The following is a 59,341-nucleotide window of genomic DNA, read 5'->3' as shown; positions in this document are numbered from 1 at the left end:
TAACCGTCAATTAACTTATCGCACAAAGGTAGATTTCACAGGAAGCCCCAGTTATTACAGTTACGCAAAAGCCAGCCATACTTGAAAATTTGAAATAACATAACAAAATCATATTTTTCTTCTTTTACTATTCTGGGCCAAAAACATATTTGGTTTTTATTTATTTGAGATGTAATTATAAATGAAAAACTCTAAAAACTTTAATAACTTAATATTTTTTCCTAAAATATTCTGCATTTTACGAGTACAATAAAAAATAAAACACAAGCACAGGCCAATTGAATCTAGTGCTAATAAAATGACTAATTATCAATAAACTACAACATTAATTGAAACTTGAATCAAAAGGTTAAACAAAATAAAACACGAAGGGACGCAACGGAAGGACGTACGTAAGAAGATTTTGTAGGAAGGAGCTTTCTCTCTCTACAATTATTCCCTCCCCCTAGATGGCCTCACCCCCACCCCGCACAGGACCAACTATCACCACTGGCACTAAAACCACCCGACCCACCGGACACCAATTCAACTCCGATGGAAGTTGAATCAACTCCAAAAGAAAAGGTTAACACCTTTAAGGAGATACTAGCGGACAAGAACTTGGCAAAGTCAAGCACATACATTATCAGTACCACAAACTGGAGGTAGCTCTAAAATCCACCCCAGACGATACAACCGGTCCCATCATTCTCAGCCAAGAATAAAAGAATAAACTCTACCACTCATGGCATTTCTCATTAATCATCAAGATCTTTGGGAAAAATATTCCCCAACAACAATCGATCTAGGTTGGGATTTCTTTGTGGTGAAATTTGAAAAGGAAGAAAATATGATGATTGCATTGCACGGAGGCCCATGGTTCGTCATGGGACACTTTCTCTCCATCAGAAATTGGGAACCGAACTTTGTTCCGGCGGAATCAAAAATACACGCCACCGCTATCTAGATTTGACTGCCCCAATTACCCACGGAGTTCTATGATAGAGATATCCTGGAAACGGTGGGGAGAAGGGTTGATAGGCTGCTAAAAATCGATACGTGCACCTCTGCTACCTTAAGAGGCAGGTATGTACGGATCTACATCAAGGTACCCATCGAGGTACCACTTCAAACAATGGTACTTATTGGGGAACATAAACAACCAATTGAGTATGAGGGGTAGGGCATCTTATGCAAGGGGTGTGGGCGACTGGGTCACCTACTCAAGAAATGCCCAATTCAACGGCAGATAGGGGTGAACACAACAGAAACATCGTTGGCAGGACACAGAACCAACAAAGATGATGACTGGAAAGTGATGGAATTCCCATGGAAAGCAAAACGACAAGGGAGAACGAAAGGTTTCAAAGCTCAGGTATGACCAGAGGTAACCGAGAACAAATCGGGGAGCGGAAAACGGCCACCAGATTCAGTTAAGTTCTCCTTCCTTAGTAGCATTGATGATTTTGAGGGAGGAAATAGGGTTGTGGAACATGGAGGCACTAGGACTGCGGGAAATATGGGCCAAACGAAGCAGGCCCAAATCAAGCCACACGGGTCTCGTATAGATAGCCCCCAACGAGACAGGCATCTTAGGCCACATGTGCCCATGATACAACTGTTTGGGCCTATAGCGTCAATCCAAATTGACTGCACAACTCATAGCATGTGCCGAGGTTAGAGTACACGTTGGGCACGTGCCTCCCCACTCACACACCTAACGCCTCTCACGCAACCCAATGGGGGAACACGCACCCATATCGGGTATGAAAAATACCCAAAATGCAATTCCAAATCTGATACCCCCTGCTCTGACACAAATCAACTTCCGGGGCCCAACTATGGGGCTAATCCTGATCTCTCTAACAATATTACTAACACTGTGCAAGGGGAGAATATATAATTAAGCCTTCTCACTCTCCCTCTTACACTATAACCAACCTTGTGTCCCATCACCATTCCCCCTCTACTGATTTGACTGATGCCGTCACCTCTCAAAGATTTCTAACGATGAGAAATCTTCCTGCATGGAAACCCAATGGAGAAGACACTTGATTAAAGGGAAAGGAAGGCACATCTGATGAGGTAAACTCCACTATCATTCTAGACACTAACAATGGTGGGGGAATAAAACAACCCAATAAATAGCAGCAACATGAAGAACCAAAGGGAGAATCCAAATCCGATACTCCCCATGGATCATACTCCAATCTCATGGTTGGAGATGGCACTGCAGGGTATTGCCTTTCCCTTGAACTTCTCGATAGGGATAATACCCATCTCACTGGTAATTCAAAATCCCTTCTACTTGGCCAAACTGGTCACAGCCAGCCTGAACCATGCCCTGCTGAACTATAGTCACTAACTATGGTTGACAACTCCCATGCAAGCTCAATATGCACTGAGCCAGCAAATGATGACACCAGACTAGTTGTGCTCTCATGCAGCAGATAATCCACACTCTATCCTTCTTCCCACTAGTCTCTTCAGGGGAGGGGATATGCCCACTTCTCTCTACGGACACTAGTGAGGACAATGACCCCATCTCCAAGTATAGGGTCAGAAAATGTCCAAGAGCACCCAGAGGCTACAAACATAGAATTAGAGGAAATGATAGCAAGGTTGTCAGTGCCAAAGTTCAAGGCTATGCTTCCACAGTAGGAGGAAATAATAGAGTTCAGAGGGCCTGGGGTAGAAATGCCTATCCTACTATGCCCAAGAAGCATGGTAATGTATGGAGTAAGCCTAAGATTAGCCTTAGAGCCAAACTCACGAGACTCAATTGTGAACCTAAAACCAGTAATGGCCCAGTTAACTCCCCAGAATCCTCATGGGATGGAGAACCCAGAGAGACAAACAATGAATGGGAGATCCAAATGCCTGAAAAGGAAGCCATAAACCAACCCATGGTTACTGATGAATTTCATCATCTGGAATGTTAGGGGAGCTAACAGTGGGGAATTTAGGAGACATTGCGTAGAGATGGTTAAGATGCACAAGCCTGCCATGCTGGTCCTCTTGGAAACAAGGATGACTGAGCACAAACACCTCATTCAGGAGCTGGGATTTATAGGGCAAATCTAGAACCCTGCTGTAGGCCTCTCAGGAGGCATTGTCATCATGTGGAAAGATGACATGCTGAAGATTGATGAAGTCTCCACCACTCCCCAGGGCATCAATGTCATGGTTAAGATAATTCCCTCTTCCACCCCTTGTTTTTTCACTTCTATTTATGCCAGCAACACATATGCTAATAGAAGGGCCCTATGGGACCAGCTCAAAACTATCTCTGATGGTTACAAGGGGAGCTGGATTCTAGGGGTGACTTCAATGAAGTTTTAAGGGCCAGAGATAAGCAGGGGGAAATTGCATCTCTGTCCCAAGAGCTCACATGTTCTGGCGCTGCCTGAATCACTGTAAGCTCATTGACTTAGTTTTAAGGGGAGTAAATATACTTGGACTAACATGAGATATAGGAATAGAAGTCAATTAATACTAGAGATACTAGATAGGTGCTTTGCCAATGATGAATGGATCCAGGATTACCCCTCTAGTAATGTGAACCACCTCCCTAGAACACACTCTGATCATTGCCCTATGCTGATCAGCTTGTGGCCCAATGCTTTCAATACCACTTCCAAACCTTTTAGGTTTGAGCCCATGTAGTGTAGCCACCCATCCTTCACTAACATTGTCCAACAAGCTTATGAAGGGTATGGTAGCATTGAAAGAGGCAATGCCCAGATCTAGTCACAGGTGATGACCTGGAATAGGACTGTGTTTGGTAATATATTCCATAAGAATAAGCACATTATTTTCAGACTTGGGGGTATCCAGAAATCTAATGCCTTCCCCTTCAGCTAGGGGTGGGCATATTTCGGTCAGAACCGAATAAACCGACCGAACCGAAATTTTTTTTATTTCGGTTTCAGTTATTTGGTTTTTTTGGTCGGCTTCGGTTTAAAATTTTAAAATTTTAGTTTTTCAGTTCGGTTTTCGGTTATTAATTTATTTAGTTCGGTTAACCGAAAAATCAAATTATTAGCATATAAATTCTTTAAGTTATATATAGGCTAAGCCCATAGAGAATAAATTAATACTATTAGGCCCAACCCAATTAAGTAAGTCCATCAGCTTCCCAATCTTAAAGACTTTCACTCTATTAAAACTTCCACAACATATATGATAGCATACCAGGAGGATTTCACACAGCGTTGTAATTTACACTATGTTTGAATTTTATGATCCATAATAGTGTGTAAAATTTAGTCAATTTTTTATTTTATAAAAACAGTATTTTCAAGAAGTTCGAAGTTTTGGAAAATAAATAACAAATTCGCCAGTCCTATTATTACATAGAAGGATCCCAATATGATAATGTTGAAACCAAAAACCGATCTGAAAAAAATCGAACCGAAATTATTTCAGTTCTGTTTCGGTTACTACCCTTACAAAATAGAAAACCAAATAACCGAACTGAATTTCTTCAAACCGAACCGAACCAACCGAACGCCCACCCCTACCTTCAGCACCTTTCTTCAGAATCTAGAGGGCCAACTTTTGGAGGAATACTCCTCTATTCTTAAATGTGAAGATGTATTTTGGAAAACTAAGTCTAGAATAAATTAGCTGATAGAGGGTGATGCTAAAACTAGATTCTTACATACTTCTACCCTCAATAGGAGGAGAAGGAACAGAATCATGGCCCTACAGGATAAAGTAGGGAACTTGATTGAGGAGTAACAGGAAATCCAGAACACCATTTACCTACTACTCCAAGAATTCACCACTAAACACCTAGGCTCCCCCACTCCCTGGAAAAGCATAGTTTATGATGCCCCCACTATGTCCAATAGGGAGAAAGAAACTCTAAGTTATCCCATAAGGAGTAGTGAAATAAAGGTGGTCATGTTCTCTTTCAAACCTACTAAGGCCCCTGGACCTGATGGTCTACACCCCCTCATTTACCAAAGATACTGGAACATCCTGGAGAGCAAACTGACTCAGTTCTATAACCAAACTTTTCATACCCTAGAAATGAACCCTGAAGTTAATATAACCTACCTATGCCTGATTCCTACGTGTGCCAATTCCACAATCCTTAAGAATTTCAGACCTATTGGGCTATGCAACACAATGTACAACCTGATTACCAAACTAATTGTCAATAGAATCAAGCCTGTCATTCCTTCCATCATTGGCCCAAGTCAGGCTAGTTACTGACTGGGTGATTGTAATGGCCATATTAGCTTAAGTATGATTAAGTATTAGGTGGTATGGTTTACAGGCTAGGGCTAAAGGTAAAGAATGGTCGTTTGGGATTTCTTGTAGCTAAGTTTAAGCCCTAAACGAATTATGTTTGAGTTTATTGAATGTTAATGAATACAAATTTATGTGAATTGGTTATATTTTGCTAGATTGAAATTATTTGGGTCGTTCGACTCGTTCCTTAATATTTGGAGCTAACGATTAGTAAAGTAAAGCGACTTCGAGGTATGCCAAACTTTTAGTTATCTTGTGTGTTTTCAAACACTTCATAACTTTGAATAAATAAATAAAGTGAGATTCCATATACGTTAGAGACAAGCTTGTGTCACGACCTAAAATTTCACTAGATCGTAATGATATCTAACCCGACCCGCTAGGTAAGCCCAACTGCATAAATAATAAGAAACAAATAGAGATGATGAATAAAATAGCCAAAAGAGTCTAATACAACTATCTCAAGGACTGATAGTATAAGTCACGAGCGACTATGAATAAGAGTACACTTCAGTTTGAAGAAAAATACATCATCTATTTGAAACATACATAAACATAGTTATAACTTCTAATCTACCACGAACAAATGGTAGCTTGTATCGAGAGTGCTTGTACTTCTTCAATGCTAGACTCTCGAACTTCATAGACGCTCTTCTCCAAATATTTGCATGCAAGGTGCATAAGTGTAGTATGGGTAGAACCGACTCCATGTACTCAGTAGGTATCTTGACTAACCTCAGTGAAGTAGTGACGAGGTTTTAAGTTAAAAGATACTCAATAGTATAGCCTATTCAGTTAAATTTACAATAGAAACAACACTAGAAATAACAAAGTAAATTGCTAGAACAAATATGAGAAGTAGCAAATGATTAACTAAAGGAAATAACGATCAGTTTTCCTCAATATATATCACAACCACCCCCTTCCTAACAGCTCAAGTCATGAGGGTAAAGCACAAATCACTAAAACAACATAGTAACCCACGAATCTTCATAATATGAGGAATGTGTTTAAGTTATCGAATCAAATGGCACGACAACACTTTTCGTTCATTTATCTCATCCTCGCCAAATGTATGCATGTATGTCAAATCAATTGGCATGGCAACACCCTTCGTGCATCTATCTCATTCTCACCAAGCATATATATATAACAGTACCAACAAGGCAGAAAGAATACGAGCAGCAGTAACAACGAAGTAGAAGGTACACAGATAATAGTGACAATTAAGGCAGAAGCATATGAATAATGGTAACAGACAAGGTAGAAGGCACAAAAGTAACGAGGCAAATAAAGAAGGAGAACATAGATTCTAATAGCTAGCGAGGTAGAAGGGTTAGATGAAACCACAACAAACGAGAAAAAGGCAACGATGTAAATATAACAAACAAGAACGTAGGCATGAACGTAACAATAATTAACAAATAGAAGGCATCGATAGAATAATAACAAATAAGGTAAAAGGCAAAGACGTGACAACCACAAGAAATATAGAAAACATAGGTGCAACAGTAACAACTTAGAGTAAAGGCATAAACGTATACGCAAGGAAAGAAAACACAATATAATGCATATCTCTCGTCCTCTCCTGCACGGAAACACTCTCCGTACCATGAACAATAACACTTGCACGGTATCATCCTTCGTGCTTTTACTCTCTTCCTCACATGATAATATAAAACAATGGCTTGACAACACCATTCATGCGTTTACTCTCTTCCTCATATGATAATATAAAATAATGGTCTGACATCACTCTTCGTGCTTTCACTCTCTTCCTCAATTGATAATATAAAATAATGGCACGACATCACCTTTCGTGCTTTTATTTTCTTCCTCATATGATAAAATAAAATAATGGCACGGCATCACCCTTCGTACTTTATACTCTTCCTCACATGATAATATAAATATAATGCACGACATTACCTTTCGTGCTTTACACTCTTCCTCACCAAGCATATATACTTCAACAACAAGCAAGGTAGGAAGCATGATAATATCAAAAAAAGTGGTTAAGCAAAATACACCACGTGAACGAGAATCACAACTCTGACACAAAAAATAATTCAATAAACTTCAAGAACCCCATTGTTCAAGTATCTCGACAAAGCTCAAACATGATCTTCAACATAAGCATGGAACTCAAGTATCTCAAGATTAATGAATATAGCAATGTATTTATGATTTTAGTATAGTTATGATCAAATTTTGTACAACGATTTCACAAAGAGTCCATCAAATTTAGTCAAATTGTAATAGGTTGAAGGATGGTCTCTGTCATTGGAATTGGTACTCATATTGTTACAGAAATCAAGTAAAACCTAAGGCATGAAAGTCACAAAGTTCATCAAGTTACAAAGAAGCATATAATTTCCCCTTCCGAGCATGGAAACCCTGGCACATGCATATACGCTCGTCGCTTCGCATATACAACACCCCCACATGTAGCAAACAATATTATTTTACTATAAAAAATTCCCTCAACAAAGCTAGGCAAGACACTTACCTCAAACTATCTGAAAGGCTCGAATCTAGCCAAAATAACTTAATATCATAAATAAAAATCATAAAAAATGATTTCGAATTTAACTTAAATAAAAACGTCAACCCAAAAAGTCAACATCGGGCCTACACTCCGGAACTCGGTTAAACTCACAAATTTTGATCGCCCATTCTAATATGAGTTCAAATATATGTGTTTTATCCAAATCCGACCTCAAATCGACCCTTAAATCATCAATTTATGTTTTACAAAAGTTTTTACTAAAATCTCCAATTTCTTCGATTTGATTCATAAAACAATCGCTAAATTCAAGGTTGGAATCATGAAATATAAATAAATTCGAGTAAAAAATAGTTATCCCAATCCATATTGTGAAACGTTTCCCAAAATCGCTCAAATTCGAGCTCCAAAACCTTGTGAAAAAATGTGACTAAATTCCGGAACAAGTAAAAAAGATAAAGTAGTTGTTCTAGCTCGAATCAAATCTTAGATTACCCAAAAACTCACATTTGATAAGCCCAACATAATCCTTGCGAGATTACACCCAAGATAGCCTTTTGAATTACCCAATTCGGCCTTAAAATAAGAAAGATATGATATTTTAAAGTTCTAAAAGAATTCTGAAAATTTCAGGGACAAAATCGGTATTTTCTGAATTGTTTACACCAGAAAAATCAGCAACGGCAAAAACATTGTTCTAGCACTAAAAACTCATTCAAAAACTCCAAGACACAAACCATACATGCATTTCAATCATAAAATACGCTACGAACCTGCTTGCGCACTCAAAACACAGAAAAGAGGCCGTCTTGACTTGATATTGACCGTGGTCAAACTCCAAATCCTTAACTTAACTAGTCTCTCAACCAATGATCCAAAATATACCCGAGCCCCTTGGGACCCCATCTAATCATACCAACAAGCATAAATGCATTATTCAAACTTATCCAAAGGCTCGAAACACCCACGGGAATATCACAACAAATAATCGAGGGTCAAACCAGATAGAATTGGTCTTAAGTTGTTAAATCTCCATTCCTTCAAGCGATATCATAGTCTTTTAGCATCTATAACCACCTCTACTGCCTCAAATTCAGATCCTTTTTCTTGAGCAAGTGCTGAAGACTCTTGTGATCTGTAAAAACCTCGCAAGATACGCCGTAAAGATAATGCCTCCAAATCTTCAGCGCGTGAATAATGGCTGCCAACTCTAAATCATGTAATGGGTATTTCTTCTCGTGGGGCTTCAGCTAAAGCTAAGCATAAGAAATAACTCTACCCTCCTACATCAATACACATCCAACACCAATCCACGAAGCATCACAATAAACTGTATAAGAACCCGATGTTGAAGGCAAAACCAAAATAGAGTTGTGGTCAAGGCAATCTTGAGCTTCTGAAAGCTCTCCTCAAACTCGCCAGGCCACCTAAATGGGGCACTCTTCTAAGTCAATCTAGTCAAAAGAGCTCGATGGATGAAACTCTCTCCACAAAACGATGATAATACCCGGCCAAGTCTAGAAAACTCTGGATCTCGATAGCAGAAGACGGTCTGGGAAAAATCTGAAATGCTTCCACCTTCTTCGGATCACCTTAATCTCCTTACTAGACACCACATGACCCAACAATGCCACCGAATCAAGCCAAAACACACACTTGGAGAATTAAGCATATAACCTCTTTCTCCCTCAAAGTTTGGAGAACGATCCTCAAGTGTTGCTTATGATCCTCCCGACTATGAGAATACACCAATATGTCATCAATGAACACGATGACAAAGGAATCATGATATGGCCAGAATACGCTGTTCATCAAGTGCATAAAAGCTGCTGGGGCATTGGTTAGCCCAAAAGTCATCACCACGAACTCATAGAGATCATAGCGGGGCCTGGAAGTCGCCTTCAGAATATCTGAATCTCGGATCTTCAACTGATGGTATCCCGATCACAAATCAATTTTTGAGAATACTCGAACACTATGAAGGTGATCAAATAAATCATCAATACGCGGTAGTGGGTAATTGTTCTTGACTGTAACTTTGTTCAACTACCTGTAATCAATATCATCCTTCTTCTTAAAAAATAGAACTGGTGCACCCCAAGGCGACACACAGAGCTTGATGAAACACTTATCAAGCAACTCGTGAAGTTGTTCCTTCAACTCCTTCAACTCTATAGGTGCCATGTGGTACGGTGAAATAGAGATGGGCGGAGTGCCCAACACCAGATCGATACCAAAATAAATATCCCTATCGGGTGGTATGCCTGGTAGGTATGCTGGAAACACATATGGGAAATCTCTCACTACTGGAACTAACTCAACGGTAGGAGTATCAACACTAACATCCCTCATAAAGTCCAAATATGCCAGACATCCATTCTCAACCATCCGTTGAGCCTTTAAACATTAAATCACTCTACTAGGAATATGATCTAGGGAGCCTCTCCACTCCAACATCGGCAACCCCGGTATAGCTAACGTCACGATCTTAGCATGACAATCCAGAATAACGTTATATGGTGACCGCAAATCCATGCCCAAAATCAACCATGCTAAGCAGTGAAAGATCAACTTTGGTCTCATAACCTGCAATGGTCACCACACACGACCTATACACAAAGTCCACCACAGTAAAATCACCCATCGATATAGATACATGAACATACATAGCTAAAGAATCATGAGGCATATCAAAATAATTAGCAAAGCATGATGAAACCTATGAATAAGTGGAAATAGGGTCAAATAATACTGAAGCATCCTTGTGGCACACTGAAACAATACTTGTAATCATGATGTCAGAATCAACTGCCTCTGGCCTGGCTGGAAATGCATAGCAATGGGCCTGACCACGACCTGATCGACCTCCCCCTCTAGGGCGACCTCGAACTGCCTAAGTCCCACCCCTAGCTCGCTGTGCGGGTGCTGAAATTATAGGATGTGAGCTCTGCTGTGGAACCCTACTAAGAAGTATGGGGCAATCCCTCTTGAGATGACTCCAGTCCCCACACTCATGACAACCCCACCTCGGAGAACCCTGATAACCTAAGTAATTACCCGTAGAACCCTGACCATATGGATCACGGTAAGAACTCTGTGCTGACAATGCAGTGAATGACGACTGTATTAGACGAGCACTGTGAGAATTGTGGCTGACTGAGGAACCACATGGAATCTGAAGAGATGCCTGAGCGAGCCTATAAGGACGACCTCTACTATAATGTGACTGGCCTCTAGATGAGGCACTACTGAAACCACCTGAACCACAAGGCCTCTTGGCCTCCCGCTCCTCACGCTTAAGATTGTGAACCTGCCAAAGCGTCTAGCAATCGTGACCACCTGATCTAACCTGACATTTGTCTCAGCCTCTCAAGACAAACTGTAATGCATCTCATAGTTGAGTCCATCATTGGACCTCCTTATCCTCTCTCTATCGGTAGGAACCAACCATACTGCATGTCAGGCCAAATTTGAAAATCTCATCTTATACTGAGTCACAGTCCTATCCCGCCTAGCTTAGCTGCTCAAACTCCCTATAGAACACATCTCTACGAGTCTGTGGAACAAAGTTCTGTAAGAAGAGAACTGAGAGCTCATGCCACATAAGTGGTGCTGCGCCAACTCGACTGCTTGACTCATAAGCCTGCCACCATCTGTAGGCTGCCCCTATCAGCTGAAAAGTAGTGAAAGCAACTCTACTGATATCCACACTACTCATTGTGCGAAGAATCCGATGACATCGGTCCAGAAAATCCTGAGCATTCTCTGACTCTCCTCCACCAAACTCGGGCGGATCAAGATTCCTAAATCGTTCCAACCTCCTCTCCTCCTCATTAGTCATAGTTGGACCAACTTTGGCCCGAGCAACAACAACTGGCTGAAATAGCAACACCCTCGGTGTCTGATGACCCTAAGTTAGCTGCTCTGGAGTACGGGCGGCGGGAGTTTGGGCTCCTTCCCTAGCCTGTGAGGTAGCTGGTGAAACTAGTATCGTAACCTCCGATCCAGGCTCATACACACACTCAAGATTAGAGCCAAAGCCTCTTGAATACCAAGTATACAATAGGCACTATAGGTGTGTGAGCTGGTCCCACCGGCTCAACAGTATCAGGAACCAGCTCCTTACTGGAGCGACTGGTGGCTCTACTGGTGCTGCCCTCGCTTTAGTGCGAGCCCCACCTTGGACCTGGCCTCTTACATCCCTAATTGGTGGTTTTGGTTCCCGTACGCCTTATCCAGTTGCACGTGTCCTCACCATATGTGGGAGAATAGAAAATTAAGGTTTCAAACTTGAAATTAATAAATCCGCATGACAATAATGCAAGAAAGTGAAGTTCTTCCTAATAATTCGGTGGCCTCTCGAAGATAAGTACAGACTCTGTACCGATCCGCAAGACTGTACTAAACTTGCTCATGACCTATATAACCTATGAACCTAGGGCTATGATACTAACTTGTCACGATCCAAAATCCCAACCAGTCATGATGCCACCTAACATACTTGCTAAGAAAGCCGGACATAACAATAATGAACCATAATAGCATAAATAACATATTTAACATAAGTCTAAAACCTTAATATAGCATAATAATGCCAATACATGATAAATTCCACAGAATTGGTAAATATACAGTCATGAGCTCTAAAATAGAAAATACAAGTCCGAAAGTTAAATAACAATGCTGTTTGAAATAAAGCAACAGTACAATATAGAAAGAGACGCCAAGACTGCGGTCGAGAATGCAGCTCTACCTCGTCTCTCAGTGATCAACTCAATTATACGCCTCGGTTACCGATGACTGGGTATGATACCTGGATCTACCCAATTAAGTGCAGAATATAGTATGAGTACAAATGACCCTATGTACTCAACAAGTATCATAAGTAACCTCGGCGAGGTAAAAACAACAAGAATTGTAAATGATACTCGCTATAACATTTATAGTTCATAAATTCAACAAGTACAAAACAATAACATGATCAAGTCATAAGGCACAAAAAGATCAATCCTGGTGTAAACAATTTCTCAAGTATTATGCTCAGTCAACAATCATGTATATAAAGATGATATGCAAGTAAAACAGGTAAATAGCCAAGGAAATTGCACGTAAGGATGAAATGCAATAACCAAAATATACACTGGCTAGCTTTTCCTCAATATTTCCATAACCATACCAAACCACCGATTCCTTAAATCTGCGTATACACCATCAAGAAGGCACATGAGAGGGTAACCCTAGGGGGATGGATCCATATCCACTTGCTTCACGGCTTAATCACATGCAATAATCATACTCCGCCCGGTGTGGTCACACGCTTAATATCATAATCTGCCCAACATGGTCACAAGCTCAATATCACAGATCTGCCCGTCGTGGTCACATGCCTAATATCACAATCTGTCTGGCATGGTCACAGGCATATTAACACAATCCGCCCGGCGTGGTCACATACATAAAATCACAATCTGTCCGGCGTGGTCACAAGAATAACAACACAATCCGCCAGGCGTAGCAACACAAACACAATCTGCTCGGCATGGTCACAATCATTACAACAAAAACCGCCTGGCATGGTCATAGGTATAACAACACAACCCGGGCGACGTGGTCATATGCTACCAGTCAAAATCATATCACACATAAAGCAAATATACAAGAATACATGTAAATGATAAATGAATATCAGATTTCGTACTCCTGGACTGGTATAAATGACATGCTAAGGTGAATGCATGTGCAAAGTGTGCTATCATATCTCAAATCAGCAATTTCATCACGAAAATAGAAATTATCAAAGTTCATTCATGGGATTAGCGTTTATGTAACCTCAAACATGGATCAAATAGTTCACAACGAGTTACAAATGTAAGAAACATCACAGCATAAAGCTTAACAATCAATTCAAGGTATGTCATAGCCTAAGCACTAACTCGATAATGGATAAATACCCTAATGCTCGCACATGGGCTCAAACCCCACACATATGCACACCTAGAGCACGTAGCTATCACAAATAACTCAGGCAACTAGTGCCTCAACCAAGTTTAGGTAAGATACTTACCTCAAGCAAGCCAGATCATTCCTCTAACAAGCCCTTCCCACATAAATCAACCTCCAGACAACTCAAATCTAACAAAAATAACTTAATATAATCAACAAAATCCATAGGAACCGATTTCAATTGATAAAGCAAAAATCTTTAACCAAAATAAAAAGGTCAACCTTAAGAGTCAACCCTGAGCCCGTACCTCGGAACCGACCAAACTCACAAATTTCGAACACCCAATTGAATATGAGTTCAACCATACTAATTTTATCCAATTACGACCTCAAATTGACTTTAAATCCTCAATTTTTACTTTAGGAACGTTTTTACTAAAATCCCTAATTTCTTCACTTAGACTCATCAATTAAATGCTAAAAAAAGTTGGAATCATGAATAATGAACAAATCCGAGTAAAAAATACTTACCCCAATCCAAATCGTTAAAATCTCCTCCAAAATCGCCCAAATCTGAGCTCTACAACTCAAAATATGTTAAAATGACTAAAACCCTCGAACAAATAGAGTACTTATGGTCTGCCTAGGCATACCCTTCGCGATTGTGGGACCAACTTCGCGATCGCGAAGCACAATCAACACTGCCCTAGAAAATGGCCTAAGCAAATGCGACACAAAGCTCGCGAACACGATGCACTCCATCTATAAGCCTTCGTGAATGCTGTCGCAACCTCACGATCGCGTATGCTAAAAGCTTGACGCCCCAGCTGGACTCCCCTTTCTATGCGAATGCAACAACACACACGCGATCGCAATGACTTCTTCCTCCCAAAGTTTTGAGAAGGAGAGCTCCATTTCGCGAACGCGATTAACAACTACCCTACCAACAAAATACCTTCTGCAATCGCGATCGCGAAGAAGGAAATCAGAAACTCAGAATTAGCAGTCCCAAACATGATGGAAATGGTTCGAATCCGAAACACACCAGAGGCCCCAAGGACCCCATCTAATCACACTAACCAATTCCAAAATATAATACAAACCTACTCAAAGCCTCAAATCACTTAAAACATCATTAAAATCATGAATCGCACCACGATTAAAGCCTAAGAAACAAATGAACATACAACTTTTAAAACTCATGCCAAATCACACCAAACCAACCTGAAATGACCTCAAATTTTGCATGCAAGTCCCAAATGATATAACGGACCCATTCCAACTCTCGAAACCAAAATTTGAATCCAAAAAGCCATCTGAATCCAAATGCGGACATATGCCTTAGTCCAAAATCACCATCCGAATTGGAACCATCAAAACTCTATTCCGGAGTCGCCTACACAAAAGTCAAACTCCGGTCAACTCTTTCAACTTAAGCTTCCAACCTTGGGACTAAGTGTCCCAATTCATTCTGAAACTTCCCTGAAACCAAACCAACCACCCCGGCAAGTCACGAAAACTCAAATACACATAAATAAAGCATCAAAAAGGGGAAACATGACTAAAGTACTCAAAACGACTGGCCAGGTCCTTGCACTCTCAAACTAAATCAAATATTCACGGAGCCTCAAGATATTAAGAATTACAAATAAAGTGAACATAAGTAAAGAAAATAAGACATAGGCATCATTAAAAATGCTATCCAATTAAACAAGGCATCATGAACATTTCAACACTTAGAAAACATTTATACATGTCAAAGCCTAAATATGCTTCTATCAAACAAGTCAAAGGCGCCTAGGAATCTCGTCTTTCTCCTCCATTTATTTTCTTAAGTCCTAATTTACTCTAAAAATAAAAATAAATTACCACCCGATTTAAGCTACATTGCATGAAAAAGAACCGACGCACAAAGAAAAACCGCAGGGAATTATTACTAGCTAATGAAAAATTAAAGACATATTTTTGTTCTATTTTTTAATTTTTTTTTGGTTAGACTTTAATCCCTCAAGAAAGCTTCCTAGGAGATCCATCGTCGGGAAAAGTCCATGTTTTTCTAATTTCTTTTTTTGATTTTTCTATTTTTTTAAATTAAGCTATTAAAACTACTTCTAAAATACTATACTACTACGAAAACAATAATATGAAGCCAAAAAAAAAAAATAAGAAGTTAACATACTAATATAATACTACTAATTATCTAAAAATATTCTCCCACCCCACACTTAAAAGAGTGCAGTATCTCCAATACACAAATAAAATAAAAAATAATGAGGGTAGACAAGAAACTCCCTGAAAGGCCAATGGCCGAGGCAATAGCGGCTCACGAGGTACTCAGACTTTTCTCAGGAATGATCTTTTTTGCGAGTACCCCACACTTAGTTCCAACTATCTGGTTCACTTTTGCACATCTTATGGCCTTCCTTCCTATGTTCATAATCCTACAAAATAAAACAACACTACAAAAATAATAGAAAACAATAAATAAAAATAAATAAATAAAAGAAAGCAGTAATGATGGGTTGCCTCCCAACAAGTGCCTAATTTAATGCCGCAGCATGATGTGAACCACTTTTTGTTTCCACTTCGAACTTATGAATTGAGCCCCTAATTTGGCTTCAAGCTTTCGGTTATTCTCTCGGGGTGGTGGAAAAAATCTAGTAGGGCCAAATAACTAATGGAGTATTTTGCACTTCTTAGACTTCAACTGAGGTATGTAATTCTGTCTCTCTGGCACGTCACATTCAATAATGTAAGCGCCTTGTTTCTCGTCTATTGACTCATCCAAAGGCTCAGATGACTTAATTTTCATGTCATCATTCAAACACAATATTGAAAAATATATGTAACGAGGACCAGTGCGTTCTAACCCTAGAATTGTATCACTATGTACATCCTCATATTTACATGCACTACAGTCTTCAAATATAATATTATCTACTTACTCACATGATTCTAGTGTACTTTTCTCAAAATTGGCATCATCGATAAAAATATGGTCGAATGATTGACTCTCCATTTTTAGCTTCTCAATTTGGCGTATAAACTCCTTTTCAGTGTCACACAACTCATAACTATTTTGGTGAGTGTTGGACGCATCAATCTTTGCACTCAATTGAGCTTCCAATTCGTGACTAACAATGCCAAATTGTTCGATCTCTTATCCTAGTTCAGATCTTCCTTCTATAAAGAACCTCATCCCATTTGTAATTTCATCACGTGAGCCTCATATATCTCTAATTTTTTTAGCTTGTTCCATTAGGCAAGTTTGGCTCAAAATCTCCACTTTTTCAAAATTTTCTTGTTAATTAAACTCGCTCTCTTCTTCAATTTGAGACTCTTCCTGAATATTAACTAAGTCTGCAGCTTGTTGATCACTGAATGTTTCAACCCATTCTTCAACTTGGGGCTTCATTCTCTTCATTGTTTCCTTGAAATTTTCCATCTCCTTTTGGCATTCATGTGTTTGCTCCACTATCTGCCTCACCATATCCATTATATGAGCATCATGTTCCACGGCCTTCATATTGTTGCTCTTATCAAACTCACAAATATTATTAAAATCGTAATAAGGGCTCGAAGAAGGATAAAAATAGTTAGGACAACCATCTCAATGGCCACCTTGACCACCATACATGTTACAAATATTCCACTCATAGGATTGAGATTGTACGCACAACTCGCTCATGGGAACATTCTGATAATTTTGCCACCAATGGGGTTCTCCACCATATGAATAAGGATCATCATAATAAGAATATCCATCATGCAACTAATTTTTATTACAACATGCCATGTGAAGATAACTAATAAAATACTACAATAAACAAAAAAAATTAAAAATAACTTGAACAGATAAAAAGTAAAAATCTAATCTTAAACATAACTAATTCTATGTCCCCGACAACGGCACCAAATACTTATTGTAGTTAAACGCACACACAAGTATATGCGATCGTTAAGTAATAAAGTGACTTAAAAGTAGGATGTCGAACCCACGAGGACTTGTGATTAACTATTAACTAAACTAGACTATCCCAATTATCTAAACAAGAATTAAACCAAGAAGTATTTGATTCTAAACTAATTAAAATAAAGAAAAAACAGATAGTGAACCAGACAAAAGAATAGCAGATTTTTATGTTATCAATGGAATGAAAACAATATAGGGTTATGGACTATCTAACAATCCTATTTTATTCTTCAATTGAATTAAATAATTAATACCATCCCAAATCGGGTGCCAACGAGTAAATGAGCTCTATAGGATAAATAAGTACAACTGTCTAAATAACAATACAATACTGTCTGACGCACATAAATAGTAATAACAAAAGTAAGGAAAATGAGTGCAAGGCCTATAGACGGAAACAACATAACTGCCTTGAAATCACCAAATGGGAACTGGTGCAACTCTCTTAAAATAAGCTCTATCAGCAGCACCTAGATTTGCACATAAAGTGTAGAGTATAGTATAAGTACAACTGACCCTATGTACTCAGTAAGTATCAAGCCTAATCTCGGATTGAAGATAGTAACGAGATTGCACTCTCAAAAATCAACAATAACAATAATAGCAATATAGTGAAAAAATAGGGAAAACAGTTCAAAAATAATAAGTTCACCTTATTCACATTAACAGGAGATAGGCATATTTTACAATCAACTCAGTTAAGTCATCAATTTTAAGATATAGAATTTCAATTAGCATGAGAGAGATACCCCCTATGCCTGCATGACAAGTAACAATGTCACACGAATTCACAATGAAATCATCAAATAAGCACACTCTCAGTACTGCATGGGTTCGTGGGATGAAACCCCTCACTCAGTACATACCAAGTCCCTACACTCACAGAGCCTAAAGACTGTGGGTTATCACCTTACTCCGGAGGTCAACAATCATCGTAAACCAACCCAAATGGTTTGGTACACGCGTTACCTCAATATCAATACTACTTAGTTAATAGGGAGTCTAACGTACACGTCACCTCAATATCATTATCATCACGACTCTATGACCCCATATTAGTCATTAATCCACTCAGCTGAATATATGCCAGAATCTCACAGTATCCAAAATCAATATACCGCACAATTAATACCAACGTGCTACAAATCCACTTAAATCCGTGGTACTCGAGTAAGGAAACCAACATGTGTGATAACTAATAAGAAGTATATAAAAATGGTGAAATAACAAGCGTATACAATATCATGACTAAAATATATGACTACAATCAAGGCAAGCAACTTAACATAGTTAAAAGGCACTATCGTGTATCAAACGGATAAGCACATAGCCTAGATACGATTCCTAGCATGAATAATAGTCCAAGTAGTCATACAAGTAAAGAAAACATGCTAAACGACGGGATGTTAACAAAACATCGCATGTAATAGCTTAAAGTCTACCCGAGTCATGAATAAGCATAGTGTACGCAAAATACGCTCGTCACCACGTACGTGCATTAGCCCCAACACATAACAAGCATCAAAATCTACAGGAAAAATATCCTCAAGTCAAGTTTAGGCAAGATACTTATCTTAAAGCGTGAGAATTAAATACTCCAAAAAGTTCTTGCCTCTCGAATTCGCCTGCGAACAAGTCAAATCTTTCCAAAAATAACTCAATAAAATCAAACAATGCTTTAGGAATCGATTCCAAGTAATAAAAGTCCAATATTTATCAAATAGCAAAAATTCAACCTGGGCCCGACTCTAGGAACCTAACCAAAATTACAAATTCTGATCACCCATTCCAACACGAGTCCAAATATACTAGTTTCATCCAAATCCGACTTCAAGTCGGGGTTCAAATTCCAAATAACCACTTTCCAAAAGATCTTACAAAATCCCCAATTTCTCTCTTAGATTTCAGCAACCAAAACATAAAATCAAGGATAAAATCATAAATAATAATTAAATCCAAGTCAAGAATACTTACCCAATCCTAGTGGGTAAAAATCGTCTCAAACATCGCCTCAATCAGAGCTCTAAAGCCAAACCCTTGCTCTTAAAATATGCCTAGTGCTTTTGCTTTTGCAACCAAATCTGCCGCTTCTACGGCGTCACTTTTGCAACCAAAATGCCCGCTTCTGCGAGTTGTGAGTTACATTTAAACCCCCGACCTCTCGCATTTAGGGTACTTCCTCCGCTTCTGCGATTCCGCTCCTGCGGACAAAGACCACATCTGCACACTTGAGCACAAGGCCCTACATTTTCGCACTTCCCTGTCTAGCCAAAACCTTGCTTCTGCATCCTCATGCCCACTTCTGCGGACTTGCACCTGCAGGAAAAAAATTCATATATGTGGAAACACCAGACTGAACTGCCAACTAGCTCTAAAATGATCCGGAATCCATCTGAAACTCATGCGAGGCCCTTAAAACCCTGCCAATCTGACCAACCAGTCCCGAAACATAACACAGACCTACTCGAGGTCTCAAATCACACAAAATATTATCAAAACCACAAATCGCACTTCATATCAAGATTAATGAACTAAACAAACTTCTAACTTTCCAAACACATACTAAACTACATCTAACCAACTCAGAATAATCCCAAATTTTACACACATGTACCAAATGACATTAACAAAACTTTTCCAACATCCGGAACAACAATATGACCCCGATAGCCTTAAAATCAAATCCCGGTCAAATCTATGAACCTTTCAAACTTTTAAATTTTCAACTTTCGCCAAATAGAGCCAACTCAACTTAGGAACCTCCAAATCTTAATCTAGAGATATGCCCAAGTCCAAAATTGCCATACAAACCTATTGGAATCATCAAATCACCTTTCTGAGGTAATTTATTTAAAACTCAAACCTTACTCAACTCTTATAACTTAAGCTTCCAACCATGAAACTAAGTATTCCAATTCACTTCAAACTTATTGAAACTAAACCAACCATCCCCGCAAGTCACAAACACAACAAAGAAGCACACGGGAAACATTAAATAGCGAAATAGGGCTCAATTATCCAAATGTCTGGCCGGGTCATTACATTCTCCCCCTCTTAAAGATATGAGTTCATCCTCGAACAAGATTAAAATCATACCTAGGATATCAAAAAGATGAGGATATCTTCTCCGCATATCATGCTCGGTATCCCATGTCGCCTCCTCGACCGGTTGACCTCTTCACTGATGTAATATTTTTTGACCTCAGCTTTCAAACCTGCCAATCAAAAATGGCTACCTGTTGCTCCTCATAAGCCAGATTCTCATCCAACTGCACTGAAATGAAATCCAACACAATCCACCCTGCGTGGTCACATGCATAACAACATAATCCTTCTGGCGTGGTCACATGCATAACAATAAAATCCGCCCTGTGTGGTCACATGCATCTAGTCCAAATCATATTACACAGAAGCAAATATACAAGAATACATGTATATGATGATTGAATATTAGATTTCATGCTCCTGGACTGGTATAAATCACATGCTAAAGTGTAGGCATGTGTAAATTGTGCTACCATGGCTCAAATTTGTAATTTCATCACAGAAATAACAATTATCAAGTTCATTCAGGGATTTAGCCTCTATGTAAGCTCAAACATGGATCAAATAGTTCACAACAAGGTTACAAATATGAGAAACAAATATGAGAAACATCACTGCTGAAAGCTTAACAGTCAATACAAGGCTTAACATGGCGTAAGCACTACCCCAATAATGGATAAATACCCCGGTGCTCGCACATGGGTTCAATCCCCACACATGTCCGCACCCATAGCACGCAACTATCACAAATAACTCAGGCAACTAGTTCCTTAACCAAGTTTAGGTAAGATACTTACCTCAAGCCAACCAAATCAATACTCTAAGAAGTCCTTCCCTCCGGAATCAACCTCCGAACGATCCGAATTTAGTCAAAATAACTTTTTTACCATCAATAAAAGCCATAGGAAGCGATTCCAAAAGATAAAGCTAAGATCTTTAACTCAACTCGAAAGTCAACCAAAAAGTCACCTCGGGCCCGTACCCTCGAAACCCGACAAATTTAAAAATTCCGTACCCCCATTCAATTACGAGTCCAATCATACTAATTTTATCCAATTTCAATAACAAATCGACCCTCAAATCATCAAATCTCACTCTCCAATAACATAGTCCAAAAATCCCCAAATCACATCTTAGATTCATGAAAATTAGGTGTAATAATCAATGGGCAGTTAGTATCTAATACCAAAATCAAATAAACTTCACTTACCTCTTCAATTAGGATACCTCTTCAATTAGGATGAAAAGCACTCCAAGCCTCACCTTTTAGACCGAGTTCCACAAGTCCAAAAATGAGAAAAACACTCAAACTCTCGAAAGAATTTATGATTCTGCCAGTCGAATCGCATCTGCGATGAAGATCTTCGCACATTCGATACCGCATTTGCGGTAACTTTATCGCATATTTGAGATTCACTAAAGTACCGACCAACAACTTATGCAATCTTAATTCCACACCTGCGCATCTGCGCTTGTGGAGACTTTCCGCTTCTGCTCTCCCAACTCCATCAGCAACATTTCGCTCCTGCGGACCTTACCTCACAAAAGCGCATACGCTTCTGTGGAATCCTACGTGCATCTGCGAAACTCCCCTGGCCAAGACATTCCTGCACCTGCGCTACATGAGACACATCTATTACTCCGCATCTACGACATTCCGGTCGCAGATGCGAAAACACTAGAAGCCCTAAAGCTTCAGCAATAACACCAAGTCCAAAATGAATTCGAATTCAATCTGAAGCACACCCGAGGCCCCCGGGGCCCTATACAAACTTACTAACAAGTCCTGTAACATAATACAAACTCACTTGAAGCCTCAAATAATATCAAACAACACCAAAACCATGAATCGCACTTCAAATCAAGCCTAATATAACTAATGAACTTCCAACTTCTAAAACTCATGCCGAACCATATTAAATCAACTCTGAATGACCTCAAATTTTGCATGCAAGTCCCAAATGACACAACGAACCTATTCAAACTTCCAAAGCCAAAATCGGAACCTGATATTAAGAAAGTGAACTCTCGGTCAAACTTTCCAACATTGTATACCTTAAACTTCCAACTTTCGCGAAAGAACATCAAACCAACCTATGGACCTCCAAATCCAAATTCGGGAACACACCTAAGTCTAAAATCAGCATACAAAGTTATCAGAACCATGGAAACTTTATTCCGGGGTGGTTTATATAAATGTTAAACTCCAGTCAACTCTTTTCAACTTAAGCTTCAACTTTGGGACTATGTATCCCAATTCGCTCTGAAACCATAGCGAAACCAAATCCAACCACCCCGATAAATCACATAACCACAAGTGAACATAGAAGAAGCAATAAATTGGAGAACATAACGACAAATCACATAACCACGGACCGGCCGGATCGTTACAATCGGCCTTCGAATGGGTTAAATCTAGCCATAAGCCATTCAATAACATCAAGCATTGATATAGGAATCGATTCCAAGTAATAAAGCTCCAATCTTTATCAAATGGCAAGATGTCAACCAAAACGTCTTCTCGAGCCCGCCTCTTGAAACCTGACCAAAGTCATAAATCCTGATCATCCATTCCAACACGAGTGCATATTACTAGTTTCATCCAAATCTGAATTCAAATCGGGGTCCAAATCTCAAATAATCACTCTCCAAAATTTCTTACAAAAATCCCAATTTCTCTCTTAGATTTCATCACCAGAAAACAAAAAACAAAGAAATCACAAATAATATTCAAATCCAAGTCAAGAACCCTTACCTTATCCTAGTGGGTGAAAATTGCCTAAAAATAGCCCTAATCCGAGCTCCCAATCTCAAAATATGATAAAATGAAGCCAAACCCCGATCTTAAAATCTGCCCGGTACTTTTGCTTCTGCGACCAAATCTACTACCGCTTTTGCGACCAAAATACTTCTGGGAGTTTCACTTAAACCCCTAACCTCTCGCAACTGCGGACCTTCCTCTGCTTATGTGATTTCGCTCATGCGGACAAACACCATGCACAAGCGCACATGCGCACAAGATCTCTCATATGCAGACCTCCCCTTCTAGCTAGAACCTCATTTCTGTGTCCTCATGTGCGCTTTTACGGACTCGCACCTGCAGACCAAAACTTCGCAAGTGCGAAAACACCAGACATGAACTGCCAACTAGCTCTAAAATAATCCGAAATCCATCTGAAACTCACCCGAGCCCTTCATGACCCCGTCCAATGTCACAGATCGGTCCCAAAATATAACACGGACCTACTCGAGGTTCAAATGACACAAAATAATATCAAAACCACAAATCACATGTTAATTCAATCTTAATGAACTAATCAAACTTCCAACTTTCAAAACTCATGCCGAACCACGTCTAATCACCTATAAATAATACCAAACTTTTGCACACAAATCCAAAATAATATTAAAAACCTATTCCAACTTTCAAAATAATAATTCGACCCCAATAGCTTCAAAGTCAACTCCCGGTCAAACCTATGAACCTTCCAAACCCTCAAAATTCCAATTTTAGCCAAATAGAGAAAATCAACCTAGGAACCTCCAAATGCAAAATCCGGGCATGCATCCAAGTCCAAAATTACCAAACAAAGCTATTGGAACCATCAAATCACTATTACGAGGTCGTTTACATAAAATTCAAGTCTTGGTCAACTCTTATAACTTAAGCTTCCATTCTTGGACTAAAGTGTTCCGATTTACTCTAAAATATTTCCGAAACCAAATCAACTATTTTCCATGTCTCAAAACAACAAAGACGCATACGGGAAGTATCAAATAAGGGAATGAGGCTCAAATACATAAAATGAATGATCGGATCGTTATACATACTCATGTATCGTGTCATGATGTTAGGTTTGACATTTGGTTAGTAGGATTCATGTCACGACCAAAAATCCATAAGTCATGATGGCTCATAACCCAACCCAACCCGCTAGGTAAGCCAACAGTCATATTATATCAATGAAAATTAAATAACATGGTCTAATAACTCAATAGTGGAAGAATACCATAAAAATATTTGAGAATAATGTCAAAATGCTACTACAACCAACTCCAAAATCTGGTGTCAACGAGTGCACAAGCACTACTGAATAACAAGGTACAAACAAAATCCTCTAATACAACTGTCTGAATATAAGAACAATAATGATAAAGATAACAGGAAGAGAACTTCAAGGACTGCGGATGATATGGTAGCTACCTCGTAGTCTCCCAAAACGATGGCACAACTCAAGCATAAAAGTCACCTCGACCGAATTTACCTGGATCTACACACAAAGTGCATAGTGTAGTATGAGTACAACTAATCCAATGTACTCAATAAGTAACAACACTAACCTTGGGTTGCAAGTAGTGACGAGCTCAGAAAATTAGTCAAATACCAATACCAATAACCGATACAATTTAGAACATAGAGGATAAACCGCAGGAACAACAGTTCAATGATATCAAGTACAACTCGTTCTCATTTCAGAAATTTAATCATGCTTTCAAGTATAACAGTTTAAAGCCCAAGACAGATAAAGTAGGTCAATTATTAGTTAGCATGAGGAAAGTACATATCTATACCTACATGTCAAGTATACGTGTCAGTCAACAGTATCACAATAGATCCATCAAGAATATTTACACTTAGGAATGTACGGGTGCCTGGCATAACTACCCAACATCAAGTACGTGCATGAAACATTGTTCCTGCGCCCACTGCTAGCATGTCAGACTGCGAAGGGGTGGATCCTGCCCAAGCGCTAATAATAATAATTTAGTCCAGTGATGAGGCATGGTGCACGTGTCGCCCCAAAGCAATAACACTTAGCCCAATATGGGTCTGGTGTACGCGTCACCTCAAAATCAGTACCAAACCGGCTCTAAGGCCCAAACTCAGTCATTTACCGTTCAAGTCTTAGATGAACACATCCCAATTGCTCAATTAATCAGTTTTACCCTTAAGCAGTATCAACAACATATGAGGAATCAAATAAAAAGTACTGAGACAGAGATATCATACACGAATATAGTATCATGATTTAGAACATGTGTGCAAATAAGGAATATAACTCAGAAATAACAAGAATAGCCATATCAAGTCTCAAACAGTTAGCACATAGTCTAGACATGTTGTCTAACATGATTCACAGTTCCAAATAATCAAACATGGAGAGGGAACGTGGGGATAACATGAGATGATGTCAAATCAAGCCCGGTAATAGCCTAAAGGCCTTCCCCAAAGCATGAACACGCCACTGCACGCACACATGCTCATCTCTTAGCACATACGTCACCCCAATATCTTTTACATCACGTACTTCTCAAGGTTAAACACCCTCAAATCCAAGTTTAGAAGTGTTACTTACCTCAAAACGTGCAAATCACAACTCCAACAAGCCTTCACATGCGTATCGGCCTTCAAAGGACTCAAATCTAGTCACAAATAACTCAATATCAACAAATAACACCGTAGGAAACAACGTCAAATAATAAAATTTAGGTCTTTGTCAAAATCAATAAAGTCAACCAAAAAGGTCAACCACGGGCTCACAACTCGGAACCCGACAAAATTTATAAATTCCGAACACACATTCAATTATGAGTCCAACCATACCAAAATCATCCAATTCGGACTCAAATTGACTTTCAAAGCTCCATTTTTCATAATCTGCTGCCCAGATGTTCCTCTTCGCGATATCAAAGAACAAAAATACTGCCCTAAAAAATACTCTATGCAAACTCAAACCAACAGCCGTGAACGCGGTGACTAAACACCTTAAATCTACGCGACTGCGATACAATCCTCACGACCGCGATGAATAAACAACTGCCACCCCTGAGCTTACATCCCTTCTAAGCGAACGCGATACTCTTTATGCGTTTGCGATGAACAACCCGCCTCAAACTACGCAAATGCATACCCAGTCTCGTGAACAAGATGAAACACTACCCCCATTCACAAAAATACACTTTGCGATCGCGGCCCTTCCCCCGCGATCAAGTATAAGGAAACCAGATACAAGAAAATCAGTAGTCCAACAAGTCCAAAATGATGGCAAATTTGATCCGAATCACACCTGAGGCCCCCGGGACCCCATCCAACCATACCAAAAGGTCCTAAAATATGAAACGAACTTAGTCGAAGACTTAAATCACATCAAACAACATCGAAATCAAGAATTATATCCCAATCCAAGCCTAATAAACTATTGAACTTCCAACTTCTAAAACTTGTCGAAAACATACCAAACCAACTCTAAAAGACCTCACATTTTGCAAACAAGTCATAAGTGACACAACATACCTATTTCAACTCCGGGAACCGAAATTCGAACCTGATAACAACAGAGCCATCTCTCGGTCAAACTTCTCAACCTTCAAAACCTTTAACTTTCCAACTTTCGCCAATTCAAGCCAAAACGACATACAGACCTCCAAATCAATATCCGGATATACTCCTAAGTCCAAATTCACCATACGAAGCTATCAAAATAATCGAAACTCCATTCCAAAGTCATCTAAACAAAAGTCAAAGTCCGGTCAACTCTTTCAACGTAAGCTTCTAACCTTGGGACCAAGTGTCACAATTCACTCTGAAACCTCCCCGGAATCAAACCAACCACCCTGGAAAGTCACATAACCATAATTAATCATAGAAAAATTGATAAATGGGGGAACGAGCTACAATACACAAAACAACTGACCGGGTCATTATATTCTCCCTATCTTAAACAAACGTGCATCCTCGAATGGATCTAGAATCATACCTGGAGTCTCAAATAGGCATGGAAATCTACTCTGCATCCCCCACTCGGTCTCCCAAGTAGCCTCCTCGACTGGCTAGCCTCTCTACTGAACTTTCACTGAAGCTATATTCTTTGATCTCAACTTTCAAACATGCCGATCTAAATGACCACCGACTCCACATCATATGTCAAATCTGCATTTAACCGAACTGTGCTGAATCCACAACATGAGACGGATCACCATAATACTTCTGAAGCATAGAGACATGAAACACTGGGTGAATACCTGATAGACTAGGTGGTAATGGAAGCTTGTAGGCCACCTCTCCAATTCTTTCAAGCATATCAAAAGGGCCAATATATTGAGGGTTCAACTTGCCCTTCTTCCCGAACCTCATCACACCTTTCATGGGCAAAACACTGAGAAATACCTTCTCTCACACCATATATGCAACATCACGAACCAAACTTTTGGATCTGCATAACTCTTCTGTACAGACTATGTTCTACGAAGCCGATCCTAAATCAACTTGACTTTCTCTAAGGCATCCTAAACCAAATCAGTACTGAATAACCTAGCCTCTCCCAGCTCAAACCAACCAACTGGAGAACAATATAGCTTGTCGTATAAGGCCTCATAAGGAGCCATCTGAATACTCGATTGGTAGCTGTTGTTGTAGGCAAACTGTTATTCGGCTTAAAGCATGTATATTTGTATGCATACTGCCTCGCATTTTACCCATGTTTCGTAAATGTCAGATGTGTAATGTAATAATTTGTGCTAATTCGTGGTATTTTTATAAGTAGGAATCATCTGGAGATAATGTGGGATGAAGGTGCGTGATTTGAAGCAAAAAGGGGATGAAATAGAAAAAATTCCACAAAGTAGCGCCCAGGCTAGATTGGGGTTGTGGCACAAAAATCATTCCATAATATTTCACAGCGCCAGGGCTAGCGCCCCACGCTACCCTGGGCGCTGGTGACATGAACTTGTCCTATTTCACCCGAGACTTGGTTATTTTGACCCAAGATGCCACCAACTCATATAAAATCAATTCTAAACCTATTTTGAAAGGGTAGACGCCAATTTGAGAGAAAAACACAAGTACGGAACACTCGGGAGCACGAAATTCATCAATTCGTCCATCCTTCATCTAGTATTCATAGCTTTTATGTTTAAAAATAATATTCTGATTATTGTCATGAACATGAATGGCTAAGAACCTCATTATTCTGCTGGATTATGGGTCATGTTTGACTATTGCAATTTGACGGTTGATTGTGTAGCTTGATTCTATTATATTAATTTATTTATTTAATCTTGCGCTTAATTATTCTATTGCGTAGCTAACAATAGTGTACTATCTATGAATTTATAGTTGAACTCAAAAATGGGAACTATAGATTTCATATAGGATTGAATAGAGTAAGTTCTTGAATCTGGGCATCGGAGAATAGATTCGCAATTAGGATAGACATATTCTAGTTGCCTTACTTGGTTATTTTTGCAGGAAATATACATGCGTTCTTGTCAAGTTTGATTCTATAGACATATAATCTTCGGTTGGCTTGAATAGGCGAGCGAAGCCTCGAAATAACTTCTCGAACATAATAAACCCTACTACTCAACAGATTAGATAAGTCAAGTGATTACATCAACCGGAAAACGCAATAGGAGAAACGTTAATCCCATAACCCTGGAATATCCCCATCTCATTGAATTCTTTCTAAGTGTTTGCTTGCTTTACTTGCGATATTATTTTCTTGCTTGCTCATTAGTGCGTAGTAATTTATTTTACAAAAATAACAATCATCTTCTTCACACTCACTTGAGCATTAAATTTATAAATAGCTTGGATTGGACAATAGTTGATCATAAATCCTCGTGGGAACGATACTTTCTTATCACTTTATTACTTGTCGACTGCGTATACTTGTGTGTACGTTTGGACCCAACATATTTTTGGCGCTGTTGCCGGGGACTTAAAATTAGCTATTTTTCTAGATGAGAATTTTACTTTTTATCTGTTCAAGTTATTTTTATATATTTTGTTTGTTTATTGTAGTAGTTTGTTACTTATCTTAACAAGGCATGTTGGAATGAAAATTGTTCGAATGATGATTATTCTTACTTTGATGATCCTTGTCTACATTGTGTAGGACCCCACTGATGGAAACATTATCAGAATATTCTCGGGACCGAGTTGTGCGCGCAATCTAAATCCTTTAAGTGAAATATTTGTAATATATATGGTGGTCAAGGTGGCTATTGGGATGGTTGTCCTTATTCTTTTTATCCTTGTTCGCGCCATTGTTATAATCTTTCTAATAATGTTTGTGAGTTTGATAGAAGCAATGAAGTGCAGGATATAGAACATAATGCATATATTAGGGATATTTTGAGGCAAGTAGCAGAGAAACAAGATGAAATAAAGAAAGATATGAAAAGAATAAGGGTAGTAATCACAAGATTGAAGGCCAATATGGAAGAATTTAATGAAGAGAGCGAGTTCCAGTAAGAGGACAATATTGAAAAAATGGAGATTTTGAGCCATATATGGCTAGTGGAACAAGCTGAAAGATTAGAAATATATGAGGATCAATGAGAGAAAATTGCAACTTGGATGAGATATTTATAGAAGAAAGAGCTGAACCAGGACAAAAGATTGAACAATTTGGCACTGCTATTCATGATTTGGAAGCTCAATTGAATGCAAATGTTGTTGTGTCTGACGCCTTGAGTTGTGTGAAGTTGAAAAGGAGCTTATACACCAAATTGAGGATCTAAAAGTGGAGATTCAATCATTTAATCATATTTTTGTTGCTGATGCCCATGTTGAGAAAATACACTAGAGTCATGCGAGAAAGTAGATAATGTAGCACTTGAAGACTCTGGTGTGTGTACATATTAGGGTGTAAATAGCGATGCAATTCTAGAGTTTGGGTGTATTAGTCCTCATTCCATACATTTTTCGACATTGTTTTTGGATGATGACATAAAAATCGAGTCATCTGAGGAGTCAACGAATGAGGAACAAGGTGCTCACATTTTGATATTTATTGTGCCAGAAAGACAAAATTACATTCCTCATCTAGAGGCCAAGAAGTGCAGAGTGAAAAATGTATTACTTGGCCTGGTTATCTTTGTAGCCCCACCAAAAGAGCACATCCGTAGACTGGATCCTCTGTTAGGGGTACAATTCATAAGTTCGAGGTGGAGGCAAAAAGTGGTTCAAGTCGTGCCGCGACTATAAATTAGGCGCTTGTTGGGAGGCAACCCAGCTTTACTACTTTCTTTTATGTCTGTTTATTTTATATTTTATATTATTGTTGTACTATTTATTTTTATTTTTTAGGATTATGAGCATAGGAAGAAAAGCCACTGAAAGTGTACAAAAGCGAGCCAGATGGTTGGAACTAGTGTAAGGTACGCGCACAAAGGACCATCCTTGGTAGAAGTTTGAGTACCCCGTTAGCTGCTATTACTTCGGCCTTTGACCTCTCATGGAGTATTTCTCATCATTGTTTTAATATCTTTCTATGTGATCCATGCATCGAGGACTATGCATGATATAAATGTGGGGTGGGGGAACTAATTTCTGAGTGTAATTGTATAAAAGCTTGTTTTTCATATTAGTTTTTTTTTATAAAACCCGTAGTTAGAAGTAGTCTAGTTTAGAGTAGTAGACTTTTAAAAAAATAGAAAAAGCTCAGATTTTTTCGGACGATGGATCTCTTGGACAGCTTTCTTGAGGGATTAAGGTTCGATTAAAAACACTAAACATATTTCTTTTATTTTTTAGGATAGTTAGGTAGTATCCCTTGGATTTTCTTTGGGCGCTGGTTCTTTTCCAAGGGTGTAGCTTGAACCAGGTATTTTGATTTTAATTTTTTAGGAGTTGGATAGGAAGAAAACTAAGTTGCTCTAGACACCTATGACATGTTTGGTGATGGCACATTAGGCTATGGCATGCGCTCTGTCTTCATGTTATATTTGATTTTAATTGTGATGCCTAAGTAAAATAAATAGCCTACTCTATTACGCTTGTGCTCAGTTGTTTGACTTGTATGTCACATAGTTCATTATTTCTTAAAACTTTCTCAATTATATGTGCTTTCTTGACTTGAGAGTTGAACAGAACTGTCTTGATTGAGTCATGTGCAATGTGTGTGTGTGAGGATTTGTGTTATTCTGTGCTATCCTGTGTAGTCTAAAACTTGCTCCGTGTGTTATTCGAAGCGAAATCATTAAGTGTGCTAGTCTAGGAGATGACGTAGGCGTTTCTTGCTTGCTCATAGATGTGCTTGTCACTTAAAAATAAAATATTTTCGTTTCTAGCCTGATGGTAGGCTATAATATTGTGTTTTAGTCGCTTATTACATTCCAATTTACTGCACTTTAATTGAGTTTGAGCGTTAATTGCTAGTTTTTTGCACTAATTGTGTGTTTTATGCCTTGTAGGAGTGATTCTGAGCTATGTAGATGTTATGGAACTAATTCGAGCTAATTGTAGCTTTGAAGTCTGAGTAAAAGCCCAAAGCAATAAGCCGGCATCAAAATTCAAAGAAGAATAATCTGCTGAAAAATGCACAGTGTGTCGCATCAGTGTAAAGATCTGTCAGAAAATAGCAAACTTTAGAGACTGGGTTTTTGGGGTCTATCATGAAAAAGAACTAATGCTACGCACCCTGCTACACACAGTGTGACGCATGAAATACAATAAGTTTGCAAGTTTTCCTATTTCGGCTAGGAAAGGGTGATTTCATTTATGCCCGACCCTACTTCATATATAAATAAATGGAAAAATGGTATTTTCTGGACTTTTGACACATCTAAGACCTAAGGAGGCTAGAGAGAAGGTGGAAAAGCCAAAGCACAAAGAATTCATCATTCAATCTTCACTCCAGACAAGAGTTTGGATCGTTTAATGATTTTTTTTATATTTGTGATGAATTACTCCATATCTATGGAGTAGTTCTCTTTAGGGATTGATGGATTTGGTGTTTTGATGATTGTTTGTGGATATTAACTCTAGTTTTTATGTATTGAATTATTTTTGGTGATTTAATTATTGCATCTATATTCACATGTTCATGTAAATCGAGAGAGGCATAACTTATGATGTTTTTGCATCATCTTGTTGGTTGAATTCATTCATTCTTCTTATTAATCGAAAGAGGCTAGTTGAATTATTGTTTAGACATAGTTAGGAGGATAATCGAAAGAGGTTCTCCTAAATACCAGTCCACTACGAATTCGTGCATATCTTCACCGAGCATAAATTGGTTCATATTGTGAGGTTGAGACTTAATCGAGAGAGGAGTTTTTACTAAACATTTTACCTAATAATTGAGTGAATTCGAGAGACTCGCTTAAACATTAGAAGTGAATTAAAGAGAGTTAAATCTCAGATAATTATCTTGCACCTATCCAATCAACCCCTATTTTCTTCTATTGATATCTTCTTTGCTTAATTTGTTCAATTGTCATTAGTCAATTAGATCTAGAGTCTTAGTTAATTTTAGTTCTTAATCATATAATCTTAATTGTTAATCATCTTGGATAGCAATCTAGCTACAAGCTACGAAAATACTGTTTAACTCCAATCCATGTGGATACGATTTCTATACTATCTTTGACTAGTGAGCATATTTAGGTGTGTGTTTTGAGCTCGTCAAATTTTCGCATCGTTACTGAGGATTGGCAATCAATAGTATTTGAAATAGTTTGTAGTGCTAATTCAGGAATTTGTTCTTTTTGTTTTATTTTGTTTTTCCCTTTTTACGGTTGGTGTTCTTTTACTGTGCGCATGTTACGTGTTAGATTGGTGCATGACTTGATCTTTTGGGAAAGAATTGCTACCATACGGGCCAGAAATAGAAAAACAACTGCAACAGCTGAAGAAGGAAAAAAATCTCACCGAGACATTAGAAAAGGTTGGGCAATCCTCAACCAAAGATATGGCCAGAAATGGTAAAGATAATGTGGACTTGGATGCGAGAGAGGCAGCCCAACAAAGAGAAAAAGTGGCACGAGATGCTGAAGAAGCAGGTTTTAGAGATGCACAACGTATTTATGAAGAAGATAGGGGTCATAAACTTAATCAAAATCAACCCGTGGGTGTAGGTCAGTTTAGAAACATAGATCCCAATGCTCGGAGACCATTTGGTGATTAATCTAGACTGGTCTACAACCAAGGTTTGTCAAGCATTCGACCACCTACAGTTGCATCAAACACTTTCGAATTGAAGCAAGGGTTGCTTCAAACTCTGCAAAACTGATGTGTCTTTAGAGAAAAGATGAACGAAGATCCAAAAAATCATCTAATGGACTTCGAGGAGATCATGAACACCTTCCAATATAATGGTGTTTCACAAGATGCAGTTTATCTAAGGGCATTCCCCTTCACACTAAAAGATGATGCGAGGAAGTGGCTTCGGAGCTTGCCTCAAGGATCAATTCGAACATGGGAGGAGATGACCAGAAAATTTCTTGACAAACATTTCTCCTCAGCTAAAACGGGCAAGTTTAGAAGAGAGATCCATAACTTCTGCCAGAAAGATAATGAAACAGTTTTTAAAGCTTGGGAGAGGTTCAAGGAGATCGTCAGAAAGTGTCAACACAGTGGTATTGAACTCTGGATGCAACTCCAGGATTTTTGGGATCGGTTGACACCGGCCTCACGCAGAACGTTAAAAATTGCAGCTCGAGGTCCGTTAATAAAGAAGACACCAGAGGAGATAGCCACCATTCTCGATGAATTATCTGAAGATGCAAATTAGTGGCCCTCTGAAAGTGCTGAAAGAAGACGGGTGAATAGTGTTCACCCGGTTGATGCTAACACATCTGTGTAGGTACAACTTGATGCTATGGCAAAGGAGAAAAGGAAGCTGACCTAAGGCTCAATACAGAGTGAGACTCATACAACATGTGATATTTGTGGAATAGGACACCCTACTCATGCGTGTCAAGCCACAACTGAGGAAGTTAATGTTGTTGGAAATTACAACTTTAATGCAATGGGTCAGAGGCACCCCATTTTATCATGGAGTTCACTAGGAGGTACAACAAATGCATGGCAACAAAATAACGCCAGACCTCAGGGACAAGGGGCGTCTGTTTTCCAAAATCAGCAAAGGCAGCAGTTTCACCCTCAACAACCAATTCAGTCTGGGTTAGAAGATCTAATGAAGTCCTTCATTGTCAAGACAAATGATAGATTAGATGCTCATGGTTCAACTATCAAAGAACTTGGCACAAGGTTGCAAAATTTGGAGAAGAAAGTGGGACAAATTGCCACCATATTGTCTTAGAGGATCCCAGGTACTTTGCCAGCTGACACTGAAAGGAACCCCAAATAAACTGTAAATGTTGTAACTCTGAGAAGCGGGCAAGTGTTGGAAGAGACCACTCCGGTCCAAAAAGAGAGTGTGCCTGAAAAAGAAATTAGGGAGAAGCTGAAAAATGAAGTTGATAAATAGAAGACAGGAAAGAAGGGAGCTGACAAGAAGAAGAAATAGGACACTTCGAGAAGGGATGAATCTAATGAAGAGAGCAAGCACATGCCTGCTTTACCTTTTCCCCAAAAGTTTTATAGAGAGAAGCTTGATAAACAATTTGAGAGGCTCCTATATATGCTAAGACAGGTTAATGTAAGTTTGCCATTCACAGAGGTGCTCTCCCAAATGCCAGCTTATGCAAAATTCTTGAAGAAGATCCTTACAAAGAAAAGGAAGGTTGAGGAGACATCAGTTGTCAAACTCACAGAGCATTGCAGTGCTATCTTCTAAAATAAACTACCACAAAAATGTGGAAATCCAGGGAGTTTTACTATACCTTGCTCTTTAGGCTCTATTAAATTTGATAAATCTTTATGTGATTCTGGTGCCTCAATTAATTTAATGCCTTTGTCTATTTATAGGAAGTTGGAGAGTGAGGTTGGATAGATAAGGTCGGCACCAATGTCTTTGCAACTAGCTGACCAAACAACTCTGATACCCGAGGAGATAGTGGAAGATGTTTTAGTGCGGGTAGATAAGTTTGTATTTTATGTGGACTTTATTGTATTAAATATGGAGGAGAATAAGGAGGTCCCTCTAATTTTAGGAAGACCATTCTTAGCAACGGGTAGAGAAATATTAGACATACATGATAGAAAACTCACGCTTAGAGTGGGGGAGGTGACTGTAACTTTTGAGATGAATGTAGAAACGGGGTTAAAAAGGAGAAGCCATCTGCAACTATTAAATGGAAAGTAAAGAGTTCGAAAGAAAAGGTTACAATGAGTGAAAAAGATAAGTGTGGGGTGTACCCCAAAAAAGGCTGAGAATAAGCTGTCTGTATGGATGTGTGCACTGGTTCGGGCGCGTGGAATGGAGCCCGACTTCGACTCAGACCCCGACTAGATATTCATGGAAGTTTCCTCTACCTTATAATTTTTAATTGTGTTTCATAGGGACATGCCACAACTTGAAGTGTGGGGTAGGGGATAATTATATGTTTTATGTTGTATGTATGTTAGTTTTAGTTTTAGTTTTTTAAAACTAAAAAACAAAAACATAAAAACTTTTAAAATTTTTGACGTTTCCCGACGATGGATATCATTCGAAAGGTTTCTTGAAGGATTTAAGTCGAAAGAAAAAGACAATTTTTTTTTAGGTAGTGTAATAATTCCCCCTTGGTTTTTCTTTGTGACATAATTCTTTTTCAAGGGTTTTGTTTGAACCGGGTGTAGTTAGTTTTTATTTTTAGAAGTAGGAAACCATGTGCTATGATTTGAATTGGAAGCAATGTCTCTTGACTTTATTATGCCTTGAGAATAGTGAGTGCTTTAGTTGTGACGCTTAGGCTCAAGTTTTGACTCTTGCTCAAGCACCTTATATTGTATAAGTTTAACTTTGCTTAACTACTCTGACTAGAGAGTCTTGATCATCGAATCTTGAGTGAGTTATGTGCCATGTGTGTGTGAGGTTTTTGTGTTATTCTGTGCATTGCCTTTAATGTCTAGAACTTGCCCCGTGTATCTGCAAAGCGAAACAGTAGTTTTGTTCAGTCTGGGAAGTGATATAGGCATTTCATTATTGAGCCAGTTTTATGCTTTTACCCACCTAATTGTTATGTATCTTAGTTAACCCTGTTGAGCCTGTAATCCTGTTTCTTTTGGAAACCACATTACAAGCCTTACCCATTTGTTTGAATTGACCATCTATTTGAAACATTTACCTCTTGTGAACACTTGAATTTGGTATGAATTTTGTAAAAGTTAAAGTATGAGGTGTTGGTTAGGCTTTCGAGTGGACCTATTGAGATAAGAAAAAAGGTGCACTGTTTTGAAAAAATAAAAGCCACTTGAATTGAAAAAGAAAAAGATAAAAAAATTAATTGTATGATTGTGTAAAATATTCCTTGATAGTGGTGAAGCTTGATGTAATTGTGCTTAAAGTAGTTGGGAGTTAATGTATATTGATGTGAAGGTAGAGTTATGGTTTGACATAAGTGTGGGGTTTTGAACAATGAAATGTATGTATTAAAGTGCTTAGGGAGATGTAGTCACTCTTATATCTAAATGTATCCTACCCGTCCCGCAACTTACATTACAACCCATGAAAGTCCTATTTGATCCTTGACTGAATGGGCTCGATTAGTTGAGTAGTACACTACGGGCAAGCCTATGGTGCATCTTTTGTGGCATATGAATGTTGTTTCTGAGTAAATTCTTTCTATCTTGAGTTCCTAATTATTCTTAACTTTTATTGTGTGTGGAACTACTCTCTATTATTGTGAAGGCAGTTGATTCATGGAGGAAAGGCAATGTTGTTGACCTCTATATTAGAGTAAGTGAGTGAGTTATAAATAATGCATGGTGCTTTTGAGTCGATTCTTGAGGTGAAGATGTTACACGATTGTGCTCAGTCTATTTTAAATATTCTTGGTGTAATGAGTTAGGAAAGTTGCTTAGTAAGGTTGTGTCTATATAAAGTGTGGTGTGATTTCTCGAGGACGAGCAATGGTTTAAGTGTGGGGTATTGATGGTAGGCTATAATCTTGTGTTTTAGTCTCTTATTACATTCCAATTTATTGTATTTTAATTGAGTTTGAGCGTTAATTGCTAGTGTTTTACACTAATTGTGTGTTTTATGCCTTGTAGGAGTGATTCTGAGCTATGTAGATGTTATGGAACTAATTCGAGCTAATTGGAGCTTTGAAGTCTGAGTAAAAGCCCAAAGGAATAAGCCGGAATCGTGTTCAGGTGTCGAGGATCACTTCTGGGCGTCAAAATTCAAAGAAGAATAATCTGCTGAAAAAATGCACAGTGTGACGCATCAGTGTAAAAATCTGTCAAAAAATAGCAAACTTGAGAGACTGGGTTTTTGTGGTCTGTCAGGAAAAATCACTAATGCTACACACCCTGCTACACACAGGGCGACGCATGAAATACAATAAGTTTGCAAGTTTTCCTATTTCGGCTAGGAAATGGTGATTTCGTTTGCGCCCGACCCTACTTGGTATAGATAAATGAAAAATGGTATTTTCTGGACTTTTGACACATCTAAGACCTAAGGAGGCTAGAGAGAAGGTGGAGAAGCCAAAGCACAAGGAATTCATCATTCAATCCTCACTCCAGACAAGAGTTTGGATCGTTTAATGCTTTTCTTTATATTTGTGATAAATTTCTCCATATCTATGGAGTAGTTCTCTTTAGGGATTGATGGATTTGGTGTTTTGATGATTGTTTGTGGATATTAACTCTGGTTTTTATGTATTGAATTGTTTTGGGTGATTTAATTATTGCATCTATATTCACATGTTTATGTAATCGAGAGAGGCATAACTTGTGATGTTTTTGCATCATCTTGTTGGTTGAATTCATTCATTTTTCTTATTAATCGAAAGAGGCTAGTTGAATTATTGTTTAGACATAGTTAGGAGGATAATCAAAAGAGGTTCTCCTAAATACCAGTCCACTACAAATTCATGCATATCTTCACCGAGCATAAATTGGTTCATATTGTGAGGTTGAGACTTAATCGAGAGAGGAGTTTCTACTAAAAGTTTGGACTAATAATTGAGTGAATTCGAGAGACTCCCTTAAACATTAGAAGTGAATTAACGAGAGTTAAATCTCGGACAATTATCTTGTACCTATCCAATCAACCCCTATTTTCTCCTATTGATATCTTCTTTGCTTAATTTTGTTCAATTGTCATTAGTCAATTATATCTAAAGTCTTAGTTAATTTTAGTTCTTAATCATATAATCTCAATTGTTAATCATCTTGGATAGCAATCTAGCTACAAGCTACGAAAATACTGTTTAACTTCAATCCTTGTGGATACGATAATTTTCTATACTATCTTTGACTAGCGAGCATATTTAGGTGTGTGTTTTGAGCTCGTCATAACCCCTTTGAGCCAATAAACCTTTTCCTTGGCACCCACATTACAAGTCGTATTACGATTATGTTCGTAACTTGATCTTGTTGAACCTTTACCTCCGAAGGCACTTAGGCGCTAAAAGAAGTAAGGTGAGAGATTTGGGAAGTAGCTTTCAAGTGGAACCATGGAAGTCCCCATAAGGTGAACTAAAGTTATGAAAATTACCTCTAGTCGATGAACCTTAATGTATGGAGTGTGTGTAGAAAAATAAAAGAGAGAAAAGAGAATTCCAAGAAAAAAAACAAATAATGTTGATAGTAAAAAAAAACAAACACACCTCCTAATCTTACTAATTCATGCTAGTAGGGATCTAGAAGTGTTTAATTGAAGAAAGGGCTATATTGTGTATGGTTTGGGGTGAGTGAATTGGTTGAGAAGAATACGTGCTCGATTCTTGAGTGTAGTGTATTAAAGGGCTTAGGAGGGTTAGTCTCTATTCCTAGATGTATCATACCCGTCCCTTAGCCTACATTACAACCTATAAAGTTCTAATTGATCCTAGACTTGGCTAGCTTAGATTAGTAGAGATGTACACTATAGGCAAGCTTATGGTACGACCACGGGATGCATATGAAATTCTTTGTGAGAGTGAGCGACTTTTGTTTAATTGTGTGATGTCCTTAATTTATGTTCAAATTCATATTTGAATTTGTGGACTAATTCTATATTCACTCTCTTATTTGTTGGTGAGGGCACATGATCTCATGATGGATTGGTAATGTTGTAAGCTTCTCTTGTTCAGTGAGTGCGCGAGTTGAGGGTGCTTAGTGGTAATGAGTCGGATCTTGATGTAGGGTGGTTGTGGATAGGTTGTTTGAATTGGTTGAATTGCATTATGTATACTTGGGAATGTTTAAAATGGGAACAATGTGAATTTCGTATACCATGATTTATTGCCGGTATCGATTATAGTCAAAGGTAGAGTGTATGATTGAAAAATTGAATTGCTCCCCATAGTTGATGTGTACGTTGTTGGGGTGTAGTTTATAGTTCCATTGCCTGAGGGTGAGCAAAAGTTTAAGTGAGGGGTGTTGATATTCGGCTTAAAGCATGTATGTTTATATGCATATGTGCGAATTCGTGGTATTTTTATGTGTAGGAATCATCTGGAGGTAATGTGGGACGAAGATGCATGATATTAAGCAAAAAAAGGATGAAATGGAAAAAATGCCACAAAGTAGCGCCCAGGCTAGCGTGGGGCGCTACCTGTGGCGCAGAAATCAGACCATAAAATTTCCCAGCGCCAGGGCTAGAGCTCTATGCTACCCTGGGTACCGGTGACGGGAACTTGTCCTATTCGTCCGAGACTTGGTTATTTCAAACCAAGACACCCCAACTCGCATAAAAGCAAGTCTAAACATATTTTTGAGGGGGAGACACCACTTTGAGAGAAAAATACAACTACAAACACTCGGGAGCATGAAATTCATCAATTCTTCCATCCTTCATCTAGTATTCATAGCTTTTATGTTTAAAAATAATATTTTGATAGTTCTCATGAACATGAGTGGCTAAGAACCTCATTATTATGGGGTTATGGGTCGTGTTTGACTATTGTAATTTCACGGTTGATTGTGTTGCTTGATTCTATGATATTAATTTATTTATTCAATCTTGCACTTAGTTATTCTATTGCATAGCTAACAACAGAGTACTATCTATGAATTTATAGTTGAACTCAAAAGGGGAAACTATTGATTGCATATAGGATTGAATAGAGTAAGTTCTTGATTCCGGGCATCGGAGAATAGATTCGCGATTAGGATAGACATATTCTAGTTGCATTACTTGGTTATTTTTGCAGGATATATACATGTGTTCTTGTCAAGTTTGATTCTATAGACATATAGTCTTAGGTTGTATTGAATGGGCGAGCGAAGCGTCGAAAGAACTTCACGAGCATAATAAACCAAGCTAATCAACAGATTAGATAAGTCAAATGATTACATCAACCGAAAAAATTCAATAGGAGAGATTTTAATCCCATAACACTGAAATATGTTATTGAATTCATTCTAAGTGATTGATTGCTTTACTTGCGATATTATTTTCTTGAATGCTCATTAGTTCTTAGTAATTTAGTTACAAAAATCGTAATCATCTTCTTCACACTTACTTGAGCATTAAATTTTTAAATAGCTTAGATTGGACAATAGTTGATTATAAATCCTCATGGGAACGATACTTTCTTATCACTTTATTACTTGTCGGCCGTGTATACTTGCGTGTACGTTTGGACCCAACAGAAACTACACAAGTGGTAGAAACTAATCCTATGAAAACCCCCAAAATCCATAACACAGGCGCGTAGCATATCCTCCAAAATATGAATAGTGCGCTAGGACTGGCCGTCCGTATGAGGGTGGAATGTTATACCTAACATAACCCTTCTGCCCAACTCTCGCTGCACTGCTCTCTAAAACTACGATGTGAACTGTGTTCCCTGATCATAATTAATGGACAACGGCACACCGTGAAGACGAACAATCTCGCTGATATATATCTCAGCTAGTTGCTCAGAAGAATAGGTAGACACAACCGGAATGAAATGTGCGGACTTAGTCAATTGGTACATAATCATGCAAACTACATCAAATTTCTTCAAAGTCCATTGGAGTCCAACAACTAAGTCCATGGTAACACGCTCCCATTTTCACTCGGGAATCTCAAGTCTTTAAAGCAAACTGCCCTGCCTCTGATGCTCGTACTTTACCTGCTAACAGTTCAAGCACCGAGCCACATACTCTACTATATCCTGCTTCATTCTCCTCCACATAGTGCTGCCTCAAGTCTTGATACATCTTTGTGGCACCAATATGAATTGAATATAGCAAACTGTGGGCCTCTTCAAGAATCAAACTCACATATCCCATCCACATTGGGCACACAAATCCGGCCCTTACATTCGAACGCCCCATCATCTCCAGTAGAAACCTCCTTGGCATCACCGTGTTGTACCGTGTCCTTAAGGGCAAGCAAATATGGGTCATCATACAGGCGCTCTCTAATGCGTTCATACAAATAATACCGAGAAACCACACAATCAAGAACTCAACTAGGCTCCGAAACATCTAACCTCACGAACTGATTGGCCAAGGCCTGAACATCTGATGCTAGCGGTCTCTTACCAATTGTAATATATTCAAGGATACCCATACTCACATCTTTTCAGCTCAAGGCATCGGCCACCACATTGGCCTTCTCGGAATGATACAAAACGGTGATATCATAGTCTTTTAACAGCTCCAACCATCTTCGCTGGCTAAATATTTGATCCTTTTGCTTAAACAAGTGATGTAGACTCCGATGCCTCCAAATCTTCAATGCATGAACAATAGCTGTCAACTCTAAATCATGAACGGGGTAGTTCTTCTCATGGCGCTTTAACTAGCATGAAGCATAAGCAATCACCTTACACTCTTGCATCAAAACACACCCGATACCAATACGAGAAGCATCACAACAAACCATATATATACCGGATGATGAAGGAAAAACTAGAACTGGAGTTGTGGTTAAGGCAGTCTTGATCTTCTGAAAAGCTCTCCTCACACTTATCAGACTACCTGAATGGGGCACCCTTCTAGGTCAATATAGTCAAAGGTGCAGCAATAGACGAGAAACCCTCCACAAAATGGCGATAATATCTGACCAAACCAAGAAAATTCTAAATCTAGTAGCTGAAGACGGTTTGGGCCAACACTGAACTGCTTCAATCTTCTTCGGATCTACCTTGATCCCCTCACTGGACACCATGTGCCCAAGAATGCCATATAATAAAGCCAAGACTCACACTTGGAGAATTTTGCATAAAGCTTCTTCTCCCTCAGCGTCTGGAGTATAATCCTCAGATCCTGCTCATGATTCGCCTGGCTGCACGAGTACACCAGTATATCATCAATGAATACTATGAAAAAGGAATCAAGATATGGCTAGAATACACTATTCATCAGATGCATAAATGTTGTTAGGGCATTGGTCAGCCTAAAAGTTATCACAAGGAACTCGTAGTGACCATAATGAGTCCTTAATGTCGTCTTCAGAATATCGAAATGTCGAATCTTCAATTGGTTATACCCAGACCTCAAATAAAATTTAGAGAACACTCTAGCACCCTGAAGTTGGTCAAATAAGTCATCAATGCTCGGTGGTGGGTACTTTTGCTTAATTGTAACTTTGTTCAACAACCTATAATCAATGCACATCCGCACAGTATCATCCTTCTTCTTCAAAACCTAAACCGGTGCACCCCAAGGAAACACACTAGGCATAATGTATCCCTTATCAAGTAGATCCTGAAGTTGTTCTTTCAATTCTTGCAACTCTACTGGTGCCATACGATACGGAGGAATAAAGATGGGTTGAGTGCCCGGCACCAGGTCAATACCAAAATCAATGTCCCTGTCGGGTGGCATGCTCGGTAGATCTTCAAGAAACACATCCGGAAAGACTCTCACTACCGGAATTAATTCAATGATAGGAGTATTGGCAATAACATCCATATAGAACCTCTCCGCTCAACCCTAGGAAATCTCGGCATCACCAACGTCACGGTCTTAGCGTGACAATCGTAAATATAGTGACATAGTGACAACCAATCCATGACTAAAATTATGTCAAAATCAACCATACTAAGAATTAAAAGATCAACTCCCGTCTCTAATCCCCCAATAGTCACCACACACGACTGATACACATGGTCCAAAATGATATAATTACCCACCAGTATAGATACATGAACATGCTTAACTAAGGAATCTTGGGGCATATCCAAATAACGAGCAAAGTACGATGATACATATGAATAAGTAGAACCAGGGTCATATAATATGGAAGCATCCCTATGGCACACTAAAATAATACTTGTGATCACTGCGTCTAAATCAACTGCCTCTAGCCTGACGAAAAACATAGCATCGAGCCTGACCAGCACGTGTCTGACCTCTCCCTCTGGGGTGACCTTGACCCACATGACCTGCACCCCAAGCTGACTGAGCGGGTGGTGTAGCAATAGGTGAAGAAGTCATAGACTGGCCTCCCTACTGCACTGGACCTCTTTAATGACTGGGATAATACTTCCTCACATGACCCAACTCTCCACAATCATAGTAATGGACCTTGTGCCGGGAACTAGAATAGCCATTGGAAGAACCCGGTGCTGATGGACCCTGAACTGACCGAGCATTGTATGAGCTCTGAGCTGTAAGTGCACTCAAAGATGACTTCCCCAGCTGAGTACTGCATAATTCATGACTAGCTGATGCACCCCGATGAGTCGGACGAGCCACCTGAGCTGGCCTGTAAGGACGACCTCTGATGTGATATGACTGACCTCCAGATGAGATACGGATCTCATCCAATATCACACCTCAAATCAAGGTTATGAAACGGTCGATTGCAATAATAGTACCCAATAAGAGTCGGGATCGATTTCCATAGGGAGTTATATATGGGAGTTAGGAGTATATATTATAGTATGTGAGTTTCACTATCTTAATTTACACTTCCACAAATTTGGGTTGTTTCTATGTCTAATTTTAAACTAAGATTGCAAAGTTAAGAAATAAAACTAAGAGAATTGTTTTTTGTTGTTTTTCAAGTTTTGTAAAAAGCCTAGGGCTATGACCATCACCTAGGTCTTTTCCTAATGGGATATAAACCTTAATGCTTGTTTTATTTCTCGGGGTATATTATAGCTATCAACTCTCAATTACACACTCAATACCTCTCGGCCAGAGAGTGATTTTTCCAATTTGTCTTTCTCAAGTCCAAATGGGTATTGCACGAAATAGTTGATAAAAGCTCAAGTCGGGTTATTACTATCTCTAGGTTGAACCCTTTAATTGGGATTATCAATCTCTCGATTGACCCAATTTCTTGTTAGCCAAGTTTTCCCAGACTAAATCTCTCTTTCTCAAGTAGAGACTAAGTCAAATAAGCATGAACTAATGTTTGCAACCATTAATTCCACAAATTAAAGCATGAACAAGGCTAAATAATAAACACCCAACCATAAACAAGCATTAAGTTGAATACCCATAAGGTTTACACACTAGGGTTGGGTCATAACCCTCGTAAATATCTAGCTACTCATGCTTGGAATTGAAGAAATAGAAGAAGAAATGCTAATTAAACTTATATTGTAAAATTAAAATGATAAAATCTACGTTAAAATATCCCAAAATATGAAAAACTACTAAAAGAATCAAAGAGAAACGGCTACTGTAGCTACTAATATCAAAGTTGACCTAATTTCGTGAAACTCTTATATTTATACAAAGCTGACAATTTCAGACAAAATGCCCCTCGGGAGGTTCTGCGGTCGCACAATTCCATGTGCAGTCCGTAGATTTCCTCCAACTTTTCATGAACTGGAGGTCTGTGGCTGCATAATTCTGATTTGCGCCTACGAGGAATTCTTTCTACGGTCCGCAGATTTGTAACTGCGCTTGCAACATGGTTCTGCGGTCCGCACTTTTACTTCTGCGGCTGCACAATTCTTGTGCGACCTGCACTTCTGAGGGACTTGGAACTTAGGAAATTGCACATTCTCTGAACTTTGTTCCTATCCCAGTTTTTGCGGCCGCACAATTCATGTGCGGTCGTCACTTTACACAAATGTCTGTTGGACTTTCCTTCATCATCTGTGGCCGCAGATGAAATTCTGCAGTCCGCACTTTGTGAGCTTCTGTACCTTTTATTTCCTCGAGTTTAGATTACTTCTTTTTGAGTTGGATTTCATTTCGGGAGTCCATCTTCCAATATTCCTTCAATTTAGCACATTTCATCAGTTTCAGGAATACAATTCAATGCTTTTATACTAAAACAAAAGCTAAAAGGTGCTAATAAGTAATCAAAATCCCCACTTATCAACTATCCCAAACTTAAGCCTTTGCTTGTACTCAAGCAAAATAAAATCGTCCCCACATCCACAAGTCAATGGCCATTACAACTAATCAAAGGTGAGTCATTCACACATCAATTGGTACCAACAATTACCCATACTACTTATGTATTATCAACAAGGTGACAAGTTAAACGTTTATGTATATATAGTTCTAATGTGACACTTGAGCATCAAGAGTTGACTTTATTCATCGTGAAAGCTCTCTCTTTCATGTAGGTCATTGTGGATCCCAAACTCCTCCTCCTCTACTCTCTGCTTGCCTATCTCACTTATGAATTTTAGCACTCAATCCAAAGATTTGCAAAAGGTTCACTCATTTCTCTCAAGAGAATGTTGCAAGTATTACTTTAAGTACCATAGGCTTGCCCCTCATGTAGATCGTCACTAATGTAAGCTCACTCAACTTGAAATCACGTAGGGCTTTTTCGGAATGCAATGAAGTCTTTTGGACTAAGTTTGGATATGCTATGATAGAGCGGGTTCATCTTTCCTTAAGCACTCCATTTGTTTTGTTCTCGGCTCATGCTTTGCCAATTCTTTGAAGCATTTTCTTTTCCTTGGGGTAATTAGAGAGACTTAGCATCATTATTTCTTGATTATAACATTCATTTTCTCCCTCTTTGATTTCTCCATGCTTTGTACCATTACTTTTCTTTGAATCCCTTCAGCTCCTTCACTTATTCACTTTCTTTTGTATTTTTCTTTTTGTTCTTTTTTTTCTTTTTTTTCTTGCCTTTCCTTTTCATCATTTATTTTCTCTTTTTTTGCCTTCATACCTCTTTCAATCTCCTCGTCTATCCCCCATCCTTACGTTTTTAGCCAATTATTTCACAAGAGTGTTAAGGAAAGCTCGGGTGCTAAGAGAGGGTCACGACAATACCGGTACAGGCTTGTAACATGGTTATCAATTGACAAAGGCTTGAGGCTCAAATGCGTTGACTAGGGATAACAACATTGGTAGGTAATGGAGAATTAAAGCAGGTCAAGGAAAGCCTACAATCACTTCTCAAGCCAAGCAAAACTTACGATGTCTCCTTGAAACATATTCGGGGCAAGTTCTAGACCATTCGCACGGGTACTTAGACTTGCAACAAAAGCATCTCACCTCTCACGCAACTGGATTGTTAAAGAGGATAGAGTCGAGGGCCCACAATGACCACATTCAATATTGAAAATCACTATGGTTCGATTAAACCACTCGATGATTGCCTAAGTCAACACAAGATTCACAAAGTCACTAACTAGAGCTACTTCTTTCCAAAAGACTTGTTTTTAACCATAAGCACATAGTTAAGTATGTTGGTGCAAAGTGAAGCATGTTTGACTCTTCAAGCATGACTTAATTAGGTATTTTTATTCATTACTACTACTATTATTACTTAAACACCAAAACGGACTCAATCCCTTAAGAAGGTTGTCACGCCATCCATTGTTGGGACGAGTCACCCGGTTCACACAAAAACTACCTTTGAAAAGAACTGTAGCATTAAGAAAACCAAAGTCTTATTATCTACTAAAACATAAGAAAAACTATTAAATCTAAAAGAAGCTACTAATTCAAAAAGAAGCTACTTAGTTAAATACTAACTAATAAGAAAACAAACATAAAGAAGCTATAAAGCAAAAACTATTGAAAGCATAGCGAATATATATAATGAGAGTTAAACATTAACTAATAAGAAAACAAACATAAAGAAGCTTCAAAGCAAAAACTATTGAAAGGGTAGCGAATGTACATAATGAGAGAGTAGAGAGAATATATACATAATGAGAAAGAAGAAGAAAATAGTATCAAATTAATTACATGCCAAATGTCTCAGAATCAGCAAAATATATCAAATAAACTCCACCCCCGAATAAAAATAAGCATTTTCCTCGATGCTTAACTAAATAAGAGTGAAGAAAACTCCATATGGCTCCTTGCCCATCTTTGTGTCCACACTAGTGTTACCGACCTCAGCCTAATCCAACTGGATCTCATCATCCTCAACTCCGGGAGTGGCTGGGTTGGTGAACATCTGACGTACTACCTCGGCAGTGTTAGCAGCAAGGTCTGGCTCCTCAGGCTGGCCAACTGGTGCTGTATGTGCTGTAGGATCTAGGCTTGGGTGGTGCGGGTCAATAAACATATCAAATTTAATGTCTCTTGCTATCACAAGCTTAGTAACCTGTCTTCGGAGCTTGTCCACTGACTTCTTGGAGGCTTGGGACCTTCGCATCTTCTTCAATTCCTTTCCCAACTCTTCTATTACAGACCCATGCTGTAGCAAAGTGGCCATGATTGTGTTCTGATTCTCCAAGAGCTTCTTCAAAGTTTCTTCAACTGTGGGGGGATTTGGGGTGCCGGAATGGAGGAGTGTGCTGCAACAATACTGGATAGGTCAGACATTTTTGTAGTAGCTATCTGCATCCAGTTGTTGAGGCTCTCCAGTGTTTGGGAGACTCACAGCGTAGATAGTGGAGCAGTGGGCATCGGCACCGGCTTCAAAGCCAAGGTGGAACCTGTAATGGGGGCTGCTGGAGGCACTGAGGCTGGAGGTGAGGACATAGCTACTGCACTGGCTGAAAGCTCTACTGACGTAGATCACTTATCAACTGTCTCTTTAACTACCACTGATGGTTTATCGGACTGGCCTTTGGTGGTAGTCGGCTGACCCTTTTTTCTTAGCGTTGTGTGCATTCATCAACGAATAACATGAGAAGGGCTTATTCGCCCGCACCTTCGTATCAAAATCTATCAGCTCCACCCGTGCATCCGTAATATACTCAGTAATGGTACTGGGATACGGGCAGGAGGTATCAGCTTGCCTGGCGACCATAGATATGTTGGCCGACTAGAACTGCTTGCATGATAGGAAGTTTGTCTCATTCTGACACGGGTCGAGTCGGCTACATACAAATGTCTGTCACCCATTCACCTCAAAACTCAGGGTATTTCTGTGAATAGACACCCATGTGGTAATCCATGGTGGTGGCAGACCAGGAGCTGCCAAAATCTCAGCTAGCCATGGGCAAGTTGTATCTCCCATTGCCAACCTCTCCAAATACTCTGTGGGCTCAACATCATCAAACCCCAAGTAGGAGTTCAATGTGTGCAGGTCAAAACACACTTTCAGGTTCCTCACTTTCATTACCTTTGTCCCTTTCTTGATGTGCGCCACATTGTCATAGAACTCACGAACAAGGTATTCCTTCGCGTCCACTAAGCTCTGGGTGAACCATATCCACCCCTTCCGCTCTCAAAACTGCCTCAAGACTGACGGGTTATACTTTTCAAGTTCTTTCAATTGGAACTGTCACTCAGGAGTGAGCAACCTCACCGGCCACCACCCATGGAAGCTAGTGAAGGTAGAAAGAAAAATGAACCGGTTCTCCCAGAACTCTTTCTTATTCGACCGCTCAAGTCCGGCAGCTGTAGTATCTCCCCCTCGGCCATCATCGGGAATGTCATCAACTGTAGTCGCTGGTTTCTCAAGGACAGGTGTATAGGAGGGTTCAGAAGCCAGACCAGCACTTTTTGACTCCTCAGAAGTGCTCTGAGATTTGGAGGGCTCGTCCCGGAGTTGTTACATTCCTGGTGGCTTTGATTGGATAGCCGGCTGCTCTTGAACCGAGTTGCCCTCCGATGCTTGCCTAGATGGGGCATAAGAACTGGATTCGGAGGGCTCTGCATTTCTTCCTCGACCGGCTGTAGTCTTCTTTGAGATTATATTTTGGAGGGCGAGGGGTAAATCACTCTTGCCTCGACCCGTGGAAGGTTCACCCCTCCCCTTTGAAGTATCACCTTTGCCTCGATATCTAACCATTTTCTATACCAAGCAAAAGCAGGTGTCAGTTGTAATTCAAGTGCAAACATACAAGAACACACTAGAGAGACAGTGAACAATACAGTGTAAAACATGATTGAAGGGTAGGGGAGTGTGGTCCGCAGAATTATCATTACGGCCGTAGACTGGGCATTGAGGACCGCACAATTTAATCTTGTGGCCGCAGAATTGGATTTGCGGTCTGCACAATTGTTAGTGCGTCCGCAAAATTGGATTGTGGTCCGCACAATTGTCATTGTGGCCGTAGCTCAGATACCATCAATATGCCAACTCTCTAATAACTGAGAATGGGCTATTTTGCAGCCTCAATCAATTTTCTGCGGTCCGCACATTTTTTATTGCGGCCGCACATGTGAGTCATCAAATTGACAACTCTCTGATAACAGAGAACTAGTCGTTCTGTGTCCTCGATACAATTTTTGCGGTCCGCACATTTTTGCATTTCGGCCACAGAATCATGCTTGACTAAAGTACCCTAATTTCAACTTTTGCAGACCCAATAATTTCTTGTGCGGCCACAGATTTTAACACAATTACGATTAGAGTTTTAGGGTTTGCAATTTTTTGCACAAATTTGACATGGTGGTAGTGTATAATCATGAAAACCTATTTACACATTCCCCATAGAGCAAGTACTAGTTGACCCACTACTGTTTTAACCCCACATGATTGTATAATTGAATTCTACTGACAATTGGCCTAAAACTAACAAAAAAGTTGTAAATTAAACTAAAAATTGAAAACTTCTACAAGTAATTGAGGCATACTAGATTTAAAGTAGTGCAAATGAGGGATCACATATGTTGAGTGTGTGTAGCAGATGATTTACCAGATGATTTTAATATTTTAGACTTGTGAATGCTCAAAGAGGGAAAAAAGTAACAGTAGCCCTAGGCCTTCTATTTATACTGGACAGTTTTGACTGAGGGAAAGAGAGTTGAGTGCGGCCACAGAATCCCTGTTGCGGTCCGCACTCTGTTACTTGGGGTCTCAGAAGCCCTTTTGTGCTGTGGTCCGCAGAATTATCTGTGCGGCCACAGAAGTTGTTGCGGACCACAGATTTTGTCTTGCATCCGTAATTTGGCCATTTCTCTCACAAACCAACTTAAGAGAGTTGTCATTTTTCCAATTGAAATTGTGCGGTCTGCAATGTAATTGTGCGGCCGTAGATCAACTTTTGCTGTAGCAACCAAAATTTGCGGTCCGCAATTCTTTCCATACCTAGCCAATTTTTGGGGCATAATTCCTATAAAGTACACTCATTCCTGCAATATACTTCAAAACCAGTTAGCACCAAAATAACACCTAACCACAAAAGACGAAAAGAAAAGAAAAAGGAACATGGGTTGCCTCCCAAGAAGCGCATGATTTAACGTCGCGGCACGATGCAAATTACCATCATTTGAAATGAATCACTGCCCCCACGTGGCCATCATCAACCTTTCCTAAATAGTGCTTCACCCGGTGACCATTGACTCGGAAAACCTCATTGTTTTTGTTCTTCAAGTCCAATGCACCAAAAGGCATTACACCCATAATTTCAAAGGGACCACTCAATTTAGATTTTAGGTTTCTGGGAAACGTTTTCAACCGTGAGTTGAACGACAAAACAAGATCGCCCAACTTGAACACCCTGTTCTGAATGTATTTGTCATGGAGGTATTTCATCTTCTCTTTATACAAGGACGAACTTGCATAGGCATGGTACCGGAACTCATCCAATTCATTCAAATGTGCAACCCGCAAGTTAGCAGCTGCATCCCAATCAAGATTCAATTTCTTTAAAGCCCAAATGGCTTTGTGCTTAAGTTCCACCACAAGATGACAAGATTTGCCAAACACCAACCGGTAAGGAGACATCCTGATAAGAGTTTTGAAAGTAGTCTGATAAGCCCATAGTGCATCATCAAGCTTCTTTGACCAATCCGTCCGGTTAGCATTTATTGTTTTGGAAAAGATACTCTTTATCTCCCGGTTGGAGACTTCCACTTGATCGCTAGCTTGTGGATGATAGGGAGTCATAATTTTATGAGTGACACCATACTTGCTAAGAAAAGTGTCAAAAGCCTTGTTGCAAAAATGCGATCCCCATCGCTTATGATAGCTCGCGAAACACCAAATCTTGTGAAAATATTCTTCTTCAAGAATGCCACCACACTTCTCGCTTCATTGTTGGGTAGAGCAATGGCCTCAACCCATTTAGACACATAATCAACCGCAACCAAGATGTAGGTGTTTCCACAAGAACTCACAAAAGCACCCATGAAGTCAATACCCTACACATCAAAGATATCAATCTCCAAAATGGTAGTGAGAGGAATTTCATTCTTCTTCGAGATTCCACCGGCTCATTGACATTCATCACATATTTTTACCACATCACTTGCATCTTTGTAAAGAGTGGGCCAATAGAAACCGCAATTTAGCACTTTGACCGTTGTTCTTGCTCTGCCATGGTGACCACCATAAGGTGAAGAGTGGCAAGCCTCAAGAATAACATTTTGCTCTTCGTCTAGTACACATCTTCTAATTACCCCATCCGTGCAAATCCAAAAAAGGTATGGCTTGTCTCAATAATAATCTTGACAATCCCGTTTGAGCTTCTTCCTTTTATTTGAAGAGAACTCATCCGGGATGATTCCACACACAAGGAAGTTTTCTAGATCCGCAAACCATGGCACCTACTTCATTGAAATAGCCAAGAGTTGATCATCGGGGAAGGAGTCATTGATTTCAAGGCTCCTCCTCCTCCAAACGAGACAAGTGGTCCACCACTTGATTTTCACTCCCTTTTCGATCTTGGATGTCAATATCAAACTCTTGCAACAATAGCACCCATCTCATCAACCGGGCTTTTGAATCTTCCTTGCTCATAAGATAACGAAGTGCCGCATGATCGGTATGAACAATAATGCACCCATCAAGTACGGGTGGAACTTATCAATTGCAAACACAATGGCAAGGAGCTCTTTTTCTGTAATGGTGTATTTGACTTGGGCATCATTCATGGTCTTACTAGCATAGTAGACCGGATGGAAAATCTTGTTGATGTGTAACCCCAAAACTCCTCCAACCGCTACATCACTAGCATCGCACATGAGCTAATAAGGGATACTCCATTTAGGAGCGGTGATAATGGGAGTGGTTGTTAACTTGAACTTTAGCAATTCAAAGGATCTCATGCAATCATCATTGAAGTGAAACTTAGCATATTTCTCTAAGAACATGCACAATGGGTTCACCACTTTAGAAAAATCCTTTATGAAGCGGCGGTAGAACCCCGCATGACCTACGAAACTCCGCACGCCTTTTACTGAAGTCGGAGGTGGAAGTTTAGAAATCACCTCAATCTTTGCCTTGTCAACCTCTATGCCATTCTTTAAAATTTTGTGGCCAAGGATGATGCCTTCCTCTACCATGAAATAGCATTTCTCCCAATTTAGCACCAAGTTTGTTTCTTCACACGTTGCCAATACTCTATCCAAATTTACCAAGCAATCATCAAAGGAATCCCCGATCACCGAGAAGTCATCCATGAAGACTTACAGGTAATCCTCGACCATATCCGTAAATATCGCCATCATACACCTTTAAAAAGTCACTGGTGCATTACATAAGCCAAATGGCATCCGCTTGAAAGCGAAAGTACCATAAGGACATGCGAAAGTTATTTTCTCTTCATCTTCTAGAGAAATAAGGATTTGGTTGTAGCCCGAATATCCATCTATAAATCTATAGAAAGCACGGCCGGCCAACCGATCAAGCATTTAGTAAAGGAATGGAAGTGGAAAATGATCCTTCCTTGTGACTTTGTTTAGCTTGTGATAGTCCATACACACTCTCCACCCGGTCACTGTTCTTGTGGGAATCAACTCATTCTTGTCATTGGTGACCACCATCATGCCTCCCTTCTTTGGGACACATTGCACTGGAGAAGTCCACGAACTATCGGAAATGGGGTAGATAACCCCGGCATCCAACCATTTGATAATTTTGGTTTTTACCACATCTTGCATAGCTTCATTGAGTCTCCTTTGATGTTCAATAGATGGTTTGGCATCCTCCTCCAAGTTAATCATGTGCATGCAAAATGCGGGGCTTATTCCCCGAATATCAGCCAAAGTCCACCCAATAGCCTTTTTCCTCTTGTGGAGCACCGCTAATGTAGAGTCAACCTGCACGTTAGTCAAACAAGAAGAAAGAATAACTGGTAAAGTAGAGGAAGGACCAAGAAATTCATACAGAAGATGTGGAGGAAATGGGTTCAACTCCAAGGTATGAGGCTCTTTAATTGAAGGCTTTGTAGGAGGATTTTTCCTATTTTCAAGATCGAAGGAATGTTGCATAGTTGTATGACACCATTCATTGTAAAGAATTCACACATTCCATGAAGCCATCCATCTCGTCATCATCAAAGTTCAGCAAGACGGCCTCCAACATATCACCCACATTAATCTGGCCCTTGTATCATCAATAATCACATCGGTCACCAAGTCCACGAAAGAACACACTTCATTGCTATTTGGTTGCCCCATAGATTTGCACACGTGGAACACCACTTTTTCATCACCCACCCGGAAAGTGAGTTCTCCAGCTTCCACATCAACAAGAGCCTTCCCCGTAGTAAGGAAAGGTCTTCCAAGAATAATCGGCACCTAATAATCCACTTCACAATCAAGAATAACAAAATTCGTTGGAAGAATGAACTTATCAACACGAACCAATACATCTTCAATCACTCCCAACGGTCTCTTCATTGTACGATCGGCCATTTGTAATCTCATAGATGTAGGTCTAGGTTGCCTAATTTCCAAGGTCTTGAAAACCGAATAAGGTATCAAATTGATATTTTCCCCAAGATCACAAAGAGATTTAGCAAATTCGGTACTTCCAACGGTACATGGGATTGGGAAAGCACCGGGATCTTCTAATTTAGGAACCATCAAATGCACAATTGCACTAACTTGATGATTGACTATGATAGTTTCAAAATTCATCAACCGCTTCTTTGTCACCAAATACTTCATAAACTTTGCGTAACCAGGCATTTGCTCTAAGGCTTCAACTAGTGGCATATTTATCGAGAGACTCTTCATCATGTCAATGAACGTTTTGAATTGATTCACGCCATTTTGCTTGGCGAGCCTTTGAGGATATGGAGGAGGTGGCTTAAGCAATGGTGCCTTAGCTTTTTGCACTACCGGTTCAGGTATGTCAATAACATGATCCCTAGACTAGATCACTTCCTCATGAGTCTTTTCCACAGTGTCATCAATATCAATCCGCACTTCATCATTTGCTCGCACCACATTGTTTGGGATCTCTTCTTCTACCACTTGCTCATCATCCACAAGTTGCCTTTGACTTGAGTGGGTGCATTCCCACCTCTTCCACTTCTTATAGTAATAGCCGTGGCATGCCCCGTACTGTTCCCACTCTTTGGGTTCACCACCGTGTCACTTGGTAGTGCCCCCTTAGGACAAATATTTAAAGCTTGAGAGATTTTCCCCATTTGCATTTCTAAGTTGCGAATCAATGTGTTGTGTGAAGCAAGTTGGGCATCGGAATCGGCATTATTCTACATCATTTTATTGAACATGTTATCAATACGGCCCATTTCATTTTTGGAAGAACTAGGACCATGGGAAGGGTAAGGAGGTGTGTTGCTCGGTTTTTGATACATTGGGGGCCTTTAAAAACCCGACCCTCGATTTTCTTGATTGTTGTTCCACCCGCCTTGATTGTTGCCTCCCCAATTGACTTGGTTATTATTGTTATGCCAATTGCTTTGATTGTTTCCACCACTCCAATTACCTTGATTGTGAGAATTACAATTTTCTTAATTGTTTTGAGGTCTCCATTGTTGTTGGCTTGGGCCTTGGAAGTTGTTTCTTTGCCCTTGAAAGTTGTTCACATGTTGGACCTCTTCTTCTTGGTCATTGTAGGAATCCTCTTGCTCAAACCCAATATCTTTTTGCACAAAATTTTCCACTTTTTGTTGCACTTGTGGACCCTTTGTTCTCCGTTTCTACACCATCATGTTTACACCCTCCATTGCATTGACTTTCCTCGGGTTTTACACTTGTTGAAGTTGAGCCTTTGCCAATTGGTTCATCATGGTCTTCAATTCGGCTATGGCTTGCCCATGGTCATGCAATTGTTTGTGAAGGTGAATCATATTGGGATCCCCTTGTGGAACATTAGCCCGGGATTGCCACGCCGATGAAGTATCCGCCATCTCATCCTAAATATCACACCCCTCCGCATAAGGCGTAATCATAAAGTTTCCACCGGCAAGTTGATTCACTACACATTGGTTGGTTGTATTGTCCCTCGATAGAAAGTGTTTTGAATCATGTTCTCCGTCATATCTTTATTGGAACACTTTTTCACCATTGTTCTATATCGTTCCCATATCTCATGTAGTGCTTCATTGGGCTCTTGCTTGAATGCTAGAATTTCATCCCGAAGAATAGTCATGTGCCCGGGAGAGAAGTACTTTGAAATAAATTTCTCCGCGAATTCATCCCAAGTATGAATGGAATGATTTGGCAAACGTTTCAACCAATCTAAAGCTTTCCCCCATAGAGAGAAGGGACAAAGCCTTAGCCTCAAGGCATCCTCGGAGACATTAGTTTGTTTACTCCCCCAACAAGTATCTACGAACCTCTTCAAGTGTTTGAATGCATTTTGACCCGGTGCACCGATGAAGAACCCGCGTTGCTCGAGCAAAGTGAGAATCACGTTGGTTATTTGAAAGTTACCCGCCCCAATGCGGGGAGGGACTATAGCGCTTGCGTACCTTTCATTCGGAAACACCCATTGTGGAGCCTCTCTTGGTGGAGGTAGGAGTGGAGAGGGTACATTGTCATGAGGCGCTCGGGCTCTTCTATTTGCTTGAGGTTCAAGAGGGACCTCATCTATTTGATCATCCTCAACGTCCGCATCCACCAAAGGTAAGTTTTCGAGCTCATCGTTTGCCATGATTGCACCTACCATTTCTCAACACGTAAGTAACATGGAAGGAAAAGAAGATATTCCCAAAAACACACCTAAATATATAGCTAACACCATTTTTAGCACCCTGGCAATGACGCCAAAAATTGATCTCGTACAATTTCACACCTCAAATCAAGGTTATGAAATGGTCGATTGGAATAATAGTACCCAATAAGAGTTGGGATCGATTTCCACAGGGAGCAATATATGGGATTTAGGAGTATATATTACAGTATGTGAGTTTGACTATATTAATTTACACTTCCACAAATTTGGGATGTTTCTATGTCTAATTTGAAACTAAGATTGCAATGTTATGAAATAAAACTAAGTGAATTATTTTTTGTTGTTTTTAAAGTTTTGTAAAAAGCGTAGGGCTATGACCATCACCTAGGTGTTTGCCTAATGGGACATAAACCTTAATGCTTGTTTTATTTCTGGGGGTGTATTATAGCTATCAACTCTCAATTACCCACTCAATAACTCTCGGTCAGAGAGTGATTTTTTCCAAATTGGCTTTCTCAAGTCCAAATGAGTATTGCACGAAACGGTTGATAAAAGCTCGAGTCGGGTTATTACTATCTCTAGGTTGAACCCTTTAATTAGGATTATCAATCTCTCGATTGACCCAATTTCTTGTTAGCCAAGTTTTCCTAGACTAAGTCTCTCTTTCTCAAGTAGAGACTAAGTCAAATAGGCATGAACTAATGTTTGCAACTATTAATTCCACAAATTAGAGCATGAACAAGGCTAAATAATAAACACTCAGCGATAAACAAGAATTAAGTTAAACACCCATAATTGTAGCTGCTGATGTCAAAAGTTGACCTAATTTCGTGAAACTCTTCTTTTTATACAAAGTTGACAATTTCAGACAAAAATGACCCTTGCGAGGTTCTGCGGCAGCACAATTCTATATGCGGTCCCCAGATTTCTTAAACTTTTAGGAGTTGGAGGTCTGTGGCCGCATAATTCTGATCTATGGCCGCGAGGCATTCTTTCTATGGTCCGCAAATTTGTACCTGCGGTCACAACTTGGTTCTGCGGTCCGCACTTGTACTTTTGCGACGAGCAAGGCACTTCTTCTACGGCCGCACAATTATTGTGAGGTTCGCACTTCTAAGGGACTTGGAACTTGGAAAATTGCACATTCTCTGAACTTTGTTCCTAGCCCAGCTTTTGCGGCCGCACAATTGATGTGCGGTCCGCACTTTGCACAAAACTTTGCTGGGCATTCCTTCATCATCTGTGGCCGCAGATGAAATTCTGCGCTCTGCACTTTGTGAGATTATGTGCCTTTTATTGCCTTAAGTTTAGATTACTCCTTTTTGAGTTGGATTTCATATCTGGAGTCCATCTTCCAATATTCCTGCAATTTAGCACATTTCATCAGTTTCGGGAAGACAATTCAATACTTTTAGACTAAAACAAATGCTAAAAGGTTATAATAAGTCAAAATCCCCACTTATCATGTACCACTAAAGCCACCAAATCCATAGGGCCTCTTGCCCTCCGTCTTCTCATGCTCAAGCATGCGAACCGACTCCAAGCGCCTAGCAATCTCGACCACTTGGTCAATCCTAGCATCTCTCGGGCAAAACTTTAACGTAGGTCATAGTTGAGGCCATCAATGAACATCTTGATCCTCTCTCTCTTTGTGGGAACCAACCATATAGCATGACAAACCAGATCTGAGAATCTCCTCTCATATTGGGTCACAATCATATCTCCCTAGCGTAGCTTCTCAAAATCTCTAAGTAGCTCCTCCCTGCGAGTCTGTGGAACAAACTTCTCTTAAAAGACAATGAAGAACTTATGTCACGAAAGTGGCGCTGCGCCAACTGGTCTGCTGAACTCATAGGCCTGCCAACATCTGTAGGCTTCCCCAGTCAGCTGAAAGGTGGTAAATGCAACTCCACTAGTCTCCAAAATACCCGTTGTGCGAAGAATCTGCTGACACCGGTCAAAGAAATCCTGAGCATTCTCTAACTCCTCCCCGTTTAACTCTGGAAGTTTAAGCCTCCCAAACCTCTCTAGTCTCTTCTGCTCCTCATCATTCATAGGTGCCCAACCTGGGCCCGAGTAGTAGCAACCGGCTAGGCTTGTAGTACCCCCGTATCTAGAGTCCTTGAGCTACCTACTCTGGAGTACGAGCGGCGGGAGTTTGGGAACCTCCCCCAGCCTATGAAGTGGCTGGTACAGCTAGAACTGAGACTGCCTGAGCTAGGCTCGTGCATACAGTCCAAATATTGGCTAAAGCCTCCTGAAGGCCTAGGATCACAATGGGCACTGTCGGTGCCTGAACTAGGCTCGTGCATACAATTGAAATCTTGGCCAAAGCATCCTGAAGGCCTAGGATCACAATGGACAATGTCGGTGCCTGAGCTGGTCCCACCGGCTCAATAATATTTGGTATCTGCCCCTCAGCTAGAGAAACTGGTGGCTCCATATGTGCTGTTCTAGCTATAGTATGAGCCGAACCCAGGCCTCTACCGTAGCCCCGACCTCTCGCGGCCCTAGCTGGTGGTACTAATGGCCGTCCACCTGATCCGGTCACACTTGTCCTCACCATCCGTGAGAGAATAGAAGAGTCAAGTTTCAAACTTCGGAATTAACAAATTCCCAGGATAAGAATGCAAGAAAGTGAAGTTTCCTAATAGTTTGGTAGCCTCTCGAAGATAAGTACAGACATCTCCGTACCAATCCGCAAAACTCTACTAAACTTGC

The 59,341-nt window shown here is 39.6% G+C and overlaps 1 non-coding gene across 1 annotated transcript; it reads right to left on the bottom strand.

The window, feature by feature from the left end:
• Nucleotides 1–33,970: 33,970 nt before the first annotated feature.
• On the bottom strand, nucleotides 33,971–34,077 carry LOC142168446 (small nucleolar RNA R71). The gene has a single exon (XR_012698308.1). It is a non-coding gene; the product is annotated as a small nucleolar RNA R71 (small nucleolar RNA).
• Nucleotides 34,078–59,341: the final 25,264 nt, after the last annotated feature.

Source organism: Nicotiana tabacum, chromosome 13 (genome assembly GCF_000715075.1).
Source record: "Nicotiana tabacum cultivar K326 chromosome 13, ASM71507v2, whole genome shotgun sequence".
Lineage (NCBI taxonomy): Eukaryota > Viridiplantae > Streptophyta > Magnoliopsida > Solanales > Solanaceae > Nicotiana > Nicotiana tabacum.
This window is presented reverse-complemented; position numbering and strand designations above follow the sequence as displayed.